This window comes from Neoarius graeffei, chromosome 3 (assembly GCF_027579695.1).
Source record: "Neoarius graeffei isolate fNeoGra1 chromosome 3, fNeoGra1.pri, whole genome shotgun sequence".
Classification (NCBI taxonomy): Eukaryota; Metazoa; Chordata; class Actinopteri; order Siluriformes; family Ariidae; genus Neoarius; species Neoarius graeffei.
The window spans coordinates 3,070,440-3,142,528 of record NC_083571.1 but is presented as its reverse complement, the minus strand read 5'-3'; the positions used below and the strand labels follow the sequence as shown (position 1 = coordinate 3,142,528).

General features: G+C 43.0%; 1 protein-coding gene across 3 annotated transcripts; it reads right to left on the bottom strand.

The window, feature by feature from the left end:
- Nucleotides 1-32,915: 32,915 nt before the first annotated feature.
- LOC132883076 (zinc finger protein 271-like) lies at nucleotides 32,916-69,668 on the bottom strand. 3 transcript variants are annotated; one of them, XM_060916257.1, is made up of 7 exons: nucleotides 69,485-69,668; nucleotides 69,225-69,305; nucleotides 65,192-65,342; nucleotides 65,001-65,093; nucleotides 64,746-64,862; nucleotides 52,236-52,771; nucleotides 50,765-51,576 (listed from the first exon to the last, which is right to left on the bottom strand). In XM_060916257.1, the coding sequence occupies exons 2-7, from the start codon at nucleotides 69,288-69,290 to the stop codon at nucleotides 51,046-51,048; spliced, it is 1,494 nt and encodes a 497-aa protein (XP_060772240.1). In that variant the 5' UTR covers nucleotides 69,291-69,305; nucleotides 69,485-69,668; the 3' UTR covers nucleotides 50,765-51,045. The 3 variants fall into 3 exon arrangements, with proteins under 3 accessions (XP_060772241.1, XP_060772240.1, XP_060772242.1); XM_060916258.1 differs by lacking the exons at nucleotides 50,765-51,576; nucleotides 52,236-52,771 and adding an exon at nucleotides 32,916-33,893; XM_060916259.1 differs by lacking the exons at nucleotides 65,001-65,093; nucleotides 65,192-65,342; nucleotides 69,225-69,305; nucleotides 69,485-69,668 and having other exon boundaries at nucleotides 64,742-64,856.
- Between the last annotated feature and the right edge of the window lie 2,421 nt (nucleotides 69,669-72,089).

The window sequence follows — 72,089 nt, the reverse complement described above, 5'->3', positions numbered from 1 at the left end:
GAGTGGTCACGAAAATCGCCAAACAGAAATTCGCCGCAATCCGCACTAACTTGTTTTAATTATTACTTATTAACAATACTTCTTGGGACCAGAAGATGATTACAGAGGGTTTTTTAACATATAGTTTCAAATGTGCATAAATTGAAAACCGTTGCCTATGACCTTTAAGCAATGATCTACCACAGTCCCACATACCACTCCACCGCCAAGTCAGGGAAGCACTATGTGAATATATAACCTTAAATAATATGAAACAGAGGAGCAAGATGAAAAAGATGTGCTGACAATCCTATCCTGTGTCCGAAATCACTCACTACTCACTATATACAGTGGTGCTTGAAAGTTTGTGAACCCTTTAGAATTTTCTATATTTCTGCATAAATATGACCTAAAACATCATCAGATTTTCACACAAGTCCTAAAAGTAGATAAAGAGAACCCAGTTAAACAAATGAGACAAAAATATTATACTTGGTCATTTATTTATTGAGGAAAATGATCCAATATTGCATATCTGTGAGTGGCAAAAGTATGTGAACCTCTAGGATTAGCAGTTAATTTGAAGGTGAAATTAGAGTCAGGTGTTTTCAATCAATGGGATGACAATCAGGTGTGAGTGGGCACCCTGTTTTATTTAAAGAACAGGGATCTATCAAAGTCTGAGCTTCACAACACATGTTTGTGGAAGTGTATCATGGCACGAACAAAGGAGATTTCTGAGGACCTCAGAAAAAGCGTTGTTGATGCACATCAGGCTGGAAAAGGTTACAAAACCATCTCTAAAGAGTTTGGACTCCACCAATCCACAGTCAGACAGATTGTGTACAAATGGAGGAAATTCAAGACCACTGTTACCCTCCCCAGGAGTGGTCGACCAACAAAGATCACTCCAAGAGCAAGGTGTGTAATAGTCGGTGAGGTCACAAAGGACCCCAGGGTAACTTCTAAGCAACTGAAGGCCTCTCTCACATTGGCTAATGTTAATGTTCATGAGTCCACCATCAGGAGAACACTGAACAACAGTGGTGTGCATGGCAGGGTTGCAAGGAGAAAGCCACTGCTCTCCAAAAAGAACATTGCTGCTCATCTGCAGTTTGCTAAAGATCACGTGGACAAGCCAGAAGGCTATTGGAAAAATGTTTTGTGGACAGATGAGACCAAAATAGAACTTTTTGGTTTAAATGAGAAGTGTTATGTTTGGAGAAAGGAAAACGCTGCATTCCAGCATAAGAACCTTATCCCATCTGTGAAACATGGTGGTGGTAGTGTCATGGTTAGGGCCTGTTTTGCTGCATCTGGGCCAGGACGGCTTGCCATCATTGATGGAACAATGAATTCTGAATTATACCAGTGAATTCTAAAGGAAAATGTCAGGACATCTGTCCATGAACTGAATCTCAAGAGAAGGTGGGTCATGCAGCAAGACAACGACCCTAAGCACACAAGTCGTTCTACCAAAGAATGGTTAAAGAAGAATAAAGTGAATGTTTTGGAATGGCCAAGTCAAAGTCCTGACCTTAATCCAATGGAAATGTTGTGGAAGGACCTGAAGCGAGCAGTTCATGTGAGGAAACCCACCAACATCCCAGAGTTGAAGCTGTTCTGTACGGAGGAACGGGCTAAAATTCCTCCAAGCCGGCGTGCAGGACTGATCAACAGTTACCGCAAACGGTTAGTTGCAGTTATTGCTGCACAAGGGAGTCACACCAGATACTGAAAGCAAAGGTTCACATACTTTTGCCACTCACAGATCTGTAATATTGGATCATTTTCCTCAATAAATGAATGACCAAGTATAATATTTTTGTCTCATTTGTTTAACTGGGTTCTCTTTATCTACTTTTAGGACTTGTGTGAAAATCTGATGATGTTTTAGGTCAGATTTATGCAGAAATATAGAAAATTCTAAAGGGTTCACAAACTTTCAAGCACCACTGTAGTGGACTATATAGTGAGTTCGCCATTTTGTAGTGCTGTCCGAATGTATAGTGAGAATTATTACACCCTATATAGTGGACTCCTAGTATCCCACAATGCACTGTGAAAAGTAGTGTACAACTGATGGTCACTAACCAAGCAATACTGTATATGCCATCATGCATTGTGGTCGCGCTGAAAGAAAAAGAAATGCGTTGGGGGTGGATGGATGGAGGAAGAAACACAAACGGACATTCAAGTACAATTAAAAATAGTAAGAAAATTGAAAAAAGCTAAAATAGAATAAGACAGATAAAATACAAGTAATAATAATAATAATAATAATAATAATGCTAACTGGGCTTGAAGAGGATTATGGGATGTGTAGTTTATGTAGTTTTTTAAACGTTACAGTGCAGAGCAAGGAATTAATCAAAAGCCTCAAATTTTATTTAATAAAAGGCAGCGGGAAAGAAGAAAGGATTCAGCCTTGATTTGATTTAAAAGTACTGAAAGATGTAGCAGGCACAAAGTACTTTGTATTTATTAATGTGAGAAACAAGCTCAGGATAATATGGATTTATTATTTTGAAAACCCACCAGCCGACCTATCTGGCACCCTTTAATTGTGCGACAGTAATGACGTAAATAACGGCATGGCAGAGTAGCGTTAGAAAGTGGGGTTTTTTTTCCAATTTTACCAACGAGCTCACTATATAGTCCTCTGTATAGAATTCCCTAGATAGTGAGTTGGGAGTAGTGAATGAGTGAGTGATTTCGGACACAGCCCTAGACTTCCAAGATGAGTGTCATTGTTCTGGGAAGGGCTACAGACATGGGGTTCACGTTCAGGCTATTGTATAGCTGTGGAGTTAGCCTTAACTACTGCCATGGACCAGACATTCACAGTTTAATGCCCCTATGCTATACATATCATTATTAGCATGAACCGGGAGTCACAATTCACAGTTGTGTAATAAACTCTATGCACATGAAGGAGAAACAGAAATGGTGGTGCAGTCGTTAGTGCATTGTTGCCTCACACCAAGAAGGTTCTGGGTTCAAACCTCATGGCCGACTGGGGTCTTTCTGTGCAAGTTTGCATGTTCTTCCTGTGCCTGTGTAGACTGCCTCCGGGTGCTCCGGTTTCCTCCCACAGTCCAAAGACATGTAGATTAGGTCAACTGGCTACTCTAAATTGCCAATAGATGTGAACTTGAGTGCGAATTATTGTTCAACTCTGTGTTAGCCCTGCAACAGACTGGCGACCTGGACAGGGTAAACCCTGCCTCTCGCTCAAAGTCAGCTGGGATTGACTCCAGCTTCCCCTGCAACCCTGATAGGTAAGCAGTATAGTTTATGGATGGACAGATGTTGTAGTGAAGCAGTTGTCTTCCAATGTTTCTATAACGTCTTGCTTGGAAGTCCTAGCCCCATATGGGACGTTTACAGTGAAAATTACACCCTAGCAATCCATTACCAGACCAACAGAAGGACAGGGTAATTACAGCTAGAACAGTGTTTGATATTTCCAAAATTATGTGAAATGGGGAAGTGGAATAAATCAGATTGTCCAGCAATTTACATGCTGAACATACGGCTCAGAGGGTCGAGCAGATATGATAACAGACAGGGCAAAAAACCTAAAACATTCTCCTCACCTCTAACATGTTTTCTTTATCACCTTCTGGCTGTTCCCGTTAGGGGTCGCCACAGCAGATCTGCTCCTCATGTTTGATTTGGCATAGGTTTTACACCTGAGCCAGAGCCTTCTTGCTGTGAGGCGACAGTGCTAACCATTACACCACCGTGCTGCCCATGTTTTCTTTATAATAAGATGTATAAGAATAGACAGTATAGAATGAGCATTACAGTGTCAGTGATACTTAACCCCATACTGTCGTTGTATAGACATGGTCTTCATGCTTAATTTCTTCCTCGTTTACATGTTTGTTCTGAAATCCTCTCTGTTGGTCTACATTTTCCACAGAGTCTGATGTTCCTCCACCTGAAATTCCACCAGTTACATTTAAATATTTTCACCTCAAGTAAACCTCTGGAGAATGGTGGGGGATATTTGGGGGGGGGGAGGATAAATGTCACCCAATAAAATTTATGAGGTACAATCGGGACACCCTGTTGTCTTACAGGAATGATCATCATCTTCCGGCTCTTCCTTTATTATACATTTCTGTTCATCCACAGGTGTGATGTGTCCCATAGGACCTTGTGTTGCTTCACCTGAAAATTCATCAACTAAATTTTAAAATGTACAAAAAGATAAACAGGGTACAAATCAGTGATGAGGGGCTGGTTTGCTGTACCGAGGTTTGAATACATGTGTGAATAGTGTGCCTGGGATTAGGGATGCACTGATCTGATATTGATATTGGTTCGATACTCAAATAGCTGGATCAGGTATCAGTGGCAATGGGGCTGCTCTATATGCGCACGGCAGTACCAACACACTTCTAACAAAATCTCGGCCAGTGAAATCACTTCCATCCATCCTGTTGCTCATTTTTGTCACTGTCTCAGAAAAAGAAGTTTCAATGAACCCATAGTGCTACAGGTGAATATTGCTGTGTGTCTGTGACAAGCCTCCAGGGAATACAACCCCAAATCCAAAAAAGTTGGGATGCTGTGTAAACTAAATAAAAACAGAATGCAATAATTTGCAAATCATGGAAGCCGTACATTTCATTGAAAATAGGACAAAGACAAATGTTGAAACTGAGATGATTTATTGTTTTTTTGAAAAATATATGCTCATTTTGAATTTGACGTCAGCAACATGTTTCAAAAAAGCTGGGACAGGGGCGTGTTTACCACTGTGTTGCATCACCTCTACTTTTAACAACACTGTAAATGTTTGGGAACTGAGGAGACCAATTGCTGTAGTTTTGAAAGAGAAATGTTGTCCCATTCTTGCCTGATACACAATTGCAGATGCCCAACAGTTTGGGGTCTCCTTTGTCGTATTTTGTGCTTCATAATGTGCCAAATGTTTTAAATGGGAGACAGGTCTGGACTACAGGCAGACCAGTTTAGCACCCAGACTCTTTTACTATGGAGCCATGCAGTTTTAATATGTGCAGAAAGCAGTTTGGCGTTGTCTTACTGAAAGAAGGAAGGCCTTCCCTGAAAAAGATTTTGTTTGGATGGCAGCATGTTGCTCTGAAACACGTATATATCATTCAGCATTAATGATGCTTTCCCAGATGTACAAGCTCCCCATGTCATGTGCACTAACGCCCCCTCATACCATCACAGATGCTAGCTTTTGAGCTGTGCACTGATAACAAGCTGGATGGTCCCTCTCCTCTTTAGCCTGGAGGACGTGGTGTCCACGATTTTGAAAAAGAGTTTCTACTGTTTCTGGATGTTGTTTATATCTGGTTTTAACTTGCATTTCTGGATGCAGTAATGAAGTGTTTTCACAGACGATGGTTTTCTGAAGTGTTCCTGAGCCCATACAGTGATTTCCACTACAGACACGTGTCTGCTTTTAATGCAGTGTCCCCTGAGGGCCTGAAGATCACAGGCATCCAATGTCAGTTTTCAGCCTTGTCTCTCGCATACAGAGATTTCTCCAGATTCTCTGAGTCTTTTAATATTATGGACCATAGATGATGTGATCCACAAATTCTTTGCAGTTTTACATTGAGGAATGTTATTCTTAAATTGTTGCACTCGGGCCCGCCGACAGGGGGGGACAAACAGGTATGTTGTCCCGGGTCCAAGAATGGGGAGGGCCCAGAATTGGGCTCTCATGAAGTTGCGATTAAATTAAATTATTTCATTTCAAAATGTGTTGATTTGGGGGAGAAATGTGCTATATTTGCATTCAATAAATGATTTCTAGATCGTTTGCCTTTATTGTCTTTGAAAAAGGCATCAGTAACCCCCTACCACCCCTAATGCAAAAATGGTTTGGTCTGACTCTTTGATTAAGGGGAAAAAAACGACATCATTCGATCATAGCGCTTCGACAATCAGCGTGCGTGCCATTTGCCAACATGCACAAGTCAGGAGCACAGAAAAGAAAAGAGAAAAAGAGAGGAAGAAACCAAGAGACTCAGGGGCTCGCTGCATAAATATTTTAAAAAAGATTCGGATGATGCTGCAGCAGGTACTAGCAAAGGCAGTGGGGCAGCTGAGCCAGGTGTAGGGTGACCATTCGTCCGTATTTCGTCCGGACAGTCTGGTTTTAGAGCCGTCTGTCCAGACGTCTGTCACGCGTCCTCATTTTTTACATTTTGTCCTCATTTCGGACCCTCAGCCGCCACCGTTGCATCAATCGTCACAAATCCCCGCCCATTATTTACACTTGCTATTCTGCGATGACATACAGGCAAAGATAGCCTACAGGGATTTCTCGTATACAAACATTCGCACTGCGCGCGCAGCTGATGGAGCCTCTGCAGCCTCTGATTGTCTGGAAGCTGCTGTCACTCAAAAGCTGCGCTCACGCGATTCACTGATTTTTGCTCCTCCGAGCTGCGCGCGCAGCGCGAATGTTTGTACGGAAAAACCTATGAATGTTGGCACGCATGCTGTTGAACAATACTCATGCCGAAACCAAAGACATCCTTTAAAAATGCTTGGTGCTTAGAGCATCGTTTTGTCGGCAAGAGCCAAAAAGGAGAACACTTCGCCTTCTGCAAGCTCTGTCGCATTGACATTGATGTGGGGAGCAGAGGGAAAGGTGCGATAGACAGACACGCGGACACAGACCGCCACAGAGAGAATGCCAAATGTATTGCCAAGATTATAGGCCAAATGTAAATGACATGGTTGACTGTCATTTTTCATGTTTTTCTTTTTGATATTTTTTTGGATGAGCATAAATGAACACAACAATGTTTTGTTTTTAGTTTAGTTCCTGTGGATAAGCCGAGGCCAGTATAGGAGGCTAAATGACAGGAGGCCGACATGTTTCTTGACTCATTTTTCGATTTTTAAATTTTTTTTTTTTTTGATGGTCATTTTCAAGTGAATAAATATGTTGGCCTATGGCATGGCAAAGACTGTTTTCAGTGTCTATAGATGGACACAACTCTTTACAGTGACTTTACAGTGATGTTTTGTTTCTTGTTGACATGGTCTTGACCATCATTTTCCACATTTCTCTTTTTGATAGGTGTTCCAAGTTAATAAATATATATTGACTTCATACGTTTTTTTTTAATAAGTTTTTCTTACCCCCCCAACCCCCGTAACGCGACGGTGTCCTAACTTTAGGGCCTTTGTCCTCACTTTGGGACACAAGTGTCCTAACTTACAGACTCATGTCGGTGGTCACCCTACAGGTAAGAGACAGCCAACTTTTTCCAGCCCCGTAAAGTAACCCCAACCGTGGCACGCAATTCATGTTACAAACGAGGGGAGAGCAAGTCACACTGAACACCATATCAAACGCACAGAGCACTGAATCATTTCATAACCACAACGGCTTAATAACATTGTGTTTCATATATCTGATTGAAGCTAAGAATATTCACATTAGCCCGCAATCATATCCCGCCGTTTCTCGAGCGGTGTGGTGTTCTCTACTTTTCACACTGGACAGTACGCACGCACAGTATACTATGTTCGCCCCCAGCCCTGCCCGAAATCCCCCGTCCATCGCTGCTCCTTCAAGAGCTCCCCAATCGCGTGATTATAGTAGACTATCCACGAGTTTAGGAAGGCATTGCGGGGGCTGTCGCATGCAGGCTTGGGGCGTAACGGAATACATTTAATGGCGTTAGGGGGGGGGCCCCATTCAGAGCATTTTGTCCCGGGCCCAGCCAAAGCTGTCAGCGGCCCTGATTGCACTGTTTGCCCATGCAGTCTTTCACAGAGCGGTGAACCCCGCCCCATCTTTACTTCTGAGAGACTCCGCCTCTCTGGGACGCTCTTTTTATACCCAATCATCTTACTGACCTGTTGCCTATTAACCAAATTAGGTTTGTTTGTTTTTTTTAAGCATGACAACTTTGTCAGTCTTTTGTTGCCCCAGTCCCAACTTTTCTGAAACATGTTGCTGACATCAGTTTCAAAATAGCATACATTTTCAATCAATCAATCAAAGTTTCAACATCTGATATGCTGTATTTGTACTATTGTCAACAAAAAATAGGGTTTCCGTGATTTGCAAATTATTGCATTGTTTTTAATTACAGCTTACACAGCGTTCCAACTTTTTTGGAATTGGGGTTATACGACATATTTCATTTTCATACATTTCCTTATGATGCAGAAACCAGGTAAAAACGGATTTTTGCTATCCAGGGGAAGAACTTTACAGTCTGTCCCCATACTCAAGTTTGTAGCCGGCATTTTATAAAAAGATGATGTAAGTGAGTCAGGGTCCGAGACAAGGGTCGTGACTATTAAAGAAGGGAGAGGTTCTGACTTTATTTTGGAACAATTTCCCCGTTCCACTTTCAAGACTGGGGTTTGGGAGAGGAAAGAGGGACCAGTGGAGGATGGCACAATGGGCAACGAAGCTGATACAATCCCCGAGGACCACAACTATGCTCTAGATCACGCAGGTGTCGACTTAGTCATCAATTTAAAAAACGTCTCTCTGAGAGGAGCTCCTTTAGCTGAGAAAAGAACTTGAGACGCTTACCATGAAGCAGTGGTTTGGCATTCACCGTTTTGCTGGCTCAGACAGAGACGTTCGTTTTTATACAAGGTAAGATGTCCAGCAGACTCAGATTAGAGGTAGATGCACTGAAGTGCTTTCAGCTTATAGACATGTTCACCTGGCCTGATTAAATTTTAATGGCTAAATAAAGGGGTTGACACACCCTTCCCAGAAGTCTCTGCATCAAGTAGCAAGTCTCCATTTTCTCATTCATCCATAAACCACTTTTTGAAAACAGTTCACAACAAAGCAGCTCCTATGCCATAGATGACAAGTTGTCCATAAATTGTTCCAAACCATATATCAAATTGTACTGTGAAATTTTGTCCACTCTCCCAGTCTCTTCCAGACAGTGAAGTATACAACTTATTAATAAAACACTGGTATCAGATCGGTACTGGTATCCACACTGAAAAAATAGGATCAGTGCCTCCCTAACTGGGATAGACTTTGGCCGAATCCCATTTCACCCCTTGGACCAACCCCTTGGCCCTTCCCCTCCATTTTGCGCGTTCACGTGAAGGGGTAGGGGTATCCCAATCCCAGTTAACGCGGAGGGGGAGGGGAAGGGGTAGGGCTTCTGTACCCCTCCAAACGGAGATTTTCCTGGAGCTGACTCCGAACGAAGGGGTTTGAGTGATTTCCCACAATGCCATGCGGATTTCAGCGAGATTTCATGCGGATTTCAGAAAGATGGCGGTTCCCGCGGCGAAAGATTGTCATAAATGTATTTTCTCCATTATTTACGTGTTTTAAGTTGTTATCCAGAGGAAACACGCCGCTTGATTCGCTTTCGAGCTGAGAATGAGCAGCGATTTCTGAAATCCAAGCTGCTGCTAAAAAGCTTTGGGAGTGAGTATTGTTTTCGGTTGCTTTACTGCGTACGTTTTGTTCTGTTATTCTCGCTTTTATTGTTTACATGAGTGTTCAGACACCTCATTCTGTCGGATGTGGTGCACGAAGCGCCAAAGATATCCCATTCAGTGGTGTTAGTTAACAAATCACACCCTGCCAGCAGAGATTTCTGCCTCTGGCTCTGACTGTAGCGGCTGGTCGCAGCCAATGACGCGTCGCGTTTTGCTAACGTAAACGCTGACGGAGGTACGCGATGACGTATGTGATCGTTGAAGGGCTATCCCAATACGTAAGGGTTGAATTTCAAGCCCTATCCCTTGTAGCTCAGTTTCAAGGGGAAGGGCCAAGGGGAAGGCGGAGGGGAAGGCGGAGGGGTAGGGGTAGAAATTAGAATTGGGATTGGGCCTTTAAATCCCCCATGACCATGAAAAGCATTTACCAAGAGTGAGTGACAGTGGGCTGTGTTGTGTCCTTTTAACTTACAGACATAGTCTTCATCCATCTTTTCATATTTCAGCTGGTCCACGGGGTTGATGTGTCCCTCAGAGCCTGATGTCCCTCCACCTGAATCTGTACAAATTTCTGTCTGCACACCCCTACAAAGCTAAAGAGCAAATCAATGAGGAATAATAATTAATTAGTAAAGAACGTCAACCCTAGCTTCTCAGCAGACTGTCTGAGGAGTCAACGATAACTTTGGTTTGCTTGATTAGCAGGATCGCATGCAAGCTACCAAGGACAGAAACTGATTGACAGAACAACAATCACAAAGCCAGGAAAATCTGTTACGTATTAAACATTATGTCAAAGAACTGATGCATCAATCTATTACTGCAGCAGCTATACCACTGCTGAAATTACACTCAGGCTTTCAGGGACAGGGTTTGGTGGGGCAACGGATTATTAAGTTTAATATTCGAAAATGCCTCAGTTATGCTTCAGTGAAGTATCGAAAATGACCCTGTGTTTACATTTATTTATAAGGTGTCATGGACACACAACTCATGACGGAGAGTAGCTCAGCTGTGGCAAGCAGTAAGATAAAGCAAGAGAAAGTGTATCTTTGCTTATTTGGAGATTTGGCATCTGATCTTTCCATTCTGCACTGAGTGCTAGAACACATTTCCATTTTGATAAATAGCAGTTTTCACATTTCATGCAGCATCGTTTACATTCATCAGAACTGTGAGACAACGTCCTTCAGGTTTTCTAACTATTGTTCAAATACAAGGTTACGTAAATGTGAATTATATACGCTGATCAGCCATAATATTAACATGGACTATCTCATTACAATGGCACCTGTCAAGGGGTGGGATATATTCGGTAGCAAGTGAACAGACAGTTTTTGAAGTTGATGTGTTGGAAGCAGGAAAAATGGGCAAATGTAAGGATCTTAGCGACTTTGACAAGGGCCAGATTGTGGTGGCTAGATGACTGAACTAGCAGGTCTTGTGGGGTGTTCCCGGTATGCAGTGGTTAATACATTCCAAAAGTAGTCCAAGGAAGGACAACCAGTGTACTGGTGACCAGGTTATGGGTGATCAAGGCTCATTGATGAGTGTGGGGAGCAAAGCCTCATCTGTCTGGTCTGATCCCAGAGAAGAGCTAATGAAGCACATATGGCTGAAAAAGTTAATGCTACTTATGATAAGAAGAGGGCGGCATGGTGGTGTAGTGGTTAGCGCTGTCGCCTCACAGCAAGAAGGTCCGGGTTCGAGCCCTGTGGCCGGTGAGGGCCTTTCTGTGCGGAGTTTGCATGTTCTCCCCATGTCCGCGTGGGTTTCCTCCGGGTGCTCCGGTTTCCCCCACAGTCCAAAGACATGCAGGTTAGGTTAACTGGTGACTCTAAATTGAGCGTAGGTGTGAATGTGAGTGTGAATGGTTGTCTGTGTCTATGTGTCAGCCCTGTGATGACCTGGCAACTTGTCCAGGGTGAACCCCGCCTTTCACCCGTAGTCAGCTGGGATAGGCTCCAGCTTGCCTGCGACCCTGTAGAACAGGATAAAGCGGCTACAGATAATGAGATGAGATGATAAAAAGGAATTAGAACACCCAGTGCATCACAGCTTGATTATAGGGCTACATCTGTTGCACACCAGTCAGAGTGTCCATGCCGACCCCTATCCACCACCAAAAATTACTACAATAGGTAATACAAGTACACCCCTTCAATATGAGGGTATTCCCTAAAGGCAATGGCCTCTTTCAGCAGGATAATGCTCCCTGCCACAGTGCAAAACTGCTCAGGAATGGTTTGAGGAACATAAGTTCAAAGTGTTGATTTGGCCTCCAAATTCTCCAGATCTCAGGGTTCACGCCGTTCTAGAAATCCCTCCACTTGCTGAAATCCAACCGCAGTGAAGAGACGGCGGGAAGCCAGTGTAAACAATGAGCACGTACTTGTGACCAATAAAAATTGACTACACATAATGACCAAATGAGCACCAAGCTTTTGACCAATCACAGTGTGTCTTAATCAGCCTGGTGTGGTGGTGTAATTATCTCTGAGCGAACCAAAGAATGGCACAGTCTAAGCTGATGAAGTTTTTGGGGCAGGCTTCTTCAAGCCCGCAAGATGATTTAACAGCCGAAACAGTCACAGGGAGGCGCAGTCAGAGCCCCGACCATCCCCAAGCACACTGGACAGTGTCAGTAATACAGGGGTTGGGAAAAAACACCAAAGGGAAAGTGCTGTCAGCCCGGCAAGTGAATGAAGTGCTCTATGTTTCAAGAGGCGTGACGTGTTGAGTCCCCTGGGCTAACTAAAGTACGACGTAAAGCGCGGTGTCATTCTGTGCTCGGTTCATAAATCGACAGGAATTTGGAATTCCTTCACTGTTTGTTCCAAGATTCTTCTTGACTCTGTTCAATCGGGTTTTGTGTTGAAGTACAGGGTAGAGAGTCCTAACACCTCTTTTGATCAAGTCCATGCTAAAATAACCTTAAGTAAACTCAAACTAAAGAGGTTTATTTTAGCTTGATGGTGCACAGGGTGCTAAAATCAAGTCTCTCTTATTAGAGGCTGGAGTGGAGCCCAAATTTTATATGGAATGGAGGGACCTGTACAAATATTTGAATTGTGCCAGTTTGGTTGGTATAAACCTATATTAAGTCCACTTTGATATGTCGGTAACTAAGAAAAAAAATACAGACTAAGTGTCTCGTCTCTCGTCTCGTCTTCTTCCGCTTTATCCGGGGCCGGGTTGCGGAGGCAGCAGTCTAAGCATGGAAGCCCAAACTTCCCTTTCCCCAGACACCTCGGCCAGCTCCTCGGGAAGAACACCGAGGCGTTCCCAGGCCAGCCGAGAGACATAGTCCCTCCAGCGTGTCCTGGGTCTTCCCCGGGGCCTCCTCCCGGGGGGACATGCCTGGAACACCTCCCCAGGGAGGCGTCCAGGAGGCATCCAAAAAAGATGCCCGAACCACCTCAGCTGATTCCTCTCGATGTGGAGGAGCAGCGGCTCTACTCCGAGCTCCTCCCGAGTGACTGTGCTTCTCACCCTATCTCTAAGGGAGCGCCCAGCCACCCTGCGAAGGAAACTCATTTCAGCCGCTTGTATCCGCGATCTTGTCCTTTCGGTCATTACCCAAGGCTCATGACCATAGGTGAGAGTCGGGACGTAGATCGACCAGTAAATTGAGAGCTTCGCCTTTTGGCTCAGCTCCTTCTTCAGAATGGAGAAGGAACAGACTAAGTGAAGAAAAATAAAAATTGAATACTTCTTTGACTTCATTTTTCAAGGAAAAAAGTGGAGAATATTTTTCAGAACCCAGGGGGAATGCTGAGATCTCAATCCAACTAAGCATCTACGGGATGTGCTGGACAAACAAGTCTGATCAATGTAGGCACCACCTCAAAACTTACAGGACTTAAAGGATCTGCTGCTAATGTCTTGGTGCCAGATACCACAGCACATCTTCAGAGGTCTTGGGGAGTCCATGTCTCAATGGGTCAAAGCCCTTTTGGCAGCACAAGGGGGACCCACACAATATTAGGCACGTGGTTTTAAAAAGTTATGGCTGAACGGTGTATAAAACAGGTATTTTTGTACCTTCATAGTTGTATTTTTTGAAGAAAAAGCCAGTATTTCACACATTACAGTCCAGCGAAATTCTGTTCTTTGCCCCTGGAGCACATGGGGGTAAGGGCCTTGCTCAGTGGTCCAGTCATGGCAGCGCTACAGGATTGAATCCCAGACCAAAGCTCTTTACCAAACATGTGGCTTGAATCCAGACCCTGAGATTGAGTCATATGCTCTAATAACTGAGCTAGCCAGGCACTTCATTTATGACAAAGTATACAGTTTGAAGTTCCGTATGCACTGCACATGCCACCCAATTTCCAAAATGCTCTAATTGAGATTGTACATTTGTTTTATTTACAGTACTGTGCAAAAGTCTGAGACACTTTTGTCAGACAAACTGTTATAGATTTCTATATGATTTCTACATTAAGTCAGTACAAAGACATTTTAGAGTTCCAAATGTTTGTTTTCCAGCACAAAATTAAATGTTACAGAAAAAAAAAAAGTTTGTATCTAAGCAGCATAAGAGAGCACTATTCAGATTAAAAACCATAATGAAGGCTGCTGGGTTTTGATGCAAAATTAAGAAGCAAGTGTGACCAAGTGTCCAGAAGAACTGTGGCTGGTTCTGCGAGATGCTCAGTAAAACCTACAGCTCACTTCCTTATAAAACTGCACTCACTGGACCTGAGACTACTTTGTTTTTTTTTTAAAGCAAAGGGTCGTCACATGCCAAATACCGACTCTTTCATTTATTAGTTCATCTGACTGATTATATGTGCTGTCATCCATATCACTTCTTCTCTCTCAGTTCTTCACTGATTTTTATTCTTTTTGGCAGGAAGGCAAGTCTGCCTGGGGTACATATAGCTTCTACCCACATTTACGTAATTGCAATTAATCATGAAGATATGGTGTAATTAAGCCCTAATGAGCAGTTTCCACACAAATTACTGCTTCTCCCTCAAATTATTCACCGATTTTTATTCTTTCTGGCATGAAGGTAGGGGAACCTAGGGTGCATGTAACTTCTACCCAGATTCGCTTAATTACGATTATTAATGAAGTTATGAACTAATTAAGCCTTAATGAGCAGTTAAACAAAAATCACTTCTCAGTCAATTCCTCACCATTTTGGATTCTTTCTGGGAAACAGGTTGGTATTCCTAGGGTGGATATCGCTTCTATATATAGCTTGCAGCATTTACTGTGCAAGGTGGTCTACTTTAGATTGTTCCTTCTGGACTAGATGGGCTCAGTGAGCTACGCTGTCAGTGACAGCCTCATTATGACTTACTGCTTTTTATAGTTTTTTTTAGGCCATTTTTAGTCAACGATATTTATTTACACGTGACCAAGACTTTTGCACAGTTGTAAAATACAGTCTTCTTAACTTGATAAATGCTGTGTCCTACACCCTGAGCTACTCCCAAAACACTGCACACGAAGTAGTTAACATAGATGTACATAAATGTCACCACGGACATTTATCATCATGGCAATGCTGGGCTTTCAGTGATTTCTTTAAACTGATCTTTTTCTGTAACAGAATGATGATTGCACAACAACTTTAATAGTAAAAAAAAAAAAAAGGGGAAAAAGCTTTAATTTATTTTGGGTTTTCTGAAACAGCCAAAATTATACATACAGTCACAAATATACATACACCCACAAATTAATTCATTGGTGCTGAAATTTCCAAAATGTTTAACTTGAAACAGTCAAGGCCTCTTAACTTCCTGTTCGTGATGACCGACTCCAGCTGGTAGCTTCTCTGTGCACAACATAAAAAGGGTTTGATTGATGCTCATGGAACAGACCAACAAAGTACAATGGGAAAGGCCCAGGAACTCAGTGCAGATCTGAGAAAAGAGGTTTATGGATTTGTATACTCAGGAATTTCATAAGGAACCATTTCTAATACTGCCATCATATTCATGGACATGTACGTAAACCTCCGACTGCAAACGTGTTTTATGAGCAACAAGCTAGACAGCTAACTTAGATGAACGATATTAACTTTCATTCTCAAACGGTGAACTGCAGAGGCCGTGTTCTAGATTTAATAATGTCTGTATGCTGCTAAATCTAAAGCTAATAATTGTATTCACAGTATAACCTCATTTGAAGGTAACAGGCTTTATTTTGCTTATTTGTGATGCTGTGCACAACCATATTGATCTAATCAATATCACTCCAATCAATATGTAAACAAGGAAGAACTCAGATTTGATAATACCACCCTCAGTTTTAGTTGTGGTGGCATTTCATGTCATGAAAAACAATCCCATTTACTCTTTCAAGAAAGAATGGTCCATTTACTTGTGCAAAGAATAGTAACAGCTCATCAACAGCAAATAGTGCACACTTTAATATCTTTTCAATATTATTTATTTAAAAGAACCAAATGTTTGCACTATTTGCTATAGATGCTGCTGTTACTTCTTTTTGAAGTCCTTTCTAATAAATGGATAGATACTTTATTCATCCCAAAGGAAATTAAAGGAACAGTCCACCGTACTTCCATAATGAAATATGCTCTTAGCTGAATTGAGACGAGCTGCTCCGTACCTATCCGAGCTTTGCGCGACCTCCCAATCAGTCAGACGCGCTGTCACTCCTGTTAGCAATGTAGCTAGGCTCAGCATGGCCAACGGTATTTTTTGGGGCTGTAGTTAGATGCGACCAAACTCTTCCGCGTTTTTCCTGTTTACTTAGGTTTATATGACCAGTGATATGAAACAAGTTCAGTTACACAAATTGAAACGTAGCGATTTTCTATGCTATGGAAAAGTCCGCGCTATAATGACAGGCGTACCAACACCTTCTGCGCGCTTCGGCAGCGCATTGATACGGAGCTCAGATATCAATGCGCTGCCGAAGCGTGCAGAAGGTGTTAGTACGCCTGTCATTATAGTGCGGACTTCCCATAGTATAGAAAATCGCTACGTTTCAATTTGTGTAACTGAACTTGTTTCATGTCACTGGTCATATAAACCTAAGTAAACAGGAAAAACGCGGAAGAGTTTGGTCGCATCTAACTACAGCCCCAAAAAATACCGTTGGCCATGCTGAGCCTAGCTACATTGCTAACAGGAGTGACAGCGCGTCTGACTGCATCTGACTGACTGGGAGGTCGCGCAAAGCTCGGAGAGGTACGGAGCAGCTCGTCTCAATTCAGATAAGAGCATATTTCATTATGGATATACGGTGGACTGTTCCTTTAAGGCATCCAAGTAGCTTATAACTTTTTTTTTGTGCGTCATAAGATCGTGGGAAGATTACAGATTCTAGGCAAAATGCATTGTGGAAGTGGTGCAGTAGGATGCTATGCAAAAAGAACAAAAAGGGAAAATGTATTTATAGTTGCACAAAAATCTAAGTCATTCAGCTGTATGAATGATTTTTTTTTTTTGCAGTCTCACCCTGCCCTATGAGCCCACAACCAAAGGTTTCTATTTTTCTCTCCATAATTAAAACCCTGTATTCCAATCATCAGTTAAGAAGAAGAAACCTTTGCCACATGCACACTTCAAGCACAGTGAAATTCATCCCATTTAACCCATCTGAAGCAGTGAACACAAGCGCACACTCAGAGCAGTGGGCAGCCACACTAGAGCACCCGGGGAGCAGTCAGGGGTTCGGTACCTCGCTCAAGGGCACCTCAGCCCAAGGCCACCCCACTTTAACCTAACTGCATGTCTTTGGACTGTGGGGGAAACCGGAGCACCCGGAGGAAACCCACGCAGACACGGGGAGAACATGCAAACTCCACAGAGAAAGGCCCTCGCCGGCCGCTGGGGTCGAACCTGGACCTTCTTGCTGTGAGGCGACAGCGCTAACCACTACACCACCGTGCCGCCCAGTTGTTCAAAGCTTTAAAATCAGACAATTCCCCACACACACACACACACCTGTCTAACTGTTACCTGTGAGGCAGCAGGAGCAGGGCTGTGTGGAGGTTCTCTCAAAGAGCATGGGCCCACCTCTGCCGAGTCCATTAGAAGGTCTCGATTCTAGAAATAAGTCATGAGAAAATTATAAAAAAAAAAAAATCCAGAACCAGCTGTATACTAATACACTTCATACAAATGATTAAAGTGCATATCACAGGTAAATTCAGGAGCAAGATCAATGTAATTCTATTTTATAGGAAACTTTGGTCAAATATCTGTCACATTTTGTGCAATTTTTTTTTTACCTTGTGCAATACCAGACAAATTCAGTTGAAATCAAGCCATTTGAGGCGAATTGGTCCGCCTCTGAAAAAACTTGGCATTTGGATTTCCCGGCAAACATTGATTTTCGTGACGTCGCGTGCGGGACGCCTCCCTCTGAATCCTACGTCAGCGCTGGTTTGTTTATGAGAAACCGACCTGGTGGTTTTCTGCAAATTTTTTCAACGTTATCGTGTAATTATTAAAATGGTTAACAGACGTATCATAGGACGGTGTAGCAACATTACATTCTTCATCCAAAGGTGAAGTCACATTGCACTCAGGTGACAATTTCAATGCAAAATCGCTCGCTGCTAAACTTGGTCTACACAGGCTGTGCACTGAAACCCTGCAAAGCTCGCGCAGCCTGCTGGCGCTTCCGCACGTGACGTCACGAATCTGGCTCCAGACTCGCTTGGGATTTTTCCAGACGCGTTTTGTTATTTTATTTTTTCTGCTGTAGACAGACGGCCGTGTGCAAAATTACCCTTCTGGATGAGTGTGTAAAGAGACAGACTTTCATATAAAAAAACAAAAAACAAAAATGAAATTTGGTCCAGGATATGCACTTTGGGATTCTAGAAATAAGTCATGAGAAAATTATAATAAATCCAGAACCAGCTGTATACTAATACACTTCAGACAAATGATTAAGATTTCACTTTAAAGGGAAAACAAACACAAATCAGATAAAATATGCAGATAAGATTAAATTGAGTTGTAAAATGTAAAATAAACTAACAATCAGCTAAAGGGACTGTGTTTCCAGTTGAACCAGCTCCCCCAGTTTGTCCTGCGGCCGAATCCCAAATGTCTCCTCTTTGAGTGTGTAGTGAACTCCATAGGGTGAATCCTCCACTGGATCATTCTCTGTGTGCTGCACTTCCAGGGAAGGAGACACACATTTGGGATTGAGCCGCTAACTGTTAGCCGCTCAGGGCTGCGTTTCCCAAAAGCCTCTTAATGCTAAGAGCGTCTTAACCCGGAGAGAGAGAGAGAGAGAGAGAGACTCATTGTGCTCCGATGCTGTTGTGAAACTCGGCAGGGCTCAGCTAGTTTAACTTACCTCAGGAATGAAAGGGGAGCGGAGTAAACATCCTCTCACACACACAGGAGACACAATCTGCCCGTGTAAAACCCACTCGGAGATGTTTTTTTTTTCCACCTCAGTGAGAAAGCGGTGTGTGTGTGTTATGGCGGGTGTCAGTCAGTCAGCCAGCGTTAAGGCGCATTACTGCCACCTGCTGTAGCGGAGCAGCTTCACTGCATTGATCTGGTGGCCCGTTGCTGGGATACGTCAGAGTGTCCGCCATATTTGACGGGGCAAATCTTCCCCGTAAACCAATGCAAGTAAATGGACTGAACTTCATAAAGCCCCTTTCTACAATAATATTTAACTCGATGCCTTTTATTCACCCATTAAGACACACACGTATATATTTGGGAAACAAACAGGCATCAAAACACCACAACTTTTAATGTGATGGTTATAAATAGTGTGCGAAATACCCGTCAATATTAGCTCAGGTAAGCTAATCAGTTAGCATACCGTAGCAAGCTACCAAAACCTGAGGCCACAATAAATAACCAACCTACAAGACTGAATATGATAAATGATGGAAATAGTGAATGAAAATAAAAATGTACTGTTTTATTTATTGAGTCACCACACAGACCTGCTCTCGCTGAATAAAGTGAGCTGAATGAGCGCCAAACTGAGTTCGGCCAGGTTCTAACGCCATACCAAAACAAACTAGACAGGGACACTCTAACGAGTGCAAACCCCGCCTTTTCCCTATTAAAATACACTGGGCGAAAATTTCGAAGTTCTGCCATGACCTTGACCTTTGACCTCCAAAATTTAATGGTTTCCTTCCTGGGTGATTGGCAACACGTACAAAATTTGGTCCAAATCGATCCATTGGTTCTTGAGATATCTTGCAGACACACAGACAGACAGACAGATACACACACACACACACACACACACACACACAGACTGACGCAGGTGAAAATAATAACCCCTCCGACTACTGTCGGCGGGGTTAACTACATCACTGATTCCTTCCCATTCAGAAAGGTTAAAAACATTCATCATACGTTCAAAAACGCTCATCATAGTGTGGCGCTGTATTCTCTAATTCTCACTGCGTATAACTCTACACCTACCCGGTGGAGATGAGCTGGGAAACTGAAGACTGAAGGAACAGTTCCCTCTCTGAGCCTGACTGTCTGACCTGTTCGGTCCAAATCCTCCGTTCTGAAGTGTTCACTGCACAGCATGGATGACCGAGAAGCAGAAAAGCCTTCCCGCCGCACAGCTGTCTCCCACTGCTTTTTCATGGCTTCATTTTTGGGAAACCTACATAGTATGTGAAAAGTTAGCTAAGCAACTAACAACAATCAGCGTAGTTATGAAGGAAATACTTCGTTGTTTGGAGACAGGTACATTATAATGACCAAATACAATGAGAAGTATTTTTCCAGTCTCACCTGTGAAAGGTAATCCCACGTGATTTCGTTTGGATGGTAGACCTGTTGGTGCAGTTAATCGCAGCACATGAATGAGGCATCTTTACTCTCAGAGACGGCTGAAGAATCTCCACTTTGCCACATCCAATATGGCGGCGAGGATGACGTATGATTCTACGCAGGAGGCGGAGTCTGTTTATTAGTCTCTCCTACACTTCCAGCTTTATTATTTAGAGTACTTTTGCCAGTGAACCGCGCTACTGATTCCTGTATCTCACAGAGCTCCCATAAACCTGAGTAGGTGCGTTAGTTTACTGCAGCATGTCCTACCCTCAGCCTGGAGAAGATCTCCTCTCCTCTCCTCTCCTCTCCTCTCCTCTTCAGAGCTGCCTGTAGCGCTTCTCACTGAGCTCCACACAGCATTGTTTGTTTCTTCTTGTTTTATGGCGGTTATCATCCAGCTTCCTGGTGCATTACTGCCACCTTCTGCTCCGGAGTGTGGATCAGAGAGAGGACACAAACAAACCCCTTCACATATCCAGGGGTTCTCAACCTTCTCTACTTTAAAGGGCATATTCTGGACCAAGGCAGCACGGTGGTGTAGTGGTTATCACTGTTGCCTCACAGCAAGAAGGTCCGGGTTCGAGCCCCATGCTTTTCTGTGTGGAGTTTGCATGGTGTCCACGTGGGTTTCCTCCGGGTGCTCCGGTTTCCCCCACAGTCCAAAGACATGCAGGTTAGGTTAACTGGTGACTCTAAATTGAGCGTAGGTGTGAATGTGAGTGTGAATGGTTGTCTGTGTCTATGTGTCAGCCCTGTGATGACCTGGCGACTTGTCCAGGGTGTACCCCGCCTTTCGCCCGTAGTCAGCTGGGATAGGATCCAGCTTGCCTGCGACCCTGTAGAACAGGATAAAGCGGCTACAGATGATGAGATGAGATGAGATCCTGGACCAATTTAGATTAGATTAGATTAGATTAGATTAGATTCACTTTATTGATCCCACATCGGGGAAATTCACGTGTTACAGTAGCAAGAAAATGTCAAACAGATAACAAATAAAACTGAAATAAAAATTAGACAAACAAAGGATTAAATACAGAGGGCTATTTGTATTATCTACCATGAAAAAGTATAGAATAATTGCCTTATTGAGAGGCTCGGAAAAATTGCATATTACAGGTAGACTCTATGTATATATACACACATATATACATAAATAATATAAGTATGTATAAAAATAGTTTAGGGCTTATATGATTGCACATAATTGCATCGATGAGAGATGGCAGAGGTAGTAGTGGTGAAATAGTGCAAATTAAACGACAAACAGGTTATTGGTGCTACGTTACAAGTTGTGGGTGTTATACAGTCTGACAGCAGTAGGTATGAATGATCTGCGGTACCTCTCCTTCTTACACCGTGGGTGTAGTTTTAGTTTTAGTGTTGTTTTTTATATGAAAGTCTGTCCCTTTACACACTCATCCAGAAGGGTAATTTTGCACAAGGCCATCTGTCTACAGCAGAAAAAAATAAAATAACAAAACGCGTCTGGAAAAATCCCAAGGGAGTCTGGAGCCAGATTCGTGACGTCACGTGCGGATCCGCCAGCAGGCAGAGAGACCCTGCATGGGTTCAGTGCACAGCCTGTGTAGACCAAGTTTAGCAGCTAGTGATTTTGCTCATCTATCTATTGTTACATAAATCATATTTTTTCTAATTACTATTATGTATTTTCTTCATTTAGAAGAGTACTGGCTACTGTAGGAGAAAGATTTCATAAGCTACATACATGGAATCGGCTAAGCAGGGTTGTATATACATTTAATGTGTTTGACAGGTCCCAAGATCTCAAGCCCTGACACGCCGTATATCCCTTGATCCATGTGAAGTAAGTGTATTATCGCCCAGCACTTTTGTGTTGTCAATAAATAACATTATCCGTGTACCATACAAACACAGGAACTCCTAATTTAGAGAATAGTCTCTTTTATTTCTTACCCTGGCAACAGTCGACTTGTGAATTGCCAATTTTCTTGGTCTTTTTCTCGGCTCTGCTTGGTCCTCGGCTTCGAGGGCTTCAGTGGATGCGGCACTTCGCCTTCTGTCAGGGGAGACGAACACGGCTGGCTCCTTTGGTGACGCTGACACAGATGGAGACGGTGTTGCTTTGGGCATTCTGACAAATGGAACTGCGTATGTTTTTCAGATCAAGTTGCTTCTTGAAGCCCATTTCCGACTGCAAATAGTTCTCAAAGTCATCGGGCTTTATGAAATGAGCTCCGCATGTGATGCTGTGGTCTGTTGCATGTTGCCAGTTTTTCCGGGTGCCTCGCACGAAGCGCTCCCATTTCTCTCTCATTGTCTGGTCTTTTGGAAAACGATGAGTACTAATCCCATCATGATTGGTGCTGCTACACCGTCCTACGATACATCTGTAAACCATTTTAATAATTACGTGATAGCGTTGAAGAAATTTGCAGAAAACCACCAGGTCATATTCTCATAAACAAACCAGCGCTGACGTAGGATTCAGAAGGAGGCGTCCCGCATGCAACGTCACGAAAATCAACGTTTGCCGGGAAATCCAAATGCCAATTTTTTTCAGAGGCAGATGAATTTGCCTCAAATGTCTTGATTTCAACTGAATTTTTCTAGTATTGCGCAAGGTAAAAAAATTGCACAAAATGCAAAATGTGACAGATATTTGACCAAAGTTTAATATAAAATAAGAGAATTACATTGATCTTGCTCCTAAATATACCCAAGATGTGCACTTTAAGGCCCACCTATTCATGCTTGTAACGAGTCGAGGCCCATTAAAAAAGATCCCAATTATTTTGGCTCATCTATTCTATTATAATCTATTGTAAAGTGTATTAATGGGACACGACATCACTCCCTGTTACAGATGGGAGCCCAGGAATTAAATAACTGCAATAAAAACAAACTGTTGTTATTGTAGGTTTTGTATTTAAAACTGTATGGATGCGCCAGAAGCCAAACCCATGCATGCATGCAGGGGATTCTCAGCTGAAAGGAATTGATGATCCAAAAGTGGAGTCTGGTCCATTAACACAAGAACTTATTGTCATGTGTGTTTTCAGCAAACAAACAAGTTATTAAAACCAAGAAGTTCACTCAAAAGAAGTGGATATAGAAACCACTCAATGGGATGAGATCCTTACACGCTAACAAAGAAGGGTTTTTCCTACAAGTTGGGGAACTCAACAGATGGATAATTTTCCGCCATCTCAAACTACCTGGTGCTGAAGACATCATTCTACATGGACAAACAGATGAAAATCTGGAAGAGCATGGAGATGTACAACTTCTTATATGTGGCTGGGGTAAAGATCTGGGGATCAAGACACTACAAGATAAATCCTGGATCATTTATGCCTGGGTAAGGAGGAATTTCTGGGCTTTCTGTATGCGTCTTTATGGTGGTTGCTCGGACGCTACAAGTTTGGGTATTGGATGGAAACAAACCACAGAGGATTCTCAATCCTCCCTGCTCTTCTCTTCCAGGTAAATCATTCACAAAGATCCACAGAAACCCCTTTAAAGAGCTGGGGATTACATGTATTAATTACATGACTAATTAACTGACTGTAGGAATCAATAATGTTCATGGAGAAAATTTGTGAAGTTGACCTAATTAGCAGTTCATTAGCAAAAAATTGACAATATAATGACCAAGTTTTGTGCAGAAGGACTAGTTCTTTCAAATAAAACAATCCCAACTGAAATCCATTGAAAACTGAGGGAGAATATACAGTTTAACTGAAAATAAAGTTGTAAACAAATTGCTTACAACAGGAAAATCAACAACCAACCAACCAACCAACCAATCAAGTTTTGTTCCTCAAGGAAAGATCTACCCAAAACATCAATCAGAACTGGACTCAGATGAGAAATGAGAGCAGAGATAAAATTCTAGTGAGAGGCCTGGAAAATTAATTAACTTGGCCTAATTACTAACTTGTTAGCAAAAAATTTGACAAAATAACAACCAACTCTTGTGGGAGTGATGAGTTCTTTCAAACAAAACAATTGGAACTGAAATCCATGGAGAACTGACAGAGGAGATACGATTGAACTGAATTGTTCCAGCATCCCAAAGACTTTCAATGGGGTTAAGGTCAGGATTCTGTGGTGGCCAATTCATGTTTGAAAATGATTCCTCATGCTTCCTGAACCAATCTTTCACAATCTGAGCAGTAAATTTATGCTCATGCCATCAGAGAAGAAAAAATCCATTGTGGTGACAACCTGGTCATTCAGTCCATTCAGGTCATCAGCTGACTTCATTTTATTGCCCTATAACATTTCTGATCCCCAACCTGACCAACTGAACCATCCCCAGATCATCACACTGCCTCCAGAGGGTTGTACAGTGGACACTATGCATGATGGGTGCATCACTTCATGCGCTTCCCTGACACACCCATTACCCAGGAATAGGGTCGATCTGGACTCCTTAAGCCACATGACCTTTCTCCATCACTCCAGAGTCCAATCTTTATGCTCCCGAGCAAACTGAAGCCTTTTCTCCTGATTAGTCTCACTAACGAGTGTTTTTTTTTTTTTATGGACACACAGCTGTTTAGAAAACAAAGCACAGCTTAATCAGTGTCTTTTAGAGGTCATACATCACAGTTTCATGGCTCAATTTTGAAGCCCTTGACTATGTAAACTGTACATGTATAAGTAAATCTCTCTCCACATGTTTCTGTGGGCTGTTTCACAGTCAGGGTACCAAAGTGGATTATATAGAATGGCTCAAGTATTACTGAAGTACAGTAAGTACCTGTGAAGTGAGGATTAGCTCTGCATGAAGAACTAATACCATCCCGCCTGCAAATTAGCCATTCGTTTGAATACATGCACATTCCAGCCTGACATACTATTAAGTAACCTTATTTTCAACCTGATTTGTTCTAGTTTGAAGAGGTTGCCAATCCTAATATTAAGCTATCTTTCAGCCCCTGAATAGTTTTGTTGAAGCCTCATTTCATACTTGAATTATTGCCAACAAAGTTGACCACAAATGGGTACTGATTGGGTAACAAGGGTAACTTGTCTAACATGATTGTATAAAGGACTTTACTACATGGGCTCGGGAACACTTCAGAAAACCGTCGCCTGGAGAAAACAATTCATGGCTGCATCTACCATGCTAAGCAAAAGTCAAACATCAACAATATCCAGAAATGCCACCAAATTCTCTGGGCTGGCACTCATCTGAGACGGACTGACACAAAGTGGAAATGTGTGCTGTGGTCTGACAAGGCCGCATTTCAAATTGTTTTTGGAAATCATGGATGTTGTGTCCTCTAGGCTAAAGATGAAAAGGGCCATCCAGACTATTACCAGCACAAAATTCAAAATCCAGCATCTGTGATGATATGGGTGTGTGTTAGTGCCCATGGCAGGGGTAACTTGCACATCTGTGAAGGCTCCATTAATACTGAAAGGTACATACAGTGGTGCTTGAAAGTTTGTGAACCCTTTAGAATTTTCGATATTTCTGCATAAATATGATCTAAAATATCATCATCAGATTTTCACACAAGTCCTAAAAGTAGATGAAGAGAACCCAATTAAACAAATGAGACAAAAATATTATACCTGGTCATTTATTTATTGAGGAAAATGATCCAATATTACATATCTGTGAGTGGCAAAAGTATGTGAACCTTTGCTTTCAGTATCTGGTGTGACCCCCTTGTGCAGCAATAACTGCAACTAAACATTTGCGGTAACTGTTGATCAGTCCTGCACACCGGCTTGGAGGACTTTTAGCCCGTTCCTCCGTACAGAACAGCTTCAACTCTGGGATGTTGGTGGGTTTCCTCACATGAACTGCTCACTTCAGGTCCTTCCACAACATTTCAATTGGATTAAGGTCAGGACTTTGACTTGCCCATTCCAAAATATTAACTTTATTCTTCTTTAACCATTCTTTGGTAGAACGACTTGTGTGCTGAGGGTTGTTGTCTTGCTGCATGACCCAATGTCTCTTGAGATTCAGTTCATGGACAGATGTCCTGACATTTTCCTTTAGAATTCACTGGGATGATTCAAAATTCATTGTTCCATCAATGATGGCAAGCCGTCCTGGCCCAGATGCAGCAAAACAGGCCCAAACCGTGATCCTACCACCACCATGTTTCACAGATGGGATAAGGCTCTTATGCTGGAATGCAGTGTTTTCTTTTCTCCAAACATAACACTTCTCATTTAAACCAAAAAGTTCTATTTTGGTCTCATCCATCCATAAAACATTTTTCCAATAGCCTTCTGGCTTGTCCATGTGATCTTTAAAAACTGCAGATGAGCAGCAATGTTCTTTTTGGAGAGCAGTGGCTTTCTCCTTGCAACCCTGCCATGCACACCATTGTTGTTCAGTGTTCTTCTGATGGTGGACTCATGACCATTAACTTTAGCCAATATGAGAGAGCCCTTCAGTTGCTTAGAAGTTACCCTGGGGTCCTTTGTGACCTCACTGACTATTACACGCCTTGCTCTTGGAGTGATCTTTGTTGGTCAACCACTCCTGGGGAGGGTAACAATGGCTTTGAATTTCCTCTACTTGTACACAATCTGGGCGGCACGGTGGTGTAGTGGTTAGCACTGTCGCCTCACAGCAAGAAGGTCCTGGGTTCGAGCCCCGGGGCCGGCGAGGGCCTTTCTGTGTGGAGTTTGCATGTTCTCCCCGTGTCCGTGTGGGTTTCCTCCGGGTGCTCCGGTTTCCCCCACAGTCCAAAGACATGCAGGTTAGGTTAACTGGTGACTCTAAATTGACCGTAGGTGTGAATGTGAGTGTGAATGGTTGTCTGTGTCTATGTGTCAGCCCTGTGATGACCTGGCGACTTGTCCAGGGTGTACCCCGCCTTTCGCCCATAGTCAGCTGGGATAGGCTCCAGCTTGCCTGCGACCCTGTAGAAGGATAAAGCGGCTAGAGATAATGAGATGAGAATGTACACAATCTGACTGTGGATTGGTGGAGTCCAAACTCTTTAGAGATGGTTTTGTAACCTTTTCCAGCCTGATGAGCGTCAACAACGCTTTTTCTGAGGTCCCCAGAAATCTCCTTTGTTCGTGCCATGATACACTTTCCACAAACATGTGTTGTGAAGATCAGACTTTGATAGATCCCTGTTCTTTAAATAAAACAGGGTGCCCACTCACACATGATTGTCATCCCATTGATTGAAAACACCTGACTCTAATTTCACCTTCTAATTAACTGCTAATCCTAGAGGTTCACATATTTTTGCCACTCACAGATATGTAATATTGGATCATTTTCCTCAATAAATAAATGACCAAGTATAATATTTTTGTCTCATTTGTTTAACTGGGTTCTCTTTATCTACTTTTAGGACTTGTGTGAAAATCTGATGATGTTTTAGGTCATATTTATGCTGAAATATAAAAAATTCTAAAGGGTTCACAAACTTTCAAGCACCACTGTACAGGTATTGGGGCAACAATATAGTACTGCCATCCAGATGACATCTTTCAGGGATGTCCTTGTTTATTCCAGTGAGACACCAAGCCACATTCTGCATGTGTTACAACAGTGTGGCTTCAGAATAAAAGAGTGCAGGTGCTAAACTGGCTTGCCTGCGTCCCATTGATGTGTGGTGTGTTATGAAATGCAAAATACGACAACGGAGACCCCAGATTGTTAACAAACTGAAGTCATATATCAAGCAAGAATGGGAGAGAATTTCACTTTCAAAACTTCAACAATTATGGCCCTTTTCCACTACCCTTTTTCAGCTCACTTCAGCTCGCTTCAGCTCACTTCAGCCCGACACGGCTCGCATTTCGACTACCAAAAACCAGCACGACTCAGCTCGTTTCAGCCCTGCTTAGCCCCTAAAACTCGCACCGTTTTGGGGTAGGGCTGAAGCGAGCCAAACCGTGCTGACTGAGGTTGGGGGCGTGAGCAGACACTCCCCTGTGCACTGATTGGTGAGGAGGAGTGTCCTCACATGCCCACACACGCCCCGCGAGCGCGCTGGGATCTGTAAACACCGTAAACCCGGAAGAAGAATAATTACGAATTACGAGAATTTCTGAAGCCTTATGCGCCTTGCCTCATCTATACGCTCTTGCCAGTATCTGTTGGTGTTGTCAAGCCACAGCACCAAGACCAGCAACACTAACGACTCCATGTCCTCCATGTTTATTGTTTACTATTTGGGTCGTGAGACTACCGCTTAAAAGCTCACTGAATCAGTGACATACAGAGCATCGTGCACGAGTTCGCGGAGCACAAGGCTCGTCGTATGCCCTTCAAATAATGCGCGCAGTAGGCTATTGATGTTTTATTATGAGCCATGTACAGTATGTCGCCGAATGTTTTTTTGTTTCTGAGTTACATGTTCGTTTGAAGGACTTAATGTACAAAATAACATAGTTGCACCCCGTAGTGTTGAAATTGGTAAACACAGTGCATTCAGTGAGGTTTGCACCGCCCTCCTTTTATTTCTGACTCTTCCTGTCACCGTTGCAACCTCTGAGCGCTCATTCGTATGCCCTTCAAATAATGTGCGCAGTATAGGCAATTGATGTTTTATTATGAGCCATGTACAGTATCCTAATGTTTTTTGTTTCTGAGTTACATGTTCGTTTGAAGGACTTGATGTACTAAATAACATAGTTGCACCCGGTAGTGTTGAAATTGGTAAACACCGCAGTTGCGGACATTTTGTAGCCTAAAATGATGTTATGATAAGCTTTAATAAAGGGCCCGGTCATTTGCCCCGCCCCCGGCCCGGCTCTGACTTGTTCCGCCACTGTCACTGATGTCACTGTTTGCGCTGCTTAACGACATCACATGACGTCCACCCACTTTCGCTAACTCCACCCAATGTGTCCACCCACTTCCAACCAGCACGGTTCAGCGCGGTTGTAGTCGAAATGCAACTCCAACAGCCCCACTCAGCTCGACTCAGCTCGACTCGGCACGGCACGGCTCAGCCGCGTTTGTAGTGGAAAAGCGGCATTAGTGTCCTCAGTTCCCAAACGCTTACTGAGTGTTAAAAGAAACTGTGATGTAACACGGTGGTAAACACGCCCTGTCCCAACTTTTTTGGAACATGTTGCAGGCATCAAATTCAACATGAGTGTATATTTTCAATAAATAAACCAACCAATAAAGGTTCAGTTTGAACATTAAATATCTTGTCTGTTTTGTATTCAATTGAATATAGGAAGAAAAGTATTTGCAAATCATTGCAGTCTGTTTTTGTAGATGTTTTACACAGTGTCCCAACTTTTTTGGAATGGGGGTTATATTTTTGAGAAAAGAGATCAGTGAGAACCTGCAAAACCTTCAATTGAGCTCACGTCAGCAAATGTTGCTGCCATGCCTGCACACCTTGTGCTATAATCATGGAAAACACAGTCATGATCCCAGACTTCCTGGCTGAAGAGGACCACAAAGTTTGTCAATCAAAGGAACAGCTGTGTCAGAGAGAAGGAATCTGAGTCAATCCAAAAAGAAAACAAGATGACCGTTGACTGAATAAAGCCGAGTCACGAAGCAAAACCTCCCACCATGATCCATGAGTTACAATCCAAAACTCCCAAGACATCAGGAGTAAAAGTTATATCCTATCTATCCACCACAGGACGTTTCAGCTAAGAACAGCGTGTGGTTATCTCATCTCATCTCATCTCATTATTTGTAGCCGCTTTATCCTGTTCTACAGGGTCGCAGGCAAGCTGGAGCCTATCCCAGCTGACTACGGGCGAAAGGCGGGGTACACCCTGGACAAGTCGCCAGGTCATCACAGGGCTGACACATAGACACAGACAACCATTCACACTCACATTCACACCTACGCTCAATTTAGAGTCACCAGTTAACCTAACCTGCATGTCTTTGGACTGTGGGGGAAACCGGAGCACCCGGAGGAAACCCACGCGGACACGGGTAGAACATGCAAACTCCACACAGAAAGGCCCTCGCCGGCCACGGGGCTCGAACCCGGACCTTCTTGCTGTGAGGCGACAGCGCTAACCCCTACACCACCGTGCTGCCCCGCGTGTGGTTATTCGAAAGTAAAATAAAATAAAATGGGAATAAATCAACTGGTCCATCCGTTTGTGTATAAAACACGTGGCCGGGAGGATTTAAGCATATTTAAGAACAACAGCAGGAAGGCCACCTAAAATCTTTCACAGCTTCTCTTCCAAGATATTTCTTTTTAACAAACTGAAGAGAGACCTTTAAATATGAGTGTACGGTATCAGTGTTACTTAACCCCACACTGTCATTGTATAGAGGTAGTCTTCATCTTTTACATGCTTTGAAATCCTCCTCTCTGTTGGTCTACATTGTCCATAGAACTTGATGTCTCACCACCTGAAATTCAATGATTTCCATTTAAATTCTTTCATCTCAAGGTAACTCACAAAACAACGGCGGTTTGAGGGACTGCTCCAACCTGGTTAAAGTCTAATTAAGACTTGAGCTACACTCTGGACCCTAACACACCCTGCTGTCTTACAGAGGTATTCTTCATCTTCAGGTTCTTCCTGTTTTATAGGTTTCTGTTCATCCACAGGTGTGGTGTGTTCCATAGAGTCTGATGTCACTTCACCTGAAAATTTAATATTTAGAATACAAAACATAAATAGTGGACAAGTCAGTGATGTGGGGCTCGTTCACCCACAAATAAAGCCTCATCAGAACAGAAATTACTAATAAGCATCAGAATAGGCTGTACTGTGTCCTTTTCGCTTGCAGACATAGCTTTCAGCTTCAGTCTCTTCCGTTTTTATATATATGTCTATTGGTCCATGGGGTTGATGTGTCCCACAGAACCTGATCCAAATGAATCTGTATGAGCTTCTGTTCGCACATCTAAACAAAGCTAATGACCAGAGAGGAGTAATAATTAGTTAACAAAAAAGTCAACACTATTTATAGATCCTGAGCAGACTGTCTGGGGAGACAAAGACACCACTGATTTGCTTGATTAGCAAAATCACGTCCAAGCTAACAGGGACAGATGTTAATTAACAGAAGGAAGATTTACACACTGAGGAGAACCTCATTTGTATTATACACTCAGCGGCCACTGTAATAGGAACTTGTTGTTGATTCTAAGATCCCTGTTCTTGGCTGCAGGAGCGGAACCCAAAGTGTTCTTCTGCTGTTGCATGCTGAGATGCTTTTCTGCTCACCACGGTTGTAAAGAGTGATTATATGAGTTACTATATCCTTCCTGGCAAAAAAGCTCGAACCAATCTGTCCATTTTCCTCTGACCCTCTCTTATCAACAAGGCGTTTGTTTCCACCCACAGAACTGTCGCTCACTCAGGAAAGGAGGCTCAAATCATCAGCAGAAAAGCAGAATCAACTGTAAATTAATACACGCCACACAAACCACAGAGATTTAAAAAGCATCAAACAAGTTGAAAATTAATTAGTGATCATTATTACACCTTTATTTGTTGGCTAGAATGTAATATGCTGCTGAAACCCACTGGGGCAGTAAGACAGAAAATACTGCCTGGTCGTAAATAACCAAGTCACAGCCATTTATTTTATTTAAATCCATCCAACCAGACTGTCAAATACATTCATGACTATTTTAAGGTAAAGATTATCATCTCAGTGAGAGGACTACAGTTTACTCATCACAGGAACACAAAAATATCCTGCAGCTCATCTTCTGTTATGAGTTTACAGAGGAGTTAATGTTTACAGCGCCGCCTGCAGGAGCCCTCTGTGCATCACGATGTCGTGAAGGTGCATCACAAACAATTAGAATATCGTAAAAAAATTACTTTTTTTTTGGTAAGTTAATTCAAGAAGCTAAGTTTTCATATATTTTTTCATATTCATTCCACGTGAAATGAAAATAGTTCAGGCCTTTTTTGTTTAAATTTTGGGGATTATGGCTTATACACTACCGTTCAAAAGTTTGGGGTCACTTTGAAATGTCCTTATTTTTGAAAGAAAAGCACTGTTCTTTTCAATGAAGATCACTTTAAACTAATCAGAAATCCACTCTATACATTGCTAATGTGGTAAATGACTATTCTAGCTGCAAATGTGTGGTTTTTGGTGCAATATCTCCATAGGTGTATAGAGGCCCATTTCCAGCAACTCTCACTCCAGTGTTCTAATGGTACAATGTGTTTGCTCATTGCCTCAGAAGGCTAATGGATGATTAGAAAACCCTTGTACAATCATGTTAGCACAGCTGAAAACAGTTGAGCTCTTTAGAGAAGCTATAAAACTGACCTTCCTTTGAGCAGATTGAGTTTCTGGAGCATCACATTTGTGGGGTCGATTAAATGCTCAAAATGGCCAGAAAAATGTCTCGACTATATTTTCTATTCATTTTACAACTTATGGTGGTAAATAAAAGTGTGACTTTTCATGGAAAACACAAAATTGTCTGGGTGACCCCAAACTTTTGAACGGTAGTGTAGCTTATGAAAATCAGAAATCCAGTATCTCAAATTATTAGAATATTTCCAAAGATCAATCAAAAAAGGACTTACAATACAGAAATGTCCAAATTCTGAAAACTATGTTGATTTATACACTCAATACTTTTGGTTGGGGCTCCTTTACCATAAATTACTGCATCAGTGGAGCGTGGCATGGAGGCGATCAGCCTGTGTCAGGTGTTTCTCATCTTCCTCTTGATAACAACCCATAACTTCTCTCTGGGGTTCAGGTCAGGTGAGTTTCTTAAAAAGATTTCTTAAAGAAATCTTAAGAAGTGAATGAAGAGAGACTGAAATGTGGTTTCATTTTTAATTTCAACCGTTCTAAACATTACACTTCATATTTTATTTCAGATTTTGGAGTGCTCTTTTGCTAAAACCACAAGATTCAATTTCAGTTTAAAATTCATTTTTAGATAGCATGATAAATTTAAAATAACCTTTAGTGAGAGCAATATCGTTTCTCTCCTGTGTGAACACACTGGTGTATTTGGAGCTCATTTTTTTGAATAAAACTCTTCCCACACTCTGAACACTGGTGCATTTTCTGTCTCGTGTGAACCCGCTGATGTGTCCGGACGTGACTCTGTCTATTAAAACTCTTCCCACACTGTGAGCACTGATACGGCTTTTCTCCTGTGTGAATGCGCTGATGTGTGTGGAGATGACTCTGCTGATGAAAATTCATCCCACATTCTGAGCAATAATATGGTTTTACTCCATTGTGAATGACCTGGTGAGTTTTGAGGTTATTTTGTCGTTTAAAACTCTTCCCACACTGTGAGCAGTGATACGGCTTCTCTCCTGTGTGAATGCGTTGGTGTATTTGGAGATCACCCTGTCGAGAAAAACTCCTCCCACACTGTCCGCACTGATACGGCTTCTCTCCCGTGTGAATGAGCTGGTGTGATCGGAGTCCTTGCCGATGAATAAAACTCTTCCCACACTGTGAGCAGTGATGTGGCTTCTCTCCTGTGTGAATGCGCTGGTGTCTTCTGAGATTACTCCGGTCAGTAAACCCTTTCCCACACTGTGAGCAGGGATAGATTTCTTTCTGCACTTGATTAGATGTCTTACTCTTGACAGTACTAAAGACTGTTTGCTGACTACTGGAGCTTCTGGTAGATGTCAGATTCTTACAGTTAATGTCTCCTGACTTCATCAGTCTCTCATATTCCACACAGTGGCATCTCCTGATGTGTTTGTGCAGGTAAAGTTGAGATGTATAGGAAAGTGAACACAAGGAGCAGGTGAAGACTTGGGCATCATCCATTTCTGGAGAAGAAAAAGGTTTTAGAAATTTATTGTCGTATCGAACAAAATTAGAGATTTTAGAAAAAACTCACAAAAGCAAAATGTTGCCACAAATTCGCCAAACTTCCAAAAACATTCTGGCAATAATGAGAAGTTCGCCACTACTGTAAAATCTATTCACTAGTGGTTTGCCACCATAGTATGCCTTAGTGACAAACATCTGGCAAACTTGCTACCAGAAGTTTACCATATATTTTTTTTTAAACATTTTTTATTGAGGGTTACATTAAATATCCATAGATAACATACACATGGCCCTCAGAAAAATAACTGGCAAAAATGAAATTAACACTATCAAAAAGGTAATAAAATTAAATAAAATATTCTATCTATTTTAAAAACAATTCTAAGAGTGACACAATTCTAAAAAAATGATGTCATGCTCAGCCTTCGGCTGAACTCGATGGGCGATTTACACAACTTCATGTCACGTGGTAGACTGTTCCACAATTTCGCCGCACTAAACCTAAATGATTTCTGACCAAATGATTGTCTGCATTTTGGGAGAATTACATTACAGCTACTGTTCCTGGTGTTCTTTTGATGAATCTGGTTATAAACTTTGAACTTTTCGCTGATGTAACCAGGCGCCTGACCGTTCAAGGCTTTGAACACCAACTTCACTTTAGCGCGTGCGACTTTTTCTTTGAAAGGGACGATATTCAGCTCATCAAATAGGGCCTTCGATGGTGCATCCCATTGAGCATCCAGAATAATCCGCGCAGCTCGCTTTTGTAGACATAGCATGGTGTCACTGATACTCGCTGAAGAATCTCCCCACACTACCGCACCATAATCCATGACAGGCTGGATCACGGCATTATAATAACTAATTCTTGCTCTTTTATTTAGAAATTTTCTTGTCCGCTTTAACAAACCCAATCTCTCGGATATCTTTGCAGCCGTTTTCTCGGAATGGACCGCCCAAGAAAGTGTATCATCGAGATGGATTCCGAGTAACTTGCTGGTTACCATTCATGTGTTGTGCGTGTTTTAACTTCTTTGCTTTTTGTGTTGTTGATATAACTGTTCATTTCTTTTTTTTCCAATAATAATTCATGTGTAAAGTGGTTTTGGTAACACCACACTGAGTAAGAGTGACGTATATTAATATTTTTGTCATATTTCTTCAGTGTTGCCCTTTGTATCCAGTCCTTGATCTCTCGCCTCACAGCCGCCACACAGAGACCGGTGTTATGTGTCCAGCTCAGATGACGGAGCGTTTTGGATGAAAATTAGGTTGGAGCTTGTTGTTTACCTTACTACAGTTGGAAAGAGGTGTCTGCATTTTAACAATGTTTCACTTCTGGTTTATTGATCTGAAAACTTGGAGTCTATGAATGTCATCTTTCCAACTTGACAGAACTCGCCCCTGGTTGGTCGGTCAGACGCTGCTGAACTCCTCGTTGAGGGTCTGTTAGAACAGGACATAGCTTTATGACACAACTTTTAAAACTGTCTACATTGTAAATCTACAGACTTTTAAAGATGTCAAATGAAGTGTGTAATCTCAGGTCCCATTCAGATGTGGCATAAACATGCATCCTCGTTGATCAGACCCCTAAAAATGGACAGCCGTGACACACAGTTGTGATCAGACTACTCAAAATGGATGTAAATACCAGCAGTACTGAAAATGGACAAAAATAAAATAACTGATTTCCTGCTAGACGCCAGTGCAGAAACTGCATGCATCACCAACTATACAACAAAAAGAAGTAGAACCCCAATGACAGCAAAATCCAAAAAGGATGTTGGAGAAAGAGTAGGACAGAAAAGTGAGCCAGTGACCCGGTTATATGGTCCAACAGCCATCACAGCTCCAGTGTCAGTTAGCAATCTGATGGACCAACTAATAAGCCTTGACATTTGGCTACAACAAGAAGTCAGTTTGGACTTCAACCAAGGTAAAGTCATTTGGAAACCAAGACAACTGGAAATATTCCCACTGGAGAAATAGAGTCTGATCTCAAGATAAAGATCAGTGTGAAAATTTTTCTGATAGAACCAGTGATATTTACAGGTCAAGTCCTTTCCTACACAAAACAAGACCCCACTGCAGAACAGCAATGGAAGGAATTCTTCCAATCAGAAAGAGAGAAGAATCCTAATTAAGATGCACAGCTCATTGAACAGCCCTTTTTCCTGCCATTTGTCAGCCATTTCTCCAGAGTGATTTCCAGAAGTGGAAGGACCTAACATTTTACATTTCATCTCATTTACACAACCGAGCAGTTGCAGATTAATGGTCTTGCTCATGGGCCCAGCAGGAGCAGCTTGGTGGTCTCATCTCATCTCATTATCTCTAGCCGCTTTATCCTTCTACAGGGTCGCAGGCAAGCTGGATCCTATCCCAGATGACTACGGGCGAAAGGTGGGGTACACCCTGGACAAGTCGCCAGGTCATCACAGGGCTGACACATAGACACAGACAACCATTCACACTCACATTCACACCTACGCTCAATTTAGAGTCACCAGTTAACCTAACCTGCATGTCTTTGGACTGTGGGGGAAACCGGAGCACCCAGAGGAAACCCACACGGACACGGGGAGAACATGCAAACTCCACACAGAAAGGCCCTCGCCGGCCATGGGGCTCGAACCCGGACCTTCTTGCTGTGAGGCGACAGCGCTAACCACTACACCACCGTGCTGCCCCTCAGCTTGGTGGTGACCCTTCCAATCAATAGCCCAATGCTTTAACAACTGAGCTACGGCAGTCCCACAAGGCACAACCACTTCAGTGAAACACTCTAAATAAAGATGAAAAAGATGTGCTGATATTTCTAGACTTCCTTGATGAGGGTCATATTGTTCTGGGAAGAGCTACATGGGTGGGGTTTATGTTCAGCAATTCAGGCTAATATCTACCTGTAGAGTCAACCTCAACCACCACACCTGAGGCCCACAGTAACATGCCCCTATGCTATACACTGATCAGCATTAACATTAAAACCTCTTACAGAGGAAGTGAGTAACATTGATTATCTCGTTACAGTGGCACCGATCAAGGGGTAGACAATATTAGATAGCAAAAGAACAGTCAGTTCTTGAAGCTGATGTGTTGGAAGCAGGAAAAATGAGCTAGAGTAAGGATCTGAGCAACTTTGACAAGGGCCAACTTGTGATGGCTAGATGATTGGGTCTGAGCATCTCCAAACTCTCAGGTCCTGCGGGTTGTTTCTGGTATGCCACAATCAATACCTACCAAAAGTGGTCCTTGGAAGGATGACTGGTGAACTGCCGACAGGGTCATGAGTGCCCAAGGCTCAGTGATGCATGTGGGGAGTCAAGGATAGTCCACCTGGTCCAATCCCACAGAAGAGCAGCTGGAGCAGAAATTGCTGAAAAAGTTGCAGTTTTCTGGCTATAATAGAAAGGTACCAGTATAAAGAGTGGATCATAGCTCGTTGCGTATGGAGCTGCAGAGCTACCAGCCAGTCAGAGTGCCCATGCTTACTCCTGTCCACCACTGAAAGCATTGAAGCATCAGAACTGGACCATGGAGCAATGGAAGAAGGTGGCTTGGTCTGATGAACCACATTTTCTTTTACATCACGTGGACAGCCGAGTGCATGTCTGTTTGTCCCACTTACCTGGGGAAGAGATGGCTCCAGGATGCACTATGGGAAGTAGGCAAGCCAGTGGAGGCAGTGTGATGTTCTGGGCAATGTTCTGCTGGGAAACCTGGGGTCCTGGCATTCAAGTGGATGTAACTTTGACACATACCATGACTAGCTACCTGTACATTTTTGTAGACCAAGTATACCCAGTGGCAGGCAGCATGGTGGTGCAGTGCTTAGCACTGTCGCCTCACAGCAAGAAGGTTCTGGGTTCAAGCCCAGTGGCCGACGGGGGCCTTTCTGTGTGGAGTTTGCATGTTCTCCCCGTGTCTGCATGGGTTTCCTCCAGGTGCTCCGGTTTCCCCCCACAGTCCAAAGACATGCAGTTAGGTGAACTGGCTACTCTAAATTGTCTGTAGGTGTGGATGTGTGTGTGAATAGTTGTTTCCCAAGCCCAGAAAGGGGTGGGTTGTGGCAGGAAGGGTAACCAGCATAAAACTATGCTCCAATTAATAGGACATGTGGATCAATAGGGTCCACATGGACCCCGACCTGGCAACAGTGCTGGACAAGGGAGAAGATGACAATGAAGTATGCCCAGTGGCATTTCTGGTCATTCTAGTGCCCAAGGCAAGAGCTCCAACCATATAATGCTGACTTTGTGAATCATATGCTTGAGCACCGTCAGGCATAATTGTGTGGAGAATGCAGGAAGATTTTATGCCCAGGTCAGATGTCAGAAAGACGCATGCTGTGACCTGCAATCAGTCGGGTGGCAACTGATCACAGGTGGATGCAGGCATTTTGCGTCAAATCCTTCGTTGTGGTCATACGTACTGCAAGACGCAGAGTTTTTAAGCTGAATCTGTGCTGATCGCAGGATGTTGCAGAGTGACTCGTGCAAGCGTTGCATGATCAGTTGCACAATTGGCTGCATCTACCTGCGAGTGTTAAAGAATGGAGGCAGAAGTCCCTTGCAAATAGTCGGCGATTCAATAAGGTTTGACACAACGTAGCTCTGGATCTCACTATTTCCATTATTTATCCTGCCTACCCACCACTTGTGTCTACTTGCCTCTACTTGAGATGAGTAGCAAGTAATCGCACCACCACCTGCAAATCACACGGGGTGTGTGTGTATATATAGGGGCCAGCAGCAGGAACAGCATCATCAGTCATCTCCGTTCTTTCACACAGTTCACATCAAGTTCTGCTCATTCCAGTTCCTGTCTCCAGAGGTTTTTGAAGATGGACAAGCTACTGGAGCTGATGCGTCTTCGTGTAGCAGTACAGTACCGGCAACCGCAGAACGCACAGCTTCTCCTGCATGTTATGAGGGATGTGTAACTTCAACATGTGCGGGCGACTTGGGTGAACTCGTGGTACACCGTGGAACAGTGACACAGATATGGACCGGCTACTACCCTACTGCCAACACTGGCAGAAGAATCCCACGCAGACTTCATAAAAGTGGTCAGGATGGAGCCACACGTGTTCCTGGAAGTACTTGAGAGGGCTGAGTACAGGATCATGAAGAAGGACACGAACATAAGGCCAGCAACTGATGCTGGTCTCAAGTTGGCTATCACTATGAAGTACCTAGGCACTAGGGAGAGCTACCACAGTGTTGACTATGCATTCTGAATTCCACACAATTCAGTGTTACTCATTGCCAAAGAAGTCTGTGAGGCCATCATCGATGAATTCCACCAAGAGGTTGTCTGCAGGCCCCAGACTCTGGATGAGTGCAGAGCTCTGTCTGATGGATTTTCCAAGATGACTCATTTCCACCACTGCATTGGAGCCATAGATGGCAAGCATATAGCAATCAGAGCTCCCAAGAAATCAGCATCCATCTATCATAACTACAAGGGATTCTTTATTATTCTGCTGGCTTTGGTGGATGCTGACTATCGCTTCATATGAGCAGATGTCTGGGCCAATGGATCCAGTTCTGATTGTGGTGTTTTCAACAGATCAGCCCTCAGGGAGGCTCTGGAACATGACACTCTGAGAGTACCTCAGCCAGAACCTCCTCCTGGAGATAAGGTCATGTCTTATTTCATTATCGGCAATGATGCCTTTCCACTGAAGCCATGGCTCATGAAGCCTTTCTCCAAGCAAATCCTGGACATAGATGAGTGGATCTTCAACTATAGTATTTCCAGAGCCAGACGGATAGTCGAGAATGCCTTTGGCATCTTGGCCAAAAGATTCCAATGCTTCCTGACAACCATGAAGCAGGATCCAGAGACCGTAATAATCATTGTCATGGCAGCTTTGTGTCTTCACAACTTGAAGCGCATGCGCTACCCAAGGCTGCAGAATGTTGTCCTGGACCAAGAAGAGGAAGACCACACAATTGTCCCAGGAGCCTGGAGACAAGCCTGTAACATGCAGAACATGGCTTAAGTTGTTGGAGGCAATACAGAGAACAAGGAGGCCAGGAAGCAAAGGATTTACTTGAAGCAATATTATAAAAGTCCTGCGGGTGCTGTCCCATGGCAACATCAGATGATCTGAAAATGTGCAGAGACCGTGTTCTAACCAGAGACACTGTTCAAATCAATACTGTGATCGATTTCTAATAAATACATCAATCAATTTTGTATATATGTAAGTATTGTAAAATAGTACATTTTTGTACATAATTACATTTTATTATGTAAAATGTCTTTTATCTCAATAACAATAGTTAAAGCACTCAGGATTTAGATTAAATAAGCTCCCGCAAAACACCCCAAGCAATGAATAAACATAATATTATAGTTAAATAAAAAAAACAGAATTTTTGTTTAATTTTATATATATATATATATATATATATATATATATATATATATATATATAAACAAACCTCCCCACCCTACAAATATAAAAGAGAACTCAAAAAAAATCTTATAATAAAGCTAAATATATACAGTTGTGGTCAGAAGTTTACATACAGTGACATGAATGTCATCTTGGTTATGAATGTCAGGGGAATATTTGGGCTTTCAGTAATTTCTTTGAACTGTTCTTTCTCTGTGGCAAAATGTACAGCATACATCTTAAATTAAAAAAAAAAAGCTAGAATTTGGTACACAAGTTTTAATTTTCTTTGGGTTTTCTGAAATCATCACAGGGTCAAAATTATACATACAGGGTCAAAAATATACATACACCAAATATTTGGGTAAAATTGCAAGATTCACCTTGACCAAACATTTTTGTTTACCATGAACAAGCTTCTGGCAGAATTCTGGTTGGATATTTCACGACTCTTCATGGTAGAATTGGTAGAGTTCAATTAAATTTGTTCTTTTTTTCTTGGCATGGACTTGACTTATAAGTACGGTCCATATATTTTCAATAGGGTTGAAGTCAGGACTTGTTTTAAACTTAATGTTAGCCTGCTTTATCCTCCACAACCAGCTCTGATGCGTGTTTGGGTTCATTGTCCTGTTGTAAGTCCCAAGTCGTATTCAAGTTTCTGATGGTTTATGCTGAAGAACTCTGAGGTAGTCCTCCTTCTTCATTATTCCATCCACTTTGTGCAATGAACCAGTTCCACTGGCAGCAAAACAGCCAGTGGAACTGGTGGCCATTATGGCCAAACAACTCAATTTTTGTCTCATCTGACCATACAGCTATCCTCCAGAAGGCTTTTTCTTTGTCCGTGTGGCCAGCATCAAACTTTAGTTAAGCTTGAAGGTGTTAATTTTGGAGCAGGGGGTTATTTCTTGGATGGCAGCCTCTTAGTCCATGGTGATCTGAACTGTAGACAGTGATCCATCAGCTTCCAGTTCATGGCAGGGCTGTGCCATGGTGGTTCCCAAATTGTTCTTGACCATCCAAGCCAATTTCCTTTCAGCTGAGGGTGACAGTTTGGGTTTTCTTGAAACAAAGTGGCTTGGCAAAGTGACTACACCTCACAATAACTTGGATACATTGTTTGAACTGATCTTGGAATTTGCAGTTGTTTAGAAATGGCTCCAAGAGACATTCCGGAGTTCTGTATATCTGCAATCCTCTTTCTCAGATCTGCAATGAGCTCCTTGGACTTTCCCATTTTACTGTGTGTTGGGCAATCCAATGAGTGCTGTAAACAAACCCTTTTTATGAAGGCACAGAGAAGCTACCAGCTGTCGTCAATCATCACTAACAGGAAGTTAAGAGACCTCAGCCTTGGCAAGATAAGAGACATTTTTGAAGTTTCAGCACCTCTGAATTAATAATCTAAGTAAGTGTATGTATATTTTTGACCCTGTATGTATAATTTTGACCCTGTGATTATTTCAGAAAACCCAAAGAAAATTAAAACTTGTGGAACCAAATTCTAGTGCTTTTTTTAATTAAAGATGCATGCTGTTCATTCTGCCATAGAAAAAGAACAGTTCAAAGAAATTACTGAAAGCCCAAATATTGCCCTGACATTCATGTCACTGTATGTAAACTTCTGACCACATCTGTATATAAGGCAATATATATCATCATTTGTTATTGATTAGCTGTTTCCATGGTAACATTTCAGAAAGTGTGCATCTTTTAAGTCTGTGAGTGAGTGTTGTGTCCTCCTGTTTGTGGAAACATGGCTTAACGACAGCGTCCCGGACTGTGCCATTCAGCTAGTCTGGCTAACATGCTACCGGTCAGACAGAGCGCTAGTCGGGGGGGAAGACTCACGGTGGAGGACTCTGTGTTTACATCAGTGATGCCTGGTGCCGCGATGCTGTTGTGGTCTGCAAACACTGCTCACCACTGGTGGAGTTTATAATTATTAAGTGCCGGCCATCCTACCTGCCGAGGGAATTTACAGCCATATTGCTGGTAGCAATATACATCCCTCCTGGCTCCAATAACAACAGGAGTGAAGCACTGAATGAACTCTATCAGCACATCACTGAGCAGCAGACAGCCCACCCAGATGCTTTCCTCATCCTGGCTGGGGATTTCAATCATGCAAACCCCAAGAGCGTGTTTCCAAAACTCTATGGTCATATCAACTTTCCCACACGTGGAAACAATACTCTGGACAATGTTTACACCATGCATAAAGACGCCTACAAAGCCCTACTCCTCCCCCACCTTGGGGCCTCAGATCACTCCATTGTTATGTTAATGCCAGCATACAGGCAGCTGGTTAAAGTCACCAAACCAGCTAAAAAACAGATACGTGTGTGGCCAGGGGGTCCTCAGAGGCACTCCAGGACTGTTTTCCACCACTGACTGGAGCATGTTCAAACAGGCGGCCACCTACAGCAACATCACAGATGTCCAGGAGTACACAGAGACCGTCACTGCCTACATGAGGAAGTGCATGGACGACGTTACGGTCACCAGAACCATTTCCATTCAGGCCAATCAGAAGCCATGGCTGACAGGGGAAGTCCACAGGCTCCTGTGGGCTCGGAACACCGCCTTCAGAGCTGGGGATGAGGTGGGCCTGAGGACAGCTGGGGCCAATCTGTCACGAGGCATCAGGGTGGCCAAGAGACAGTATTCCAGGTACATTGCTGACCATTTCAACGGCAGTAGAGACACCAGGAACCTGTGGCGGGGGATTCAGACCATCACAGACTACAAGCCCTCGCCGCAGACCTGTGACAACTCCACGTCTCTGCTGAATTAGTTGAATGACTTCTTCGCTCGCTTTGAGGCAGACAACAGCACCACGGCACAGAAGACCCCACCACCTCCCGGCGACCAGGTGTTGACGTTGTCCCCAGACAGCGTGAGGAGAGCTCTCAGGATGACAAATGCATGAAAAGCCCCGGGTCCTGATAACATTCCTGGTCGTGTCCTGAGAGACTGTGCCGAGGAGCTCACAGATGTCTTTACAGATGTCCTGTGTCCCTGAAAAAAGCCGTTGTAAAGCCCCTACTTAAAAAGAATAATCTGGATGCTTCAGTATTGAACAACTACAGGCCAATATCAAATCTACCATTCATCGGGAAAATCCTTGAAAAAATTGTCTTCAATCAATTAACTGCCTTCTTGATATCAAACAGCTGTTTTGATAATTTTCAGTCAGGATTTCGTGCCAATCATAGCACTGAAACAGTGCTGATTAAAGTTATAAATGACATACATCTTAATACTGATGCAGCCAAAACATCGGTCCTGGTGTTACTGGACCTCAGTGCAGCTTTTGATACTGTTGATCACAACATACTGCTATATCGACTTGAACACTGGGTTGGGTTGACTGGTAAAGTTATCAATTGGTTAAAATCATACTTAAAAGATAGAAGCTTCTTTGTTACCATGGGAAATTGTACCTCAACATCAATGTCCTTGACCTGTGGTGTCCCCCAGGGGTCGATCCTTGGACCATTACTATTCAACCTTTATATGCTCCCACTTGGACAAATTATCAAGAACAACTCAATTTTGTATCACTGCTATGCAGATGACACCCTAATTTATTTTGCTCTATCACCTAATGATTATGCCCCCCTTGAATGTCTCTACCAATGTATCGACCAAATCAACAACTGGATGTCACAAAATTTTCTTCAGCTGAACACAGATAAAACAGAAGTAATTCTATTTGGGAAAAAAGATGAAAGACTCAGGATTACCACTATTCTTGACACAAAGGGGATTAAAACTAAAGAAATGGTTAAAAATCTTGGTGTTTTCATTGACAGCGAGCTAAACTTTGACAGTCACATGAAAGCAATCACTAAGACCAAGTTTACATTAGACCGTATCTGTCTCGTTTTCTTCGCGGATGCACTGTCCGTTTACATTAAACCGCCTGGAAACGCCGGGAAACGGGAATCCGCCAGGGTCCACGTATTCAATCCAGATCGTGTCTGGTCCGGTGCTGTGTAAACATTGAGATACGCGGATACGCTGTGCTGAGCTCTAGCTGGCGTCGTCATTGGACAACGTCACTGTGACATCCACCTTCCTGATTCGCTGGCGTTGGTCATGTGACGCGACTGCTGAAAAACAGCGCGGACTTCCGCCTTGTATCACCTTTCATTAAAGAGTATAAAAGTATGAAAATACTGCAAATACTGATGCAAATACTGCCCATTGTGTAGTTATGATTGTCTTTAGGCTTGCCATCCTTCCACTTGCAAGTGGTAAGTGATATGCGCTGGGATCACACACACAGCGGCTCAGTCCCGAAAACACTGCTTGTGCACTTCACTCGCGCGCTCTGTGAGCTGCGCAGGGCCGGAGTGCGCACCCTCCAGAGGGCACTCGCTGTTCAGGGCGGAGTGATTTGGAGCGCAGGATGCCTGCGGAGCCGAGCGTATCCGTGTATTGGTGTTGCTGTGTGCACGCAAATCGTGTATTGGTGTTGCTGTGTGCACACTAATCGTTTTAAAAACGTTAATCTGATGATCCGCTGATACGGTCTAATGTAAACATGGGCTAAATCGGCATTTTATCACCTAAAAAACATTTCCAAACTAAGAGGACTTATGTCAAAAAATGATCTGGAAAAACTGATACATGCCTTCATCTCTAGTAGGGTTGATTATTGCAATGGTCTTTTCACAGGCCTGCCAAAAAAGACCATCAAACAACTTCAGGTGATTCAAAATGCAGCGGCTAGGGTTCTCACACGAACAAAAAGAAGAGAGCACAGGTCCCTTCACTGGCTTCCAGTAAGCTACAGAATTGACTTTAAAGCATTGCTGCTGGTGTACAAATCTCTAAATGGTACAGGGCCCAATTACCTCTCTGATATGTTGCAGCGGCCTAACCCAATCAGATCTACCAGATCGGAGCAGCAAAATTTACTGGTAAAACCTGTTGTTAAAACAAAGTGTGGTGAAGCAGCTTTTAGCTACTATGCAGTACAGCTATGGAACCAACTGCCAGAGGACATTAAAAATGCTCCTGCTGTTGGCAGCTTCAAATCTAGATTAAAGACCAGGCTGTTCTCAGATGCTTTCTGCTAACTGATAAATATCATTATTTTTACGTTTTAAACTTTACTTAACTTTTACAGTCTCTGCATGTTTTAAACTTTACTTAACTTTTATTCTATTTTATTCTGCTGTTTTTTACTGAGTTTTACTTCATTTTATTATTTTATTTCTACTATTGTTTAATTCTTATTTTTTTCTCTCTTCTTCCCCCTTTATGTAATTTTATTTTCTATTGTTTACTGTTTTCCTTTTACCTCTGTAAAGCACATTGAACTGTCACTGTGTATGAAATGCGCTATATAAATAAACTTGCCTTGCCTTACAGACATCTTCAACATCTCATTGAGCCAGGCTGTTGTCCCCACGTGCCTCAAAACCACCACCATCATCCCGGTCCCGAAGAAGCCGTCTCCCTCCTGCTTCAATGACTACCGCCCTGTCGCACTCACTCCCATCCTCATGAAGTGCTTTGAGCGGCGAGTCATGCGGCATATCAAGTCTGCCCTCCCCCCCGCCCTGGACCCTTTCCAGTTTGCATATCAGTCCAACCGTTCGACCGATGACGCCATCTCCACTGCCCTCCACTCAGCTCTCACCCACCTGGAGACAAAAGACTCGTATGTCAGAATGCTGTTCATAGACTTTAGCTCAGCATTCAACACAATCATTCCTCAGCAGCTCATTCATAAACTGGACCAGCTGGGACTCAACACCTCCCTGTGCAACTGGCTGCCGGACTTCCTGACGGGGAGACCACAGACTGTACGGGTCAGCAGCAACTCCTCCAGCACCATCACATTGAACACGGGGCCCCCCAAGGATGTGTGCTAAGCCCCCTTCTCTTCACTCTGCTGACCCACGACTGCACACCAACATCCAGCTCAAATCTCTTCATTAAGTTTGCGGATGACACGACTGTGGTGGGTCTCATCAACAATGACAATGAGACAATCTACAGGAATGAGGTGAGCTGCTTGGCCATGTGGTGCAAGGGCAACAATCTCCGTCTGAACGTGGAGAAGACGAAGGAGATTGTTGTGGACTTCAGGAGAGCGCACACCCAGCATGCTCCACTAACTGTCAACGGTGCTGCAGTGGAGAGGGTGAGCAGCACCAAGTTTCTGGGTGTGCACATCTCTGAAGACCTGTCCTGGAGCAACAACACCACATCACTGGCCAAAAAAGCCCAACAGCATCTGTACTTCCTCCGCAAACTGAGGAGAGCAAGAGCCCTGGCCCCCATCATGCACACATTCTACAGAGGCACCATCGAGAACATCCTAACCAGCTGCATCACCGTGTTGTACGGCGCCTGCACCGTGTCCTGCTGCAAGTCTCTGCAGCCCATCGTGAGAGCAGCTGAGAGGATCATTGGTGTCTCTCTCCCTTCTCTAATGGATATTTATAACTCCCGCCTCACCCGCAAAGCCATCAGAATTGCAGGTGACCCCACCCACCCATCTCACAGCCTCTTCAGTCTGCTGCCGTCGGGGAGGAGACTGCGGAGTCTCCGGGCCAAAACCAGCAGGCTCAAGGACAGTTTCTTTCACCAGGCAGTCAGGAGGCTCAACTCCCTCCCTGTTCTACCCCTCCTCCCCCCTCTGCTACAGATTCTGCTCGCACACACACCCTGCCCCCCCTTCAGCATCTGACATGTCATCCTCACAGTTTCCCCCCCAACACACACACACACATACATCTCATCGTTCATTAACACACTCAGTACGTTTACATGCACATCCAAATCAAGCTGTTGTCGGTAATCAAGCAAAGGGTCCCAGCAGGGGTGCCAGAGAAATCCAATCCTACATGCACACTGTGAAATCGAGCTATTGAGTGAGGTGCATTGTGCACCCGAGCCACAGGTGGCGCTACACGCCCCATCGTGTTGGTTGTCGTTCCGGTTCCGGTTGTCGTCATGAAGAAGAGCTATTCAAGAGTATAAACAAAGGGACTACAGGCGGAAATTAGCATGTACTGCTATAACCTGGTACAGACATCTGTCCTTACCACAAGGATAATGTTTAATTCGTACACTGTCCCTTTTAAAAATAAAATAAACTCTAAGAAGACTGTTTGTCGTTTGTATGTACGAACAGAAGTGTTCCTAATAAAGTAGGCGGCTAAGGTGAAGTGTCATGCCGACCGAGGCTTTTGTGTTTCCCGCTTGTGGTCTCGTCACTCGTCACTTCCGGAAGGGGCAGTGCTGAAGTAAGTAGCTCGACTCCGTAGCTCGATAGGGTTTACATGCACTAAGTAGCTCGGCTAAAATCGCATAATCTAGGTCATGTAGCTTGATTACGAGAAATCAAGTTCGGTTCAATTTCAGCCTAGCTAAGGTGTTTACATGCCATTTAGAAATTCGATTTTCTCTATGTGCATGTAAACGCACTGCCTGAACTCAGGGACCGCACATCTCACTTTACCTCGCCCATTTGCACTATTCCGCACTACCTCACCTTAACAGCTGCTAGTTTGTTTATACTGCTTATTTCATGTTTACCTGCTGTACCTCAAGTGCCCTTGACTGTTTATTTGCACCAATTTACGTGTGTATATATCAGAGGTGGACAGTAACAAAGTACATTTACTTAAGTACTGTACTTAAGTACGCTTTTTGAGTATCTGTACTTTACTTGAGTATTTTTTTTTTGAAAAACTTATGACTTTGACTTTACTACATTTGAAAGACAAATATCGTACTTTTTACTCCACTACATTTCTATCAAGGTCCTCATTACTCGTTACTCTGAAGCGACTTTGAAAGTGGATGTTTTTTCTTTTCTTTTCTAAAATGTGATTGTTTTTTTCGCAGGTGACACTGAGACAGACTATCAGTAATCACTAGGGTCAGGTCACGTCCATAGACTGTATAAAATCATGTTCAATTATTTCTCAGCAGCGTTATTTGGACACATTCAGTTGATGGCAGAACGTAAGGGGGCGGTTCTTCTGAGGAACGCACACACCCATGGCCATACCTAGAACCCATGTTTCAGTTTTCTGAAAGGATTAAAGATACGTTTTCGTTTTAAATGTTTGCCTTGTTTGTGAAAACGAACCACATCACAGCCTACAAAAACTCGCCGTCTGACCTGTGGAAGCATATTGAGTTATATAAAGGTTTTATTCCAAAAGAAAGCTTGCAATGAAGCTGTCTGGGCTTTCAGAGCTAGCGATAACATTGCAATAGCTATGCAGTCTGGTTCGTCAAATGACTTTCTATGGATTTGCTCATCAAGTTGCCATCGCCTTGTCCACGGCTAATGTTAACACATAGCTAGTTCAACTTGAACACAGTTAGCATGTAAAAATGGAGTTATGCTAACATGAATAACGTTAACTTATTTGAAGTCCTTTCAGAAATATGTTTTAGTATAATCTTGCCAAATAAACAATGTAGAAATCTTTCTTTTCTAGTAGCGTTAGCTACCCAATACGATTTCAAGTTTGAAAAGAGTTTGCCAGCATGTCAGGTGGAGCTTCACTGACTAGCTAGCTTAACGTTAAACTACCATGATGCACAGCATGTGTTCATTTTGTGAATTCACATTTCTGTCTTTGGTAACGGCATTAGGTTTTGTAAGTGTTGTGGCAATAATAAAACAATGTGTTGACAGAAAATGTACTTTTAATACTTAAGTATTTTTAAAAGCAAGTACTTCAGTACTTTAACTTAAGTAAAAATTTGACTGGACAACTTTCACTTGTATCGGAGTAACATTTGACCAGTGGGATCTGTACTTTGACTTAAGTAATGAAGTTGGGTACTTTGTCCACCTCTGGTATATATATATATATATATATATATATATGTATGTATTAGTGCTGTCAAAAATGTCGCGTTATTAACGCGTTAACTTGACTCAATTTTAACGGCGATAATTTTTTTATCGCGAGATTAACGCTCTGTGACATGATGTAGGTTTTTCATAAGCTTTTGAAACTGCCAGGAACTTGGAACAGAGACAAAACGATAGCAGCTAGACTGTAATGCCACGCCCCGCACAGCCAGAGTCCTCTGTCCTCCTCCCAAAGAACCAGCGCGGGCAGGGCGCGCTAGTAGAGATGGGATTTATGGCTCTTTGATGGGATCCGCATCTTTGTGATCCGTTCTTTGAAAAGAGCCGTTCAAAAGACTGGCTCATTGGGCTCTTTTTAAATATTTACTCAGTTTTAAGAAGACAGCGTCTAAAGAAGCCAGATCCCTCTGAACTGTAAACTCAATGCTATCCCAGAAATCCTTCCTGTAATATGCAAATTTGGCCGCCTCTGATTGGACAGCGCGACGCATCAACAGGCAGAAAGTGTAAAAGTACAAAATGTGTTAAGTGAGCTGAAACAGTAAAGATCAGATTCAATGCAATATTTATCAACGAACAACTTAAACTTAATATAATAGTGTATTTTATATTATAATCAAGCATGTCAAGCCTGCCGTCACTGTGTAACCTGTCTCTCTGATTAAAAGTTGTAGACTAACTCAAACAGTAGCTCATTTCACTCATGGTTCTCTTGCTAGCCCCGCGCCGGTGCTCGGCTTAGGTTTTACTTTGCAGTGGCTGTGACAAGACGTGTTATACTTTGTAATAAAAAAAAAAAAACATTGGTACAAAGCAAGCCCATTCACTTTTTTATGCTGATAAGAGAATTATAATGGTCTTTTATGTGACAAAAATGTGCGATTAAATTGCGATTAATCGCGAGTTAACTATGACTGTCGCGACATTAATCGCGATTAAATATTTTAATCGCTTGACAGCACTAGTATGTATATGAGTGTTTAGTCTACGTCTAGAGTGTTTATACTGTTTGAGTGTTTAGTCTGTCTAGTTCTTATTTAGAGTGGTTATACTGTTTATATTGTTTGTTTTTTCAATTATTCTATTTTTATTTTTTGCATTGCCTGTTTGCACTGTGGGTCAGAGAGGACTGAAATTTCATCTGTTCTGTATGTCGAGCATGTATAGCATATTTGACAATAAAGTTGACTTGACTTGAATAAACATTGATACAAGATGATCATACCCATCGCTACAAATGGTCAATAAAATTTCAGGGGATGTGATGTCACTGAAATAGGTCAATAAATATGTTTGAATAATTTTGGTGGATTTAATTTACTGCAAGGTGCTTTTTATTTTGTTTATATTTGGGTTCATTTAATTTTTTTTCCTAAATATATAGGAAACTATTTTTTTCAATTTCTGATTACTTTATTTACTTATTTATTTGGAGGGCTTTTTTATTTCTAAGATTCCATTGTATTATCTCAAGGGATATGGACAAAGGCTATTTTTTTTGGTAACAAATTTTTTCATTTTCTTTTTTTGTGCAATTCGGTCAGCTTTTTTATTTCAAAGAATTATCATCATTATTTTATTTCTAGGGATGTGGACCCATTTTGTTTTATTGAAACAAAACATTCATTTGCAGAAATAATTTTATGTACACTACACACTATTTACAGAAAAAAAAATAACATCAGAATGTTTCTCATTGCTCCTCATCCTCCTGCTCAATGTCCTTTTCATTGGAAGAAGGACTCGGCCTGGGTGTGCTGGCCAGCCGGGCAACAAACTCTAGCAGAGACTGGTTGCTGGGGGTGGCGATGTTGGACAGTGGAGTATTCCCCCAGGGATAGCCACCAGAAAAGCTACCTGAACCTCTCTGCTACTGCTGCGACTGTTTTGATGTGCTGGGCTGTGGCGACTGCTGTGGTATTGGAGGCGGCATTGAAGAGTACTGCTGCTGGTACTGTTGGCGGTGGAGGGCCCTCTGCTTCAGGTCCATAAGGATCCCAAAGGTCTTCATCTGGAACTCAGGCATAAGGTCATCTGGGAGGGCCTCTATCTCCGCTGACAGCCAGGCAGCAAAGGCAGATTTGATAGAAATCTGCTCCCGCCTCATGGTCCCCAATATGGGTCTGTCCACACTATGCCCCAGGTCCCCAGTGCTGGCAATGTTATGCTCCAGCGTGGTCAGCAGATAATCTATTTTGGCCTCCACCACCCTCTTGCGCCGCTTGGTGCTTCCTTGACTGGTGTTGCTAGTTGGGGTGGTGGATGCCCGGCCAATATCAGTCCCTGATGAGATCCGTGACAGCTTAGAGAGAGCAGGGGCCCTGAACTCATCCTCATCATCAGAACATGGCAAGGCAAAGGCTTGAGGCTCACTGGCAGCCTGGGTCTGACCGGATGGAATCTGAAAAAACAGAATATGAAAGCAAGGGAAAGTATCAAAGTTCATATAAGAAAACAATGCAAGTCAATTTCACACAGCAAGACAAAAATGAAAAATTTAAAATAGGAGTTATAAACATTTATAAACCCATAAAGAAAGTTTACCTCCCCACACTGCAAATATAAAAGAGAACCCCCCCATAATAAAGCTGAATATATAAGGCTAAATAAATAAAATCATTTGTTATTGATTGGATGTTTCCATGGTAACAATTCAGAAAGTGTGTTTGAATAAACATTGATACAACATGATCATATCCATCACTGCAAATGGTGAATAAAATTTCAGGGGACGTCACTGAAAATAGGTCAATAAATACATGTTTAAATAATTTTGGTGGAATTAATTTACCACAAGTTGTTTATTTTGTTATAATATATTTGGGTTCTTTTTTTTCCCCCCTAAGTATATAGGAAATAATTTTCTCCTTATGTATTTGCTTGTTTGTAGGACTTTTATTTCTAAGATTCCATTTTATTATCTCAAGGGATATGGACAAAGGTTATTTTTATGGTAAATTTTTCATTTACTTTTTTTGTGGAATTTGGAATGCTTTTTTTTTTTTTAAATTCAAAGAATTATCATTATTTTATTTCTAGGGATGTGGACCTATTGCCTACCTTGCCAAACTGTTTGGACTTGGTCTTCGGGACCACATGCTCCCTCAGGAACTCAAAATTCGCCCGGATCCAGCGCTGTCTAGGGGTCTGGGGCCGCTTGCCATCTCCGGAGGATCTCTGGAAAATCTTCCCATACATAGTTCTCATCGAGTGCCACCAGCTAGTCACGTCCTTGATCGTCACATGCAGGTTTAGGAGCCTGGCGATCTCAAGGGCCTTTTCAGTCAGGAGACGGTCCTTCAGCTGCCTGTCTTTGAAGGTCCGCTGGCCCTGGTCGTAGAAACATGGGTGGTCCTGAAACCATTCAGCCAGAGCCTGTTCCTGGTCGGTGGATAGGTGATCACTGAGGTGGATCTTCTTCCCCTGAATGGTGGGCATGTACGGCTCTGGTTTATGATCAGTCTGATGCTCTCGTTCTTCCTCTTCATCATGGCTACTGTCAGCTGGTGTAGATTCATCAGACTCAGGAGGTGGCGGTGGTGGAGCAGCCTTCTTGGAGGTCTTTGGAGGCACCTTCTTCGGCATGGCTGCACCTTCTGGAAGAACGGGGAAGATGAGGGCTCTGTAGGTGACGGTGTTGACCGACTGGAAGAACTGGAAGATGAGGGCTGTGTAGGTGATGGTGCTCATCAACTGGAACTTCATCAACATGTCTCTGTGGGAGGCGGCTTCCACCATCTATTTATACCCCAGGTTCGGACCTGGCGTTTAGCCCCATCTAGCTGCGTCTGGTTATGACCGGTTGAGTCTAGTCTTGCAACTAGTTACGACAGGACACAACTAGTCGGAAGCAGACACAGGTTGACATAGTGCACAGAAAACCTTTTAAAAAAAAATAAGGCCATAAGACTGCTCGCAGGTTGTTGTAAACTATTTGCAGGTGCAGTCTGCATCTACCTGCGATGCATCGCAGCCATCTCTAAAGATTTGTCTTCCCCTGCATCAGCCTGTGTCTAGCTGCCACTACCTGCAATTGGTTGCTCAAGCATTGCACAACCGCCTGCCTCTACATGCGTCAACCTGCTATTTGCACCGATTGGAAGCGAATCGCAGCTGAAATGCGAACAGATCGTGATCCATTTGCATCAACCTGCCTCTACTAAAGACCCTCTGCAACACTCTGCCATTATCTGCATTGTCGTGCGTCAAAGCAAGACCAGTCTTGCATCTACCTGCAATAACAAAATCATAGTTGAAAACTAGTTGCAGCCTGCCATTTGACCTGGGCATATGGATAGCTAAGTCATGTAATTTAAGTTTTGAAATTTCATCTTCTCTTAACATCTTCATTAAAGCTCCTCGACCATGAGTCTTTCTTCACTGCTCCCCATAATGTATAGATGTGATACATCTCAAATTAGCCTACTTTCCAAAAACGATATTGGATGTGCGATAACATTGAAGCTGCACCTACACTAATAATCCAGCATTAATGGTAGAGCTACACACATATTACACTCTTAACTGCTATGTACTGCTACACTTCATGGAATTTTAGTTCACTGCAAAAATGATATCTTAAATATAGTTGAAATGATCTTGCATTTCCTATTAGAAGAATACAAGACGGGGGCGGCACGGTGGTGTAGTGGTTAGCGCTGTCACCTCACAGCAAGAAGGTCTGGGTTCGAGCCCCGGGGCCGGCGAGGGCCTTTCTGTGCGGAGTTTGCATGTTCTCCCCGTGTCCGCGTGGGTTTCCTCCGGGTGCTCCGGTTTCCCCCACAGTCCAAAGACATGCAGGTTAGGTTAACTGGTGACTCTAAATTGAGCGTAGGTGTGAATGTGAGTGTGAATGGTTGTCTGTGTCTATGTGTCAGCCCTGTGATGACCTGGCGACTTGTCCAGGGTGTACCCCGCCTTTCACCCGTAGTCAGCTGGGATAGGATCCAGCTCGCCTGCGACCCTGTAGAACAGGATAAAGCGGCTGCAGATAATGAGACGAGATGAATGAGAAGAATACAAGACACCAACTCAGATTATTAAAACTAGTTCTAGATTGTAACCAATTTATTCCAAGAGGTCTTGTCAAGTAAAATTATCTGTCCATGCAGCAAGATAATTCCTTAATACTAGTGAAATTTTCTCCTCAAATTCAGTTTTTTGCAGTGTTTAGCTAGTGTAGTGGGCTACAGTTCAAATAATTAAAATCAGAGACAGACAGATGCTTTTAAAATGTCCATTAAAAATGTACCTCTATACTTTCATCTCCCTTCTTCCTCTTCCTTCTAAACTGCACCCCAATGGCTTTGACCTTTTCATTAGGCAGATTCTACCATAACAGAGGCCAGTTAAGTCCCATCTCCTTAAATTGCTGAATTGATTATTTTGATCATTCTATTAAGTTTTTCTAGTAGCATTTGGGGTCTTGGACATTCACAGTAAATTTTAGGACAGTAGTCCTGGTAACTAATTAATAAAAGCCTGACATGACAGACATGCTAAATGACAATAGAAACACATTGGTTTCTATCATCAACATCTGACAGACAAACTAACGTCTACCATCATATTCTGACAGACACTCTAGATGACAATAGCAACAAAACTGTTTCTTACATTATTAATCTGACAAATTTAGTAATAATATTAAATACCTCATCACTAGAACCAAATAATAAAATAAAAATATTGAAATAAAGATAAAATTTATTTTCAAAATTGAAATATCAACAATAATTGTCAGAACAGTGACGATAGACACGACTGTGTCACTTTCGCGGGGAAATAACACATTGAAATGGCCTGTTGGCTGAAAGGGTCGCAAGTGGCTCTGATTTATCTCAACTTACAATAGTTTTCCTCCAGAAAAATTTAAATATGAATGCACAAATATATTCTCAATGTTTCTATCGTCAAAAATTTCTATCGTCAGGATAGCTGACTGAAAATCTTACCTTGATTTATTTGATGAACTCTAGCTGTCAGAACTCCAAGTCTTGCCCGGAAGTAAATGTCTGCCGTCACAAAAATCATGCGCAGTAGAATTTCCTCTTTGCGTCAGTCAACATGTGCGTGGTGAGGGCTTGAATTTTGCTATCGTCAGGTGCATTAGACTGACAGACTGACGATAGCATTTTTTAAAAATAACTGTGGGCTTCTCTCGTGAACGAAATAGTTTTTTCACTGTTAATCTATTTCAACTCTATCTGTTGACACCCAAAAATGATAAAGCCTGCTTCCACACGATAACTACCAAAGATCCATAATGGCCGAGTCTATCATCAGGTCATCTGACAGAAATTCACTGACGATAGCAACAGGGATAATGAAAGGGATTTTTAAAATGGGAGTTATGTCTGTCAGATATGTCAAAGAAATAGAACTTTATTCTTTAAAAATATTTTATTGATATACTCAGTGTATTTTTAAATGACGTGCTGTTTTAGAAGACCAAATACCATATTTTCAATCTTGAAAATATTACCTCACTGAAAAAAAGGACAAGAAAAATTTCTTATTTTGTGGGCAAGTGGTTAATGGATCCAGTTACGGTAGAATCTGCCATTAGTACAATCAGACCAGCAGAAAATTTCAACCGCCAATTGGTGAACTCCCCCACCATCTCTCACATAGATTGAATTGTCCCCCAAATGTGTGTTTTTAAGGGGTAGGTGGGGGATGGGGATATCCAAACTGCACCCTCCGTAACCGCCTAGGCTGATGATGCCTAGAAATACCCCAGAGTGCACAACTTCATGGCAATGGTATTCCCTAAAGGCAGTGGACTCGTTCAGCAGGATAATTAGTGATGCAGTGCAAAGCACTGCATCAATATTGTTATGCTATGCGTTTACTATTGTTATTGTGTGCGTTTCTTATTATTATTATTCTTATTATTATTCATCTTCCGTACCGATTTTGATTGCTAATAACTCAATAACCGTGCATTGCAGGCTGGGAGGCTGCATAGAAAAACGTGCGGCTCGGTCGGACTCGGCGTGCTATTACTTTGACCGACATTCAGTCAAGCCCTCTAGCGCCACCAACGGCTCAAGTCTCAGGGACATTTCTGCTTATAACTTTTCAACCGTTGGTCCGATTTTCAAAAACTTGGTCTCGCTGGAATCCTTGGACCCAGCTGCGTCCAGTGGACCCTATGACGTCATCTTCCGCCCGCCTAATTTTCCCGCCATTTTGATTTTATTCCTGTTCATCTTTCCTTGCAAATTTGGATTGCGTGTAACTCGGTGACCGTTCATCGCACAAGGGTAAGCAACATATCAAAACGTGCGGCTCGATCGGACTCGGAGTGCTGCTGCGTTGTACGTTCTTCTGTGAAACCCTCTAGCGCCACCAACGGCTCAAAGTCTCGTGTAAATTTCCCATTCATTTTCTATGGAGTTTTTTGGAAAACTTCAATCCTCCCCCTCTTCGTCTCCTTAGCAGCCCCTTAACGTCGTGAAATTTTAGACACTGTTTCTTCACACCCTCAAGGTTCATCTCAGCAAGTTTCAAGTCACTGCCTTAAACTCTCTAGCGCCACCAACTGCTCAAACTCGAGGGTGCAGGTCACCATTACGTTTCTGATTGTAACGTTTGAACCGTTTGTCCGATTTTCGAAAACTTGGTACCGCTGGCCTCCTTGGGCCAGTACGAATCCGGTGTACCCACTGAGAAAATTTTGAACACTGGAAAGTTTTCGCGCTATTTTGCATTTTGTGAAAATCACTTAAAATGCTTCTCATCCCTCAATTTTTGACCCATTTCTCCCAAACTTGGGAATTTGCACCAGTGCCCTCAGCTGCACAACATTCTTAGCCGGTGTTCAGAATTTCGTTACCGTGGAGCCGTGGCGGCCAATCAAAGTTACACCCGCAGCTCTATGTCGCTGGTACATTTCTGCTTGTAACTTTTGAACCGTTGGTCCGATTTTCAAAAACTTGGTATCTCTGGAATCCCTGACCCGTGCCGAGTCCAGAGCACCCTTTGATGTCATTTTCAACAATGAAACATTTGCCGCCATTTTGAGTTATGCATAAATCAGTCATACTGCTTCTCCTCCCTCAATTTTTAACCACTTTCACCCAACCTTTGTCAATGGCTTCTGGGGGATAATCTGCATAAAATACTTGCCCGGTGTTTGTGATTTCAGGACCGTTTGGCCGTGGTAGCCAATCAAAATTGGCCGCGCAGACGCGAATCAGGAAGTTTGCTCATATCTCGGCCGCCCTTTGGCGTACCTTAACGAAACTTCGTGGCTTTATGCCTCGCCCATTCACAAAGGCCAGCAAAAAAATTGGGAAAACTGGCCACTAGGGGGCGCTATATGTAGGGCGCGAAAAAATCACCCGAAATATCCCATTCATTTCTATGGGTTCCATACACATTTTTGATTGCGAATAACTCATTAACCGTTCATCGCACACGGGCAAGTTATATATCAAAACGTGCGGCTCGATCGGACTCGGTGTCCTATTGCTTTGTTCATTATTCTGTGAAACTCTCTAGCGCCACCAATGGCTCAAAGTCTCAGGTAAATTTTCCATTCATTTCTATGGAGTTTTTAGATTACTCCACACTCCGCCCTCTGCGCCTCCATAGCAACCCCTTAACGTCGTGAAATTTTGCACACCCTTTCTTCTCACTCTCAAGGTTCATCTCAGCAAGTTTCAGCTCACCACCTTAAACTCTCTAGCGCCACCAACATCTCAAAGTCTCAGGTAAATTTCCCATTCATTTCTATGGACTTCTTGGCAAACTAGCTGCCTCTTGGGTGGTGCTTTCACATAGAGGCCTGGCTACGCGCACTGCATCACTCTCGCGATTTCCCGCAGGGGAATTGTCTAGTTTTTCTTATTCTTATTCATCTTCCGTACCCGTTTTGATTTCGAATAACTCAAAAACCGTGCAACGCACGGTGGCAGGCGATATATCAAAACGTGCGGCTCGGTCGGACTCGGCGTGCTATTACTTTGTCCGACATTCGGTCAAACCCTCTAGCGCCACCAACGGCTAAAGTCTCAGGCACATTTCTGCTTGTAACTTTTCAACCGTTGGTCCGATTTTCGAAAACTTGGTTTCCCTGGAATCCTTGGACCCAGCCGAGTCCAGAGGACCCTATGACGTCATTTTCCGCCCGACTACTTTTCCCGCCATTTTGATTTTATTCTTGTTCATATTTCCATGCAAACTTTGATTGCGTGTTACTCGGTGACCGTTCATCGCACACGGGCAAGCAACATATCAAAACGTGCGGCTCGATGGGACTCGGTGTGCTGCTGCTTTATACGTTATTCTGTGAAACCCTTTAGCGCCACCAACGGCTCAAAGTTTTGTGTAAATTTCCCATTCATTTTCTATGGAGTTTTTGGAAAACTTCAAACGTCCCCCTCTGCGTCTCCTTAGCAGCCCCTTAATGTCGTGAAATTTTGCACACTGTTTCTTCACACACTCAAGGTTCGTCTCAGCAAGTTTCAAGTCACTGCCTTAAACTCTGTAGCGCCACCAGCTGCTCAAACTCGAGGGTGCAGGTCGCCGGTACGTTTCCGCTTGTAACTTTTGAACCGTTGGTCCGATTTTCGAAAACTTGGTTTCGCTGGACTCATTGGGCCAGCACGATTCCAGGGCACCCTTTGATAAAATTTTCAACCCCGGAAAGTTTTCCGGCAATTTTGCATTTTGTGAAAATCACTTAAAATGCTTCTCATCGCTCATTTTTTGACCTATCTCTCCCAAACTTGGTAAATTGCACCACTCAAGGCAGCTGCACAATACACTTATTCGGTGTTCAGAATTTCATTAACGTGGGGCCGTGGTGGCCAATCAAATTTGCGCCCTCTGCTCGAGGTCGCTGGTACATTTCTGCTTGTAACTTTTGAACCGTTGGTCCGATTTTCAAAAACTTGGTATCTCTGGAATCCTTGACCCGTGCCGAGTCCAGAGCACCCTTTGATGTCATTTTCAACCATGAAACATTTGCCACCATTTTGAGTTATGCGAAAATCAGTCATACTGCTTCTCCTCCCTCAATTTTTAACCACTTTCTCCCAAACTTGGTCATTGGCTTCTTGGCGCTAATCTGCATAATACACTTGCCCGGTGTTTGCGATTTCAGGACCGTTTGGCCATTGTAGCCTATCAAAATTGGCCGCGCAGACGCGAATCAGGAAGTTTGCTCATATCTCGGCCGCCCTTTGGCGTACCTTAACGAAACTTCGGACCATTATGCCTCACCCCTTCCCAAAGGCCAGCAAAAAAATTGGGACAAACTGGCCACTAGGGGGCGCTATATGTATGGCACGAAAAAATGACCTGAAATACCCCATTCATTTCTATGGGTTCAGTACACATTTTTGATTGCGAATAACTCATTAGCCATTCATCACACACGGGCAAGCAATATATCAAAACGTGCGGCTCGATCGGACTCGGTGTCCTATTGCTTTGTTCATTATTCTGTGCAACTCTCTAGCGACACCAATGGCTCAAAATCTCAGTTAAATTTCCCATTCATTTCTATGGAGTTTTTAGATTACTCCACACTCCGCCCTCTGCGCCTCCATAGCAACCCCTTAACGTCGTGACATTTTGCACACCCTTTCTTCTCCCTCTCAAGGTTCATCACAGCAAGTTTCAGCTCACCACCTTAAACTCTCTAGCACCACCAACGTCTCAATGTGTCAGGTAAATTTCCCATTCATTTCTATGGACTTCTTGGCAAACTAGCTGCCTCTTGGGTGGTGCTTTCACATGGTGGCCTGGCTACACGCACTGCATCACTCTCGCGATTTCCCGCAGGGGAATTGTCTAGTTAGTGATGCAGTGCAAAGCACGGCATCACTATTGTTCTTCTATGCGTTTCTTATTATTATTATTATTATTAGTGATGCAGTGCAAAGCACGGCATCACTATTGTTCTTCTATGCGTTTCTTATTATTATTAGTGATGCAGTGCAAAGCACGGCATCACTATTGTTATTCTATGCGTTTCTTATTTTTATTATTATTATTATTATTATTATTATTCTTATTCATCTTCCGTACCAGTTTTGATTTCGAATAACTCAAAAACCGTGCATCGCATGCAGGCAGGCGATATATCATAACGTGCGGCTCGGTCGGACTCGGTGTGCTATTACTTTGTCCGATATTCAGTCAAACCCTCTAGCGCCACCAACGGCTCAAGTCTCAGGCACATTTCTGCTAATAACTTTTGAACCGTTGGTCCGATTTTCGAAAACTTGGTCTCCCTGGAATCCTTGGACCCAGCCGAGTCCAGTGGACCCTATGACGTCACTTTCCGCCCGACTAATTTTCCCGCCATTTTGATTTTATTCTTGTTCATCTTTACATGCTAAATTTGATTGCGTGTAACTCGGGGACCGTTCATCGCACACGGGCAAGCTATATATCAAAACGTGCGGCTCGATCGGACTTGGTGTGCTGTTGCTTTGAACATTCCTTGGGTGAAACTCTCTAGCGCCACCAACGGCTCAAAGTCTCGTGTAAATTTCCCATTCATTTCTATGGAGTTTTTGGAAAACTTCAAACGTCCCCCTCTGCGTCTCCTTAGCAACCACTTAATGTCGGGAAATTTTGCACACTGTTTCTTCACACACTCAAGGTTCGTCTCAGCAAGTTTCAAGTCACTGCATTAAACTCTCTAGCGCCACCAACTGCTCAAACTCGAGGGTCCAGGTCGCCGGTACGTTTCCGCTTGTAACTTTTGAACCGTTGGTCCGATTTTCGAAAACTTGGTTTCGCTGGACTCATTGGGCCAGGACGAATCCAGTGGACCCTTTGACAAAATTTTGAACACCGGAAAGTTTTCGCGCTATTTTGCATTTTGTGAAAATCACTTAAAATGCTTCTCATCGCTCATTTTTTGACTCATCTCTCCCAAACTTGGTACAGTGCACCACTCAACGCAGCTGCACAATACCCTTATTTGGTGTTCAGAATTTCATTAACGTGGGGCCGTGGCGGCCAATCAAATTTGCGCCCGCAGCTCTAGGTTGCTGGAACATTTCTGCTTGTAACTTTTGAACCGATGGGCCGATTTTCAAAAACTTGGTATGCCTGGAATCCTTGGCCCATGCCGAGTCCATAGCACCCTTTGATGTCATTTTCAACCCTGAAACATTTTCCGTCATTTTGACTTATGCGAAAATCAATCATACTGCTTCTCCTCCCTCAATTTTTAACCACTTCCTCCCAAACTTGTTCACTGGCTTCGTGGCGCTAATCTGCAATATCCTCTTGCCCGGTGTTTGCGGTTTCAGGACCGTTTGGCCGTGGTAGCCAATCAAATTTGGCCGCGCAGACGTGAATCAGGATGTTTGCTCATATCTCGGCCGCCCTTTGGCAGACCTTAACGAAACTTTGTTGCATTATGCCTCACCCCTCCAGAAAGGCCAGCAAAAAAATTGGGACAAACTGGCCACTAGGGGGCGCTATACCTACGGCGCGAATAAATCACCCGAAATATCCCATTCATTTCTATGGGTTCCGTACACATTTTTGATTGCGAATAACTCATTAACCGTTCATCGCACACGGGCAAGCAATATATCAAAACGTGCGGCTCAGTCGGACTCGGTGTCCTGCTGCTTTGTACGTTACTCAGTCAAACTCTCTAGCGCCACCAACGGCTCAAAGTCTCAGGTAAATTTCCAATTCATTTCTATGGAGGTTTTAGATTACTCCACACTCCGCCCTCTGCGCCTCCATAGCAGCCCCCTAACGTCGTGAAATTTTGCCCACCCTTTCTTCTCACTCTGAAGGTTCATCTCAGCAAGTTTCAGCTCACCACCTTAAACTCTCTAGCGCTACCAACATCTCAAAGTCTCAGGTAAATTTCCCATTAATTTCTATGGACTTCTTGGCAAACTAGCTGCCTCTTGGGTGGTGCTTTCACATAGAGGCCTGGCTACACGCACTGCATCACTCTCGCGATTTCCCGCAGGGGAATTGTCTAGTTATTATTATTATTATTATTATTATTATTATTCATCTTCCGTACCGATTTTGATTGCTAATAACTCAAAAATCGTGCATCGCACACAGGCAGGCTGCATAGGAAAACGTGCGGCTCGGTCTGACTCGGCGTGCTATTACTTTGTCCGATATTCAGTCAAACCCTCTAGCGCCACCAACGGCTCAAGTCTCAGGCACATTTCTTCCTGTAACTTTTCAACCGTTGGTCCCATATTCGAAATCTTGGTCTCCCTCGAATCCTTGGAACGAGCCGATTCCATTGGACCCTATGACGTCATTCCGCCCCGCCTACTTTTCCCGCCATTTTGATTTTATTCTTGTTCATCTTTCCATGCAAATTTGGATTGCGTGTAACTCGGTGCCCCTTCATCGCACGCGGGCAAGCCATATATCAAAACGTGTGGCTCGATCGGACTCGGTGTGCTGTAGCTTTGTGCGTTGCTCTGTGAAACTCTCTAGCGCCACCAACGGCTCAAAGTCTGAGGTAAATTTCCCATTCATTTCTATGGAGTTTTTGGAAAACTTCACACATCCCCCTCTGCGTCTCCGTGGCAACCACTTAATGTCGGGAAACTTTGCACACTGCTTCTTCACCCACTCAAGGTTCGTCTCAGCAAGTTTCAAGTCACTGCCTTAAACTCTCTAGCGCCACCAACTGCTCAAACTCGAGGGTGCAGGTCGCCGGTACGTTTCCGCTTGTAACTTTTGCACCGTTGGTCCGATTTTCGAAAACTTGGTTTTGCTGGACTCATTGGGCCAGGACGATTCCAGGGCACCCTTTGATAAAATTTTCAACCCCGGAAAGTTTTCCGGCAATTTTGCATTTTGTGAAAATCACTTAAAATGCTTCTCATCGCTCATTTTTTGACCCATCTCTCCCAAACTTGGTAAATTGCACCATTGCAATCAGCTGCTCAATACACTTACCCGGTGTTCAGAATTTCCTTAACGTGGGGCTGTGGCGGCCAATCAAATTTGCGCCTGCAGCTCGAGGTCGCTGGTACATTTCTGCTTGTAACTTTTGAACCGTTGGTCCGATTTTCAAAATCTTGGTATTTCTGGAATCCGTGGCCCATGCCGAGTCCATAGCACCCTTTGATGTCATTTTCAACCCTGAAACATTTTCCGCCATTTTGAGTTATGCGAAAATCAATCATACTGCTTCTCCTCCCTCAATTTTTAACCACTTTCTCCCAAACTTGGTCTTTGGCTTCTTGTGGCGAATCTGCATAATACAATTGCCCAGTGTTTGCGATTTCAGGACCGTTTGGCCGTGGTAGCCAATCAAAATTGGCCTTGCAGACGCGTATCAGGAAGTTTGCTCATATCTCGGCCGGCCTTTGGCGTACCTTAACAAAACTTGGTGGCATTATGCCGCACCCCTCCACAAAGACCAGCAAAAAAAATTGGGACAAACTGGTCACTAAGGGGCGATATACCTAGGAAGCGAAAAAATCCTCCGAAATATCCCATTCATTTCTATGGGTTCCGTACACATTTTTGATTGTGAATAACTCATTAACCGTTCATCGCACACGGGCAAGCAATATATCAAAACGTGCAGCTCGATTGGACTAGGTGTCCTATTGCTTTGGTCATTATTCTGTGAAACTCTCTAGCGCCACCAACGGCTCAAAGTCTCAGCTACATTTCCCATTCATTTCTATGGAGTTTTTAGATTACTCCACACTCCGCCCTCTGCGCCTCCATAGCAACCCCTTAACGTCGTGAAATTTTGCACACCATTTCTTCTCACTCTCAAGATTCATCTCAGCAAGTTTCAGCTCACCACCTTAAACTCTCTAGCACCACCAACATCTCAAAGTCTCAGGTAAATTTCCCATTCATTTCTATGGACTTCTTGGCAAACAAGCTGCCTCTTGGTGGTGCTTTCACATAGAGGCCTGGCTACACGCACTGCATCACTCTCGCGATTTCCCGCAGGGGAATTGTCTAGTGCTCCTTGCTACACTGCAAAACTGTTCAGAAATGGTTTGAGGAACATGTCAAAGGGTTCAAGGTGTTGACTGAGCCTTCAAATTCCTGAAATCTCAATCCAACTGAGCATCTATGAGATGTGCTGGACAAACAAGTCCAATCCATGGAGGCCCCACCTCAGAACTTACATGACTTAGGATCTGTTGCTAACATCTTAGTGCCAGATACCACAGCACACCTTCAGAGGTCTTGTGGAGTCCATGCCCAGACTTATTTTGGTGGCACAAGGGGGAACGTCTCAATATTAGGCTGGTAATTTTAATCTTATGGCTGATTGGTGTACATTGAAAATTACACCCTAGCAATCCAGTACAGGACCAGCAGAAGGACTCAGTAATTACGGATAACAAAATAGTGTGTGGTGTTTTCAAAATTATGTGAAATGGGAGAGTGGGATAAATCAGATGGTCAAGCAATGTGTGTGCTGAACATATGGCCCAGAGGTCTGTGCAGATAGGACACCAGACAGAGCAACAACCAAAAACATTCAACTCACCTCTTCCTAGATGTGCACTTTATAATGAAATGTATGGAAATAGACAGTACAGAATGAGTGCTACAGAGATACTTACTCACCCCATACTGTTGTTGTACAGAGATAATCATCATCTTCAGACTCCTCCTCTTTTACACGTTTTCTCTGAAATCCTCTCTGTTGGTCGACACTTTCCACAGAGTCTGATGTTCCTCCACCTGAAATTCCACCAATTACATTTAAATAATTTCACCTCAAGTAAATCTCTGGAGAACAGTGGGGGAATGCGGTAACAAATGTAGCCTAATAAAATTTATGAGGTACAATCTGGACCAGAATAGACCCTGCTGTCTTACAGAGATAATCTTCATCTTCAGGTTCTTCCTTTTTTATACATTTCTGTTCAGCCACAGGTGTGACGTGTCCCACAGGGCCTGGCGCTGCTTCACCTGAAATTTCATCAACTGAAATTAAAAAATGTACAAAAACACAAACAGGGTACAAGTCAGTGACATGAGGCTGATCTGCTGTACCGAGGTTTGAATACCTGTGTGAATTGTGTTCCTGCGATAACCTTCATCCACAGGTTCATCCTTCTTTACATGTTTCTGTTGGTCCATGGGGTTGATGTGTTCCTCAGAGCCTGATGTCCCTCCACCTGAATCTGTACAAGTTTCCGTCGGCACATCCCTACAAAGCTAATGACCAATCAGTAATAATTATTAATCAGCAAAGAAAGTCAACACCAGATTCCGACCATACTGTCTGAGGAGTCAATTAGTGCGTTTACATGCACATAGAGAAAATCAAATTTCTGTTGTAGCTCGACTGAAATCGAAGTTCTAAATGCCATGGAAACACCTTAGCTCGGCTGAAATCGAACCGAACTGGATTTCTCGTAATTGAGCTACGCGACCTAGATTATGCGATTGTAGCCGAGCTACTTAGTGCATGTAAACCCTATCGAGCTACTTAGTGCATGTAAACCCTATCGAGCTACTTAGTGCATGTAAACCCTATCGAGTTACGTAGTTGAGCTACTTACTTCAGCACTGCCCCTTTCGGAAGTGATGAGACCACAAGCGGGAAACACAACAGCCTCGGTCAGCATGACAACAGTAGTAGAAACGTGCACTTCTGGAGCAAAGCTTAAGGAGTTGAAATTATATTTTTTTTTTTATATATATATATATATATATATATATAAAATCGATGTTGACGTCCTCGTCGTTGTTCTTCTTGTGAACACGAAACTGATAACTTTGTTTATACTCTTGAATAGCTCTTCTTCATAACGACAACCGGAAGTGTACCAACACGATGGGGCGTGTAGCGCCACCTGTGGCTCGGGTGCACAATGTACCTCACACAATAGCTCGATTTCCTTGTGTGCATGTAGGATTGGATTTCTCTGGCACCCCTGCTGGGACCCTTAGCTCGATTACCGACAGCAGCTCGATTTGGATGTGCATGTAAACGCACAGAATGATAACTTTGGTTTGCTTGATTAGCAGGATAATGTGCAAGCTATCAGGAACAGAATCTGATTCACAGAACAACAATCACAGAGCCAGGAATATCTGTTACTGATTAAACATTTAAACTAACTTGTACCCAGATCTTAAAGAAAGTTTTTTTTATTCTATCATTATCGCAGTTACAACAGCACTGAAATTACACTCAGGGAGTTGGTGGGGTAGGAAATGATTGTTTAATTTTTGAAAATGCCTTTGTTATGCATCAATGAAGTGTCAAAAATAACCCTGTTTACATTTATTTATAAGGTGTCGTGGGCAAGAAACTCATAACAGAGAGTAGCTCAACTACAGTAATTAATAAGATACAGCAAGAAGAAGTGTCTTTACTTGTTTGAGTGCTAGGACACGTTTCCATTTTGATTTAACATTTCCATTTAACATTTCAGGCAACACTGATTATATTCATCAGTACTGAGAGACAGCATCCTTCAGGTTTGTATTTAAAAGAAGAAAGCAATTATTGATCACATATACATTACACTACAGTGAAATTATTTTCGGTTATTGTTTTGTTCAATGAGCCCAAAGCCAAAGGTGTGTATTATTGTCTTTGTTGCATCATTGTCCAGTTATGTAGGTGATTAGTTGCTGATGTGATCACTAACATATCCTGCCATTGCTCTCCACTGTTTTGCAGCAGTGACAGTGTTCTGAGGCGATGTGTCACTAATGCAGTTCTTGCTCTTCCTTGAGTGAATACCAATACAGCACTCTGGTACAGATTTATTTTCTGACTGAACTTTTGCTCCTTCTTCTTCATCAAACTTTCATCAATAAATGTGATCCAAATCCAACTAACAATAAGTCCTATATGGAGGTAGTCTGTTGATGTGCAAAATTCAAAAATCACGTGATTAAAAGTGATCAGGAATTTAAAGGTGGGGTACGAGATTTTTTTCAGGAGTATTTTTTACCATATTGCTTGAAAAGCTCCTCACACCCATGTTGCAAGCAGTACAATAGAAGGTTTGACCCAAAAACGAAATATTTTAATCCAGTCTACAGTGTAAAATAAAGGAAAAACGCCATCAAATCATATCGAGGTACCACCTCAAAATGATTGGATACTGGCACGTCAATCGGACTGAAGCCCGCGAGCAGCCCGTCCCTTCTGCAGCCCCTCCCCCAACCCGCGTGCTGCGAGCAGAGTGTCACACAGAGCGCAGGATTTTCTCAGTGCGCTCCCTCCAAACAACGGGGATTTACACGAAAACGGAAGGAGATATTCACAAACTTCTTTCACAGTGAGCGCCACAAGGCTCTCCTGAACACACTGATGTAATTTATTTGTCTGTAGTGTAAAAAATGAGGTCACTAGAGTGAGTTAAAAACGAGTGACTTTTCTGCCAAGTTTATAACAGCAGTTTATGAGGCTGCGCTCTCTTCACTTTCAGGCTTCTCATTCAAAAACTGCAAGTCCTATCGTGTAGGTAGACACATTGTGTGAATCAGGACAAGTGTGGCTACTACTTTTGAGAAAATTATGTGTGTGGAGTGAAAATTGGGGCTGAAAACAGTTTAAATGAGAAAGTTTGAGCTATTTTTCCAAGCTCTCTACACTCTGCTCCACTGGTGTGTTATGCAATAGACACCCATTATAAAGGTTGATTTTCTCAGGCTTTATAAGGGGGAGGAGGGGTGGAGACGCAGGGGGTGGGAGCATGGCGAGGGCGGGCGTGTTTCTTTTCAAAATATGGCTTGCGGGAACCGTTATTCCAAAATATCGTACCCCACCTTTAATATGACTTCAGTTATACCATACTACTGATTTTATTCCATTAATTATTGCATAAGCACTGAATTATTAATCCATTTTTGTGGTTTTGTGAGTGTTTCTGCTTCTCCCATTTTGAATTGTTAATTACTGATTTGGATGGGATTCCAGCTCTTTTGCATCAAGTCAGTCAGAGGTTACAATATCTAGCCTTGTTTTCATGTCATTGTCATGTATGTAAATTGGGCAGCACGGTGGTGTAGCGGTTAGCACAGTCGCCTCACAGCAAGAAGGTTCTGGGTTCAAACCCAGTAGCCGGCGAGGGCCTCTGTGTGGAGTTTGCATGTTCTCCCCGTGTCTGTGTGGGTTTCCCCCATGGCAAAGACATGCGGTTAGGTTAATATGGGACGGCCTTGAGCGAGGCACCGAACTCCCAACTGCTCCCCGGGCGCTGTTAGCATGGCTGCCCACTGCTCTGGGTATGTGTGTGTGCGCGCGCATGTGTGTGTGTGTGTTCACTGCTTCAGATGGGTTAAATGCAGAGAGGAAATTTCACAAGTGTGTGATGAATAAAAGTTGTGCTTTCTTTCTTTTTTTAAAACGTATAATTTAAAAGGTCAAAACGCGAGAATTCAGCTTGGTAAACATGTTCAGAACATAATGTTCATCAAGAAAAGAAGTGTGTTTGCCAACTTTTCCTCGAATTTGCCTACAGGAGTTAACTTCTGCAAAAGTTAGCCTAGTCTATAACCGTTATAACGCTTGCTTCAGGGTCACATTTCAATTTTTTTGTAAATACAAAATGCTAATAAAGTAAACTGTGGCACTTGCTTCTGCTTTGTTCTCCGTTTTAAAGAAATTATGATGCTAGCTACAATTATAAATGATTTTAATGATTGAAAATTTAACAAAACTTTAGTAAATGTTACATTTTAAAATCTACTGATCCATGAAAACATCCAACAACCATTGATGGATCGATGTGTCAGTGTTTAAAGCAGTGTCGTTGGTACCTTTTTTTTTTGGAGTAATGCAAGAACATCACACCACCTACTCTGGAGAAACAAGCTTTCAGAGTTTCATTTCTTCTGCCACTTGTATTTGTCAAACATTTCAAGAAGGGAAATATACAGATATTTTTTCAGAAGAAAAAAACAACTTCTCATTTTTGGCCATCGCAACCCTCAGATTTCTTTTGAAGGGGGATCAGCCTGCCAGTGACTCAACCTTGTAATTAAAACCCTGAATTCTAATCATCAGCTGTTCAAAGCTTTAAAATCAGACAGACAGATCAGACAATTCCACACACACACCTGTCTAACTGTTACCTGTGAGGGAGCAGGGCTGTGTGGAGGTTCTCTCAGACAGCATGGGCCCACCTCTGCCGAGTCCATTAGAAGGTCTGGATTCTAGAAATAAGTCATGAGAAAATTATAATAAATCCAGAACCAGCTGTATACTCATACACTTCAGACAAATGATTAAGATTTCACTTTAAAGGGAAAACAAACACAAGTCACATCTCCTTTAATCAGATAAAATATGCAGATAAGATTAAACTGAGTTGTAAAATGTAAAATAAACTAACAATCAGCTAAAGGGACTGTGTTTCCAGTTGAACCAGCTCCCCCAGTTTGTCCTGCGGCCGAATCCCAAATGTCTCCTCTTTGAGTGTGTAGTGAACTCCATAGGGTGAATCCTCCACTGGATCATTCTCTGTGTGCTGCACTTCCAGGGAAGGAGACACACATTTGGGATTGAGCCGCTAACTGTTAGCCTTAAAAAAAAAAAAACCCTGCACCTCCTCTTCTTTGTGTATTGTGAGTTTAAGGCAGAGTTCATTTTAAAGCGCCACCTGCTGGAGCAATATGTTAACTACAAGGTTTGAGATTTCGGCTGTTTTACTCATCTCATCATCTGTAGCCGCTTTATCCTGTTCTACAGGGTTGCAGGCAAGCTGGATCCTATCCCAGCTGACTACGGGCGAAAGGCGGGGTACACCCTGGACAAGTCGCCAAGTCATCACAGGGCTGACACATACAACCCCGATTCCAAAAAAGTTGGGACAAAGTACAAATTGTAAATAAAAACGGAATGCAATAATTTACAAATCTCAAAAACTGATATTGTATTCACAATAGAACATAGACAACATATCAAATGTCAATAGTGAGACATTTAGAAATTTCATGCCAAATATTGGCTCATTTGAAATTTCACGACAGCAACACATCTCAAAAAAGTTGGGACAGGGGCAATAAGAGGCTGGAAAAGTTAAAGGTACAAAAAAGGAACAGCTGGAGGACCAAATTGCAACTCATTAGGTCAATTGGCAATAGGTCATTAACATGACTGGGTATAAAAAGAGCATCTTGGAGTGGCAGCAGCTCTCAGAAGTAAAGATGGGAAGAGGATCACCAATCCCCCTAATTCTGCGCCGACAAATAGTGGAGCAATATCAGAAAGGAGTTCGACAGTGTAAAATTGCAAAGAGTTTGAACATATCATCATCTACAGTGCATAATATCATCAAAAGATTCAGAGAATCTGGAAGAATCTCTGTGCGTAAGGGTCAAGGCCGGAAAACCATACTGGGTGCCCGTGATCTTCGGGCCCTTAGACGGCACTGCATCACATACAGGCATGCTTCTGTATTGGAAATCACAAAATGGGCTCAGGAATATTTCCAGAGAACATTATCTGTGAACACAATTCACCGTGCCATCCGCCGTTGCCAGCTAAAACTCTATAGTTCAAAGAAGAAGCCGTATCTAAACATGATCCAGAAGCGCAGACGTCTTCTCTGGGCCAAGGCTCATTTAAAATGGACTGTGGCAAAGTGGAAAACTGTTCTGTGGTCAGACGAATCAAAATTTGAAGTTCTGTATGGAAATCAGGGACGCCGTGTCATTCAGACTAAAGAGGAGAAGGACGATCCAAGTTGTTATCAGCGCTCAGTTCAGAAGCCTGCATCTCTGATGGTATGGGGTTGCATTAGTGAGTGTGGCATGGGCAGCTTACACATCTGGAAAGACACCATCAGTGCTGAAAGGTATATCCAGGTTCTAGAGCAACATATGCTCCCATCCAGACGACGTCTCTTTCAGGGAAGACCTTGCATTTTCCAACATGACAATGCCAAACCACATACTGCATCAATTACAGCATCATGGCTGTGTAGAAGAAGGGTCCGGGTACTGAACTGGCCAGCCCGCAGTCCAGATCTTTCACCCATAGAAAACATTTGGCGCATCATAAAACGGAAGATACGACAAAAAAGACCTAAGACAGTTGAGCAACTAGAATCCTACATTAGACAAGAATGGGTTAACATTCCTATCCCTAAACTTGAGCAACTTGTCTCCTCAGTCCCCAGACGTTTACAGACTGTTGTAAAGAGAAAAGGGGATGTCTCACAGTGGTAAACACGGCCTTGTCCCAACTTTTTTGAGATGTGTTGTTGTCATGAAATTTAAAAAATCACCTAATTTTTCTCTTTAAATGATACATTTTCTCAGTTTAAACATTTGATATGTCATCTATGTTCTATTCTGAATAAAATATGGAATTTTGAAATTTCCACATCATTGCATTCCGTTTTTATTTACTATTTGTACTTTGTCCCAACTTTTTTGGAATCGGGGTTGTAGACACAGACAACCATTCACGCTCACATTCACACCTACGGTCAATTTAGAGTCACCAGTTAACCTAACCTGCATGTCTTTGGACTGTGGGGGAAACCGGAGCACCCGGAGGAAACCCACGCGGACACGGGGAGAACATGCAAACTCCGCACAGAAAGGCCCTCGCCGGCCACGGGGCTCGAACCCGGACCTTCTTGCTGTGAGGCGACAGCGCTAACCACTACACCACCGTACCACCCCTGGCTGTTTTACTGCAGTACAAATATTTTCTATAACTATAAATGGGATGTTGCAGTCTAATAGTTAAGCTTGTACAGGATTATTTTCATTCAGGTGGCTTTGGAAATACACACCTGACTGCTTATGCATGCAGCTGGTATTAGTTTACCTGCCTTGTCCAGACACATATCCATCCATCCATTATCTGTAGCTGCTTATCCTATTCTACAAGGTCGCAAGTGGGCTGGAGCCTATCCCAGCTGACTATGGGTGAGTGGCGGAGTTCACCCTGGACAAGTCACCAGGTCATCGCAGGGCTGACACATA

What these genes read in the sequence shown, in the direction of transcription:
- LOC132883076 (XM_060916257.1), bottom strand. Translation starts at nt 69,290, where the DNA reads ATGGACTCGGCAGAGGTGGGCCCATGCTGTCTGAGAGAACCTCCACAC. An exon ending in ACAGCCCTGCTCCCTCACAG is followed by an intron (nt 65,343 to 69,224) that starts GTAACAGTTAGA and finishes ATTGGTCATTAG; the next exon opens with CTTTGTAGGGATGTGCCGAC. An exon ending in CAGGAACACAATTCACACAG is followed by an intron (nt 65,094 to 65,191) that starts GTATTCAAACCT and finishes ATGAAATTTCAG; the next exon opens with GTGAAGCAGCGCCAGGCCCT.